The sequence below is a fragment of the Hibiscus syriacus genome, unplaced genomic scaffold, assembly GCF_006381635.1.
Source record: "Hibiscus syriacus cultivar Baekdansim isolate YM2019G1 unplaced genomic scaffold, ASM638163v2 tig00110607_pilon, whole genome shotgun sequence".
NCBI lineage: Eukaryota > Viridiplantae > Streptophyta > Magnoliopsida > Malvales > Malvaceae > Hibiscus > Hibiscus syriacus.
The window spans coordinates 605,696-665,423 of record NW_024062799.1 but is presented as its reverse complement, the minus strand read 5'-3'; the positions used below and the strand labels follow the sequence as shown (position 1 = coordinate 665,423).

At 36.6% G+C, this 59,728-nt stretch overlaps 2 protein-coding genes and 2 pseudogenes across 2 annotated transcripts; 2 read left to right on the top strand and 2 right to left on the bottom strand.

Moving 5' to 3' along the window:
- The first annotated feature begins 12,248 nt into the window (after nucleotides 1-12,248).
- On the top strand, nucleotides 12,249-14,972 carry LOC120135335 (annotated as a pseudogene).
- A 2,358-nt stretch (nucleotides 14,973-17,330) lies between these two features.
- Nucleotides 17,331-42,083, top strand: LOC120135381 (annotated as a pseudogene).
- A 1,024-nt stretch (nucleotides 42,084-43,107) lies between these two features.
- LOC120135331 lies at nucleotides 43,108-43,720 on the bottom strand. The gene has a single exon (XM_039151612.1). The coding sequence runs from the start codon at nucleotides 43,673-43,675 to the stop codon at nucleotides 43,112-43,114; it is 564 nt and encodes a 187-aa protein (XP_039007543.1). The 5' UTR covers nucleotides 43,676-43,720; the 3' UTR covers nucleotides 43,108-43,111.
- A 1,037-nt stretch (nucleotides 43,721-44,757) lies between these two features.
- LOC120135330 (zinc finger protein 6-like) lies at nucleotides 44,758-45,506 on the bottom strand. Its single transcript, XM_039151611.1, has one exon. The coding sequence runs from the start codon at nucleotides 45,438-45,440 to the stop codon at nucleotides 44,856-44,858; it is 585 nt and encodes a 194-aa protein (XP_039007542.1). The 5' UTR covers nucleotides 45,441-45,506; the 3' UTR covers nucleotides 44,758-44,855.
- Between the last annotated feature and the right edge of the window lie 14,222 nt (nucleotides 45,507-59,728).

Sequence of the window (59,728 nt, the reverse complement as noted above, 5' to 3'; positions counted from 1 at the left end):
AGAAAAAAAAGAATTCTGAAAATTTCTAAAAAATCTACATGCATGTCAATTCCTGATTATTCTTTGACAATGAGTAAGAGAAGAAAAATAAGAATACTCAGTTGAATGAGGTTGATTTCTTTTGTCTGAAAAAAAGGAAGGAGGAAGATGAAGCTTACGGTGAAAAAATGGTTAGAGTTTTATCGTGAGTTTGGGGAAAATTCTTTTATTGATTATAAATTTTGATTAAATCTAGACCATCTGTAGGATATGACATGAAAGAAGAAGATCGATTTAAGTAAAAAAAAACATAAAGGCGCACTTTTAGAAAAGCTCTCGACGTAAGATAGCTGGTCTATGGATCGTCGTGGTTTTCTTTGGCTCCTCTAGGGTTTTTCTTTGATTTTTTTTTCTTACTTGGTTCCTGCTCGATTTGGCTTTTGATGGAGTGGCGAAAGCTCTTTGTGTAAATTTTGGAGCAATATTTGGAGTATTTTCCACATGTGATTTGCGATAGATATGTGAAGGTTAAATCGCCGGATGAAGTTGAGGGGATTTCTTTTTGAAAAAATTGTCTTATTGCTCAATTTCTTGGTCGTTCCCCTGGACTGGATGCGATGAAGAGAATGACAAAGTCGTAGGTTAAATGGATGAGGTTGAGGTAAGGAGTGCAGGGAATGGTCTATATATCTTTCAATTTGGAACATCGGCTGCTTCTGAATGGGTATTTGACAATGAGCCATGGTATATTCGTAGCAATCTGAATATACTCAGGAAGTGGGAACCGAATTTGCCAGAGCTGGATTTCAAGCTTGATACGGCTCCGATGTGGGTTCAGTTGTCTAAGGTGCCTCTAGAGCTCTTTACGAGGAAGAGACTTAGTTATATCGCTAGTGCGCTGGGAACGCTTTTATGTATAGATGGAATTACAACATCGAGACAACATCTCTCATTTGTAAAGGTATGTGTTGAAATCTCTCCTGATTTTAGATGTCCTAATCATATTGATGTTGAGCTTAGTAATGGAGTAATGATGTCGATTGATGTGGTTATTCCCTGGATTCCTACTAGCTGTTGTAGGTGTATTTCGTTTTTACATAGGGATATGGATTGTTTGAATAAGGGTGGAGTGGGGGATCAGTTTTCTCTAGGTTTAAGCGGTACTCATCAATTATTTGAGCAATCTACTCAAAGGGAAGATAGTATTGGTTCCAATGAAGTGGTTGTGGCTTGTGCTAAGGTGGGTTCAGTTGTTCTGGCTGATGTTGTTGTAGGTGAGGTAAGGATTACTTGTGATAGGGCTAGTTCATTTGTTGGTGGTAGGCCTGTGCAGGGTGGGGAGGTAAATGAGGTGGTTGAGATACCGGTTGTGCAGTCGGTGCCTCGGATGAAAGGTATGGGGAAGAGTCCGAAGGAGGGGACTCGTAAGATTGCAGTTGAGACGCGAAATAGGTTTGTACCCTTGCTGATTGCTGACCAGGAATTGGGGATGGAGCGTCGCACAAGGGCTACTTCGATTGGTGTGACAAATTTGTTAAGTGAGATTAAATCAAAGAAAAATGATAAAGTCAAGAAGTTGAAGCAGAGAGTTGAAGGAGGGGATGGTTCCTCTAATGCTTTGTAATTGTGATCTGTTTTTGGAATATAAGGGGGTTTAATGCCACTGCAAAGCAGAAGTTGGTGTTGAGTAGGCTGACTAGGTTGAGATTGGAGGTTTTATGTTTGTTGGAAACTAGAGTAAGGGAGGATAATGCTACTGGTATTGTGTCTAATTTGTTTGAGGGGTGGGAATTTTCTTCTAATTACAGTTGTATTGAAAATGGTATGATTTAGTTCTTGTGGAAGAGTGGGTTGAATTTGCGGGTGTGTCATGTGGGGGATCAATCTATTACAGTGGTTGGTAACTTGGGGGTGTTAGGCTTGGTGTCCCTACGTTTTATGGCAGTAATAATGATGTGGTTCGGAGAAGATTTTGGGAGCAATTACGAGTTGTTCATTCTTTAGTTGGCTCTTTGCCTTGGGTAATTAGGGGAGAGTTTAATGTCTCATTGGGGCTGAATGAGAGTTCTAGATTAGGCGTGTTGCCATCGATTGAGATGACAGAATTAAGGAGTTGTCTTGAAGAGGTGGGGGTGTTTGACCATCCATTTTGTGGACCTATGTTCACATGGTCAAATCACTAGGATGAGGGTTTTATTACTAATAAACTTTTTTAATTTTTTAATTTTTGGGTGCATCATGTAGAGTTTTTTAGCACGATTCATGAGTCTTGGTTGAGGTCGGTTTAGGGAGATCCGATGTTTGTTCTTTTTCGCAAGCTGAAGAGATTGAAAGGAGTCCTTAAGGCTTTTAACAAAAATCATTTTAGTGATATTTCATGGCATGTTGTTGTTGCGAGAATGCAGTTACAGAGGTAACAACTACTTAATCTCTTGGGCCAAGGTAATGATGGTACGTTTGCTCGAGAAAGGGTTTTGCGTAGGCAGCAAGATTTAGAAAAAGCTGAAAATCTGTTTTATAAATAAAAAACTAAGATTCGATGGTTGCAAGAGGGGGATCAGAGTACTCATTTTTATACTATTCAATTGTAACGAATAGGAAGCATATCATTATTAGAGTTTTGTATGATCAATTGGGAAGGAGGTTAGAGTCGTTTGAGGAGATGTCCTCGGAGGTAGTGGGATTTTTTAGGGATTTGATTGGTAAGGGCGATTCACACATGCTCAGGTGTGATATCATTTCGTTGAAGGAGATTATTGGTTATTCTTTACCAGAGAATGTTGGCTTGTTACTTACGAGAGACGCTTCGGATGAGGATATTAGGTTGGCTATATTCGGGAAGAGGTATGATAAAGCCCCAGGGCCAGATGGGTATTCTTCGATATTTTTCAAGGCTGCATGGGAGATAGTTGAGGTTGATTTTAAGGCAGTAGTGTGGTATTTCTTTGATACTGCTTCGCTGTTACGAACGTTTAATCAACAACGATTGTCCTTGTTCCTAAGATTATTAATGCTAGTAGCGTGAAGGAATTTAGGTGAATTTCGTGCTTTAGTGTGGTATATCGGACCATTATAAGAACTTTGGTGGGTAGGTTGGTTGTTCCTTTCCCTGGCATGATCGTTCCTAATCACTCCACGTTTGTTAAAGGTTAAACATAATTGATAACATACTATTGGCACAAGAGTTAGTCAAGGGTTATACTCGGAAGTCCTTGTCTCCGAGATGTGCGATAAAAGTGGACTTATAAAAGGCTTTTTATAGCCTTGATTGGGTTTTGCGCTTGCGGTGTTAGAAGGAGCGGGGTTACCGAAAAAGTTTCAAACTTGGATTCAAGTTTGTCTAATTACACCTCAGTTTTTTATTGCGTTTAATGGTTCATTGCTGTGATCATTTGAGGGGGCGAGGGGGGATCGACAGGGTGATCCTATGTCCCCGTATATTTTTTGTCTTGGCGATGAATGTGTTGTCAAAGCTATTGGACCTGGCAAAAAAGAGTGGAATTTTTCAGTTTACCCGATATGCAAGATAGTGACTTTGACTTATCTCTGCTTTACCGATGACCTCTTTATATTTTCTAAGGGGTCGGTGGATTTAGTAATGAGGGTGAATTGTGTGTTAGAGCGATTCTATAAGATGTTTGGATTACGGTTGAATGCTACTAAGTGTGAAATTTATTTGATTGATGTGTCCAATGATGAGTTGTGTATAATTAATATTAGCACAGGATTTAAAATTAGCTGTTTTTCGGTTAGATATTTTGGGGTTCATCTCGTTACGAGGAAACTTACGGAGAAAGATTGCCACATGTTGTTTGCAAGTGTGAGGGAAATGTTAGAGCAGTGGGAGAATAGGAAGCTTAGTTTTGTGGGCAGATTGCAGCTGATTCGTTCTTTCCTGTATGGTATTTACAATTTTTGGTGCAGACAGCTTGTGTTTCCGAAAGTGGTGGTGGAGCGAGTTAACCAACTTTGTATGAGGTATTTTTGGAAAGATAGTGATATGGCTGGTTCGGGGGGCAAGAGTAGGATGGAGTCAGGTTTGCACTCCTAAATTTGAAGGCAGTTTGGGGTTGTTGAATTTGGCATTTTGGAATAAGGTGTGCATGGTTCAATTGCTAAGGAAGTTGCTTGCGGATGAGGGGTCGTTGTGGGTTGCTTGGGTTCGTATGTATATCGTTAAGGGCACTGATGTGTGGAGTTTTGTGCTGAAAGGATGGTGAGTTGGAGGTTGAGGTGGATCTTTACTTTGAGGGATGAGGTAGTTCGAGTGTTTGGTTTGGTGAGGTTTCAAGGAGATACTCGAGCTCGTGAGATTTGGGAGGAAGTGAGAAAGCGGGGGCAGAAGGTTGCTTGGTACAGACTTGTGTGGTTTCCACTGCATGTTCCGAGGCATGCAATCATGGCGTGGCTAGCTCTGTTGCACAAATTGCCAACGCGTGATTGCTTGGTGCGCATGGGGGTTCTGGTCCGGGGAGAGTGTGATGTGTGGGGAGGAAAGCGAATTTTTGTTGCACATATTTTGTTGTTGTTCGTTCTCGATGGATGTTTGGCGTGTGATACTTGGCATGTGTGGGATATTCCAGCCTTTGTGGGGGGTGGGATAGGGAGGTGGAATAAGCATGTGCGAATGCAAGAGGTAAGTCGTTTTGTGCCATGATCTTTAGACTCGCTTGGAGTGCATTCATATATTTTGTTTGGAAGGAACGTAATAGGAGGTGTTTTTAGAATTTACAATTGTCTAAAGATGATATTCTTTGTTGTATTGCTGAGATTTTATAGGTAAAGATTAATAGTATTTGTAAAGATAGGTGGGTTCCTCTAGTTTGTAGTGTTTGGGGAGTTTGTTATTGAGTATCGAGTTTTGATAGGTGCTCATGAATGTTTTGGTTGTATTGGTTTTCTTTAGATATAATATATACATTTTATTTAAAAAAATCTATACCATCTATTTATTTAAATCCAAAAATTATAAATTTATATAAAACTAATAAGTTTTACACAATGTCACTTACAAAGTAGTGGTAAGTGATGGGACTGGTGTATTAACCATTAAGCAAATATGGACTCCTTTACCAATCAAATTATTGGGCCTTATGAAAACCTTTATTGAGAATTATATCTAGAGAAAATAATCTCAGTGACCAAAAAAACCTTATAATATACGATTTTAACCAACATTTTTTGGATTTGCCAAAATGACCAACTAAATCGCAATGCGATCGATAATTAGCAACGCGATCTCCGGTATCGCAAATCAGTTTCCAGATTCGCAACGCGATTCTGACTATCGCATTGCGATTTCTCAAATTCGCAATGCGAATACGTAAATCGCAACGCGATTACGTAAATCGCAATGCGAATTAGGAAAATCGCAATGCGAATACGTAAATCGCAATGCGAATACGTAAATCGCAATGCGAATCTGACTATCGCAATGCGATTTACATAGCGCCATTCGTATTAACGCGTATTTTTTTTTCAAATTCCAAACACGAATTTTTTCTTAATATATCGGAAACTGAACCGTCCACAGTAATCGCAACTCATAACCTCAAACCTAAAATCACAACACTAGTCCCATCTCCATCTCTCACTCTCTACGGTGAAATCCATCCCCATCTCCGAAGATTTCCGTCCCCATCGCCGACAAAATCCCTCACAACTATTCGCGGTCAGAAATCCCTCACAATCATTTAGAAATGGAAAATCAACCTCCGAGGGTTAGTTTTTTAATTATTTTTATTTTGAAAATTTTGTATTGTTTTAGGTTTTTCATATTGAAATTGATGATAAGTTTACTGGTAATTTCAATAATAGATTAACCATTTCACTTAGATTTCTTATTAAATTCATTCGATTGCTGCCAATACTGCTAAACTGTTTAGTATTTAACCCTGTGAAGTTGGTATTTGTCTTTGTTTTGTCTTTTGGTTGAAGTAATGCAGAAGAAGAATAGTTTCGAGAATGAAAATCGCAACGTGGAAATGACTATCGCAACGAGAGAATCGCAACGAGATAATCGCAACGCGAAATGGCTATTTCGATGGAGGGGTAAGTCTTATATTTTTCTTATATTTCAATTTGATTATTTGTTTTAAATTTATGTAAGTTACTAATATATGTCTTTTTTTATAAAACAACATATCGATGCGTGGGTGTCACGTCTTCTAATAATTACGAAACTTAAGGAAAATAAAAGAAATACACGATATACAATTATGCTGACGTCTTTTAACGTCGTTCACTTGAAGAATCAACGAGATGAATCATTTGCGTCGGGAAATGGACAAGCTAAACTTTATCCTGCATGGTGGGAGGTCGATAAGGTTAGTATTTATTTTAGATTGAGTTTAAAGGTATTCATAAATAAGTGCGCAAATGAATGAATTATTACTTATGATTGCAGGTGTTTATCCCTGTTTTGGAACGTAAACATTGGCTTCTCGTCGAGCTTCAGCTCCCATCCCTTAAGGCAATAGTATATGACAGCATGATAAATTACATATCATTGGCTGATTTAAGAGATATTATTAAGGGATGGAGCTCTCATTTGGCTAAATTCTTGGATGCGATAAATTATTGGACTCGTTCTGGAAACAAGAAGCCAAAGAAGCTCAATATTACAGTTAGCAGAGACGAGATCGCACCACAACAAACGAAAAGACCCAGAGGGGATTGTGGTCCTCTCGTATGCTTGGCGTTGGAGCGTTTGATCACTTGAAGTATAAAGTATCTACCTCCCACCGATAGAGATAGAGCTGCAGTAGGCTTGTGGTTTCGGCATTATATGGCTAGATCGATATATACGAGACACTTCCTACCTGCATCCGTGTTATAAAAATATCCATAAACAATTGGTAAGTTTATAGGCTTGTGGTTTGAAAATGTTTGGTTAAGTACCTAGAATTCAATAATTTGCTGTTTGTAGGTTTTAGATATGTAGAAAGTGTTGTTTGAGAAAATGTTTGGTTTCTGCAGGTTAATCTCATAAGTGAGCTGCGTGAAAATGATGTATGGCTGCAAAAGTTGATTCAATAGTATATGAGAAAATAAGAATTATTGCTTATTTTTTGATTGTTTAATTGATTTGTAAAAGATGATTTGTAAAAGTTGATTTGTTTAATTGATGTGAACATAATTCTTATTTGTGCTTGTTTAATTGATTGAAATGTAATGGTTGATTTTGTTGATTTTAATCTGCATTATGTTGAAGGCAAAAATGACTATCGCAATGCGAAATGAATATCGCAACGAGAGAATCGCAACGCGAAACTAAAATCACAACGCAGAAAATTTTATAGAATGGCAATAAGACCAGCGCTGTTGTATGGATCAGAATGTTGGGCAACCAAGAAGGATCACGTAAGGAGGATAGAGGCCGCAGAAATGAGAATGCTTCGATGGACATGTGGTAGGACTCTGTGGGATATGACGACAAACTCTGCTATTAGGATGTCCTTAGGGGTGGTGTCTGTTTCCGAAAAATTGAGGGAGGGAAGACTACGGTGGTTTGGGCATGTCCTTAGGCGACTACCGTCGGATGCGGTCAGGAGGGTAGAGTCGATTACAGTCGACGGTGCCAGAAGGAAAGGACGACCAAGGCGGAAGTGGGAAGACTGCTTGAGATCTGATTTGATGGATTTAGGCCTTACCGAAGACATGACCTATGATAGGAAATTATGGAGGCTTAAGACTAGGGTAGTCGAGTAGTGTGGGTCACATCTATAGGGTGTATCATCTTTGTCTTCTTTTAAATGCATTTGTAGTAATTTCCATGACTTTTACTTTTTATACTTTTCTGTTATTGGTATTTATGAAAGATTAGAACTGGGCTTGCTATAATTGTCTTCTGTGTATCATTCTCGTCATGTTTCCTCTGTTAAATTTAGCCGGTCTTATGTTTCTGTCTATATGCAGAGATTCTTTCGCAGGGATTATTTTGCAGGGATTACTCCCCATTACAGAAGCACATATGATATTAATGACTGCATATGAATATTGTTTAGCTATGTATTTATGTAATTATTTATACATGCATTGCATTTTATCTATATTTTTAATTTTCTGAGTGCCGGAGGTCTTTCACGGAAGCTATTCTCAACCTGGCGTTGGGGGCAGCCTACTACCCTACCTCCCCCTTACCCCATACATATGGGAATTGGGTTTTGTTGTTGTTGTTGTTGTTTGCGATTCCCTCGTTGCGATTTTCATTTCGCATTGCGATTCTCTCGTTGCGATTTTCATTTCGCATTGCGATTCTCTCGTTGCGATTTTCATTTCGCATTGCGATAGTCATTTACGCGTTGCGATAGACATTAAGATGATTGCGAACGTCATTTCCGTGTTGCGATAGCCAAATGAATGCCTAATAAGTGATAACAACTGAACAGATCATAACAATTTTCAAATTCAAGTTACTAATACATGCCTAACTGAAAATGTTAGAAGTTCACACATAAAATCCACATAATACAACGTTTGCATTTAAAAATCACCTAAGTTAACAGTCCCAAAAGGTGAAGCCAGTTGTGATTGGGATTTTAAAGATGATTGCAATTTTGATTGCCTTTTGCTTGACACCATATGAGCTTTGGATTTTGATGAGGATCCATATTTTGGTAGAGGAAAAGATGATTGTGATGGCACTGGTGATCCACATGTCAACCTTGTATGACCACTTTCCTTGCACCGACTACATGTCGATCTCTTCTTCTCTTCACTCTTAGACGGTATACGATCGTGACTTTTTGGTCGGCCAGGTAGCCTTCTGTCAATGACTGGTGGCAAAACTGTTTGTAAGTCATCTGGTATGTCCCACTCAGAAGGATGTGGAATAGGGTAGACAATCTTGCCATAAGTCTGTCGATATACTTCTGTAGTGTAGCAATTCATAGCGTATGCGCTTGAATCATCTTGGTTTAGATGAAGAGAAACTTTTATAACATGGCCACACGGATAACCAGATGTTTGCCATTTCATACAACTACACGTCTTTGCATTTAGATCGACAAGCCCATTTAAGTTATTATCCAGTACTTCAAACAAAGTGTTTGAACATGGTTCAACTCTCCATGACGTTGACTTCACAACACGTTTCGTTATTTTTTTTTCTGTCCATGGTGTAACACGATGTTCCAATGTTCCTATAAATTTAAATAAATAATACTTAGTAAAATATATGATAAGTTACGAATTTAAAGAAATAATACCTGCATGGTTTCTTTTCTTGTAGTACCACTGTTGAATAGAGGCTCGAAAAAACTTCATTAACATAGTAATGGGTAATTTTCGGGAATAACGACTTAGAGCGTTGATTGATTCTGCACTATTAGACGTCATAAACCATATCTTGCTCCAAGTTGATGTACTCTTGACCATCTTTCAAACCCGACATCTTCTAGTGTTTGAGCACACTGAGGCAAAACACGTCTTAAACAGTTTATATGCTTATTAAAATCCACTTCCCGATAAGCTTTTACAGCCTTCCAGTATGTCCATTTGTGATTTTTTATACCAGCAGACCTTGATTTTAGATTTCTATACAAATGAACACCACAAAGTCCATGAAAAGCATCTGGGAAACACCTTCTAACAGCGTTGTCAATTGAGTTTGCCCTATCGGATATGATTGTCAGATTGTTAATAGGACCTATGCAATCCCTAAGATGCCCCATAAACCATGTCCATGAATCAGAGGTTTCAGATTTTCCAACCCCGTAAGCTATTGGCAGTATCCCATTGTTAGCATCCATGGCTACTGCTAATAAGTTTACTCCAAGGTATCGACCTTTTAAATGTGCTCCGTCAACTATAATAACTGGGCGCATGCAATTAATAAACGAACGAATCTACAAAATCATATACACAAGAAATATAATCATTTAAATGTGAAATGCGTGTAACTAACAAAAATGAGTCAACAAAATTATATTGATTTACTAACCGCAGTACCAATGGCGATAAACAGCAACTTAAAGCGTCCATCTCTATCTATTTTGATATGAGTTACCGACCCAGGATTTTTCAGCTTTAAATTGTGACAATAAGCCGGCAGTTGGGCAAACGATGCTTCTGGCGACCCACTCAACAATTCCAAGGCATAACATTTGGCTCTCCAAGCTTGAGAATATGAGATACTAATCTTGAACCGAGCATTCATGTCAGTCATAATTTCATGTCCCCGATATACCCTACCATTCAAAAACATTAACTCAGCCAGAAAACCACCCAACACCTTTTTGTTTGCCTGTCTATGGTGAGGAAAAACTTGGGTTCTTGAACATGTATGTTTATCAATAAAAGTCCTAACTTGAAACATTTCGCAATCTTTTATCCTCTTTGCAATCATACGCCACATACAATTTTTGTCAATCATACACCTTGTTTCGAAACGATCTTTGCTTGATTTGTTAACTTTTAGTTGATAGCCATCTTCCACACATTTCGTATACAAAGCTATCTTCAAGTCTTTCTTTGTATCAAAACAATCATCTTTCTTGATATGAATAATTTTTGTGTGACAATCAACTGCTATCTTTACCAACTCTTCTTCCGGTATCTGAAGTAATTCTGGCATATTCCAATTATACTCCCGTGGCATTTTCTTCGGAGACTTTTCTTTGGGGATTTCTTCTTCTTCTTTTTCTTCTTCAGTGTTGTATGAATTACAGAATGGATGTTCAACATGTTCATTTACAGTCATAACTTCCTCCTCATTATCATCAACAACATCTTCCTCGGCAACGGCTGTTTCATCATCAAAATTCGGGTATTGACCAATATCAAAATCATTACACGCAGGGTCTGTTTCTTCTTCTGAAAAATCATCAAAATCCGAGTATTGACCAAGATCAAAGTCCGGGTATTGACCAAGATCAAATTTCGAATACTGACTAGTACTCACAATTTTTTTTGTTGGCTCATCATCGTCTAACTGGTCAATACGAAAACCGGAATTTGGTGCTGAAAGTTGATTGGGATTTGGATTAGGGAAAGGTTGTTGGTTTTGAGATTGTGTTTGGTATTGGAAATGTGGTGAAACAATATTTGCTTGGTGATGAAATTGTGGTGGAACCATTAAATTTTGAGCACCATAAACTGGGGTTGAAAAACTTAGTTGATTACTACCCGCTACTGACCCAACTTCACTACTTCTAGGTTCAACAACATACAATGTAACATCATCACTTGAAACACTAATGTAAGCAATGAATCGTTCAACATCTTCATTGTCGGTTAACAAATAAACTTTACCATTTTTCTGATAAGATAGCCTAAATCCACTTAGGGGCTCTAAATTCAATTTATTTGCAACACGTAACATTAGAGTTTCATAAGTTAACTTTTTTAATGATAGTTTTAGTTGAAGATTCATGGGTAAAGGCATATATTGTAAAACACCATGAACATTCTCCCATGACCCTCCAAAACACAAATCTATCCAAACATGATCAACATTAGATGATTTCATTATTGTAAATTAATTTACTAAACAAACGAGCTGCGAAACTAAAACCTGTTGCCGGATGGGGAAGGATGTCGTTGGATATAGGAACGGATGTCGCCGGAGACAGTGATAGATGAGATGGAATGAGTTGCGATTTAGGGATTTAGGTTATGAGTTGTTGCTGCTGCGTAGTTATATACCCAAAACATTTGTGTTGCGAAATTAAAACCTGTTGCGAATTCAGAAATCGAGTTGCGAATTTGAAATTCAGTATTGCGATAGTCAGAATCTCGTTGCGATTTACTAAATCGCAATGCGAATACGTAATCGCAATGCGATTTACGTAATCGCATTGCGATTTTCCTAATTCGCATTGCGATTTACATAACCGTATTGCGATTTACGTAATCGCATTGCGATTTACGTAATCGCATTGCGAATTAAGAAAATCGCAACGCGAATTAGGAAAATCGCAACGCGAATTTGGGAAATCGTAATGTGATAGTCAGAATCGCGTTGCGAATCTAGAAACTGATTTGCGATACCAGAGGTCGCGTGGCGAATTATCGATACATTGCGATTTAATTGGTCATTTTGGCAAATCCAAAAAAAATTGATTAAAATCGTATATTATAAGGCATTTTTGATCACTAAGGTTATTTTCTCTTATATCTATTATAAATAAAAATAAACGGCTAGCCGAAACTCAGGAAGCCGCGCAAAAACAAGAGCATTTGCCCTAAACACATTCTTTTCGCACTCTTCCTCTTGTAGTGCCAATTACCGTTTCTTCCTCCTACAGTCTTACGCCACTTTCGATTATCTTCTATCCTTTCCCATGAAAAACACTGTAGCGGCTTCAAACGCTGAACTATCTCGCTGCATTTCGAGACCGTTTTCGACAAGCCCACCATTGCTGCTCAACCTCCTCTGGCAGTGCGATCTAACCGCTTGCAAAGGTTTCCGCTTCTTTCTTTGTCCTTGCTGGAAAGAAATAGAATTGGCAATAGCCGCTTGCGGTCGATGTCCAAGGAATCCGGTGGGTCGACTGGGTTAACTTATAAGGATGCCGGTGTTGATATAGATGCTGGAACTGAGCTTGTTAGAAGAATCGCTAAGATGGCTCCTGGAATTGGTGGCTTTGGCGGATTTTTCCCCCTCGGTAACATTTTTGTACCTTTTTTTTATATGATATAGTTTCAATTTCGATGAATTTGAGCTTTTTTAATGAGGGAATTTATTTATTTTTCAATGCGAATTTTTCTTTTCTTTTCACGAAACAGTGTTACTTCTTTTCCTTTCTTATTTGTTGAATATAGGAAATTGTTAAGCCTATTCGTTGGCATACTTTCCATTTGCTGTCTCAATATCCAATATTATGAATTTTTGTAACTTTTTTTTTTCATTTTTTGTTAGGTTATGGATTAAGTAGTATAATCTAATTCTTAATTATGTGCAATTGATGGAAAATTATCAAGCACCTGAACCTTATTGAGGTTCTCTTTAGTGCGATTCACCTTCTTTTATTATTTAAAAAGTTCAGCTTGCTAGTACTTCTACGTTAAATGTTAATATAACGTGTCTTCTTTTATTGCTCATTTAGAAAATCTAGTCTCGGTTTGTTGAATTTACTGGTTTCCTGTCGTGATGAACAGGTGATTTTTACCTTGTTGCTGGTACTGATGGTGTGGGAACCAAGCTCAAGCTAGCATTTGAGACCGGAATCCACGAAACTATTGGGATTGATCTTGTAAATTTGGAACAAACCTTGTTAAATGTATTTTCTCTATACAATAATATTTTCATTCTAATATACTTGACCATCAGGTTGCAATGAGTGTCAATGACATTGTTACTTCTGGAGCAAAACCATTATTCTTCCTTGATTATTTTGCGACAAGTCACCTTGATGTTGACCTTGCTGAAAAGGTTCGAATTGTTTTTTTTACTAGATTTACACTGAGTGGATAAATCAGAATGGTTAACGTTCATTAATAATCACCATTCTGTGTTTTTTTTTGTTTTTCAGGTTATTAAAGGAATTGTAGATGGTTGTCAACAATCCGACTGTGCTTTGTTGGGTGGGGAGGTACATGATTTAATTTTTTGCTCATATGTATTATATAATGTGTGGGATGGGATGATTCTAAGTTGAATTTGAAAGTACATAGGTTCATGGGATGAAATACTGAGGGAATATTGATATGAAGAATTGTTACTCGATGTGCAATTATGAGGGATGGTTGCAATTAGCAATACTTTTGTGTCTTAGATAGAGCTATTACTGTATATAAAGTTAATAATGATGTGAATAATGTTCATAATAATAATTTGGACCACAAATGGTTGATATTTTTAACCCTATGATTTGCCTTGAGTTAAGAATCATATCTGCGAAATACATTTTGCCTCTGTACTGTTGAAGCCCTTTCAAGTCTTATATATGTTTAGATTTAGAAATTGCAACATGCATTTTTAATTTCCTAGATCAACTAAGGGTATTTCGATTGCATATCAGACTGCAGAGATGCCAGATTTTTATGCAAAAGATGAGTATGATCTCAGTGGCTTTGCAGTAGGCATTGTCAAAAAGGATTCAGTTATAGATGGGAAAAACATTGTGGCTGGAGATGTATTAATTGGCCTACCTTCTAGTGGAGTCCATTCAAATGGTTTCTCTCTCGTTAGAAGGTTAGCAACCTTTGTAATGTAATGTCCTATTTGTAAATTATCTTCAGTGGTATTGTGCTAGATATGGTCCAATCTATGTGGTTCTTTGATATAGAAGTTTTTCTTTTTTAAATCTTGTTTCAGTGCATGTAATCCTTTTGATTTATTTAAAAATCTTTTGCAGGGTTTTGGCTCGTAGTGGTCTTTCTTTAAAGGATCAACTTCCTGGTGCAGCAGTTACTTTAGGAGAAGCATTAATGGCACCAACTGTTATATATGTTAAGCAGGTTATAGTGAACCTTTGTCTGACAGTATGACTTTGGTCTCATCTTCTCATGCACAGATTTGCAAGCTAAAACCCTTTTCCATATCCAGGTGTTAGATATAATTGGCAAGGGAGGGGTGAAGGGGATAGCACATATCACGGGTGGTGGTTTTACTGACAACATACTCCGAGTGTTCCCGAAAGGCCTTGGTGCTGTCATCTATAACAATTCTTGGAATCTGCCACCTGTGTTCAAATGGATACAACAGGTGGAAAGTTTTTTCATGAATAAATATTGAATCGGTTTCCTTGTTTTATATTTCTAGTTGGAAACAAAGGTTTTAGGTTGATAAACGGTATTTGTTTAATTTTGTTTGATATGTATTTAGGCTGGAAACATCGAGAATGCTGAGATGAGGCGGACGTTTAACATGGGCATTGGGATGGTTCTCGTTGTGAGCAAGGAAGCATCTCAAAGAATACTTGAAGATGCAAATGGTGCTTACAACATAGGTGAAGTTGTGAATGGAGAAAGTGTGACCTACAGCTAGAAACTGTATCTTGTGTTGTAACATGTTACATTTATTTCTCTGGTAATCGGGACGAGATCCACATTCACAGCTCTTTCATTGTTCCATTCAACAACTTCAAAGTCCCTGTATGTCACGGTTGTAATACTAGAGTTGGGATACGTGAGGCTGTTGGGAGGTTTTTGAACTCATAATAAGAAAGAAATTAAGGTCGACTCAGCGGGATTTCCAAAAGTTTTCATATAGTTGTATATGAGGCGAGATAGAACGGGGTTGAGAATAAATGTATGCAACATTCATACAAGGGACACTAATTTTAATATGAGAAAATCGCCTCAGTGACCAAAAATGCCTTATAATATACGATTTTAACCAACTTTTTTTTGATTTGCCAAAATGACCAACAAAATCGCAACGCGATATCAAAACCGCAACGCGATTTAGAAAAGCGCAACGTTGAAAAGAAGATCGCAACACGATCTTCCAAGAATCGCAATGCGATTCATAAAATCGCAACGCGATTCAGAAAATCGCAACGCGATTCAGAAAATCGCAACGCGATTCAGAAAATCGCAACGCCATTCAGAAAATCGCAACGCGATCTTCCAAGAATCGCAACGCGATTAAGAAAATCGCAACGCGATTCCAAGAATCGCAACGCGATCTTCCAAGAATCGCAACGCGATTAAGAAAATCGCAACGCGATTAAGAAAATGAGTAAATTCTTTCAAAAGTTGTTGCATTTGTTTCTTTCTTAAGAATTTTCTCTAAAAAGATAGTATCCGCGCGGACGTGTCGAAGACACGCATTACCACGACCACGACCACGACCACGACCACGACCACGACCACGACCACGACCACGACCCGACCCGACCCGACCCGACCCGACCCGAGACGAGACGGCGGCGGCGGCGGCGCGCGAGAGTCCCCCTTGTTCTCTTTCACTCAACAAGGAAATGGGAAATCCAAGCCTTAAATACACTTCCCAATAGTGTTTCCAATACTATGTGGGATTGAGCATTACTCAACACTTCAAAGAAAATATAGCAATTTTTGTAGTATTTTCCCACTTAATCCATATCTAAAAATATTAAAACATTTTATCAAGAGAATTAAAAGAGTTGTAGATATCTACATTTCAATTCAAACTTATACATATAGTTTTAATATGATAAAATGTTTTAATATTTTTAAATATGGATTAAGCGGGAAACATGCTACAAAAATTGCTATATTTTCTTTGAAGTGTTAAGTAATGCTCAATCCCACATAGTATTGGAAACACTATTGGGAAGTGTATTTAAGGCTTGGATTTCCCATTTCCTTGTTGAGTGAAAGAGAACAAGGGGGACTCTCGCGCGCCGCCGCCGCCGCCGTCTCGTCTCGGGTCGGGTCGTGGTCGTGGTCGTGGTCGTGGTCGTGGTCGTGGTCGTGGTCGTGGTCGTGGTCGTGGTCGTGGTCGTGGTCGTGGTCGTGGTCGTGGTCGTGGTCGTGGTCGTGGTCGTGGTCGTGGTCGTGGTCGTGGTCGTGGTCGTGGTCGTGGTCGTGGTAATACGTGTCTTCGACACGTCCGCGCGGATACTATCTTTTTAGAGAAAATTCTTAAGAAAGAAACAAATGCAACAACTTTTGAAAGAATTTACTCATTTTCTGAATCGCGTTGCGATTCTTGGAAGATCGCGTTGCGATTTTCTTAATCGCGTTGCGATTCTTGGAATCGCGTTGCGATTTTCTGAATCGGGTTGCGATTCTTGGAATCGCGTTGCGATTCTTGGAAGATCGCGTTGCGATTTTCTGAATCGCGTTGCGATTTTCTGAATCGCGTTGCGATTTTCTGAATCGCGTTGCGATTCTTGGAAGATCGCAACGCGATTCAGAAAATCGCATTGCGATTCTTGGAAGATCGCGTTGCGATCTTCTTTTCAACGTTGCGCTTTTCTAAATCGCGTTGCGGTTTTGATATCGCGTTGCGATTTTGTTGGTCATTTTGGCAAATCAAAAAAAAGTTGGTTAAAATCGTATATTATAAGGCATTTTTGGTCACCGAGACGATTTTCTCTTTTAATATTATGTATGCCTTATCTTTCACTTTCACATCACCATATCAGAGGAGATCTAAAATACCTCTTTTTGATGTACCAAGTTCTCATTCTGAATTATGACACGGACTGCTGATTAAAACTAATTAGGCACTAAGCAGAATAATAAAATACAAGAGGTAAAGGTGATTAAGAAACGTTAATCATTGGCGGCCGTGAGAGAGAAAACTTGGGCCCCCTCCCCAAAAGAATATGCTTTCGGCCTAAAACAGGATTTTTTTGCCGGCACTGTGGGTAAGAATGCTACTTAAAACAGCATTTAATGTGTATGGAATTCTCTCCGTTCCTTTGTTTAACTTGTTTCAGCAGAGAGATGATTGATTTATATGTACTTTTTGGTGTGGGCGCGGGGGTTCTTCAGGCGACATTGAATCAATGCCATTCATCGAAGGTTTGCGACAGCTATTTATTCAGTTGGTAAGCCTGCAGTTTTTTCCGTTTATCCCAGAAATTTATAAACACGTTTTAGGTTTGTGGTGTGTTTACACAAAAAGACACAGTTTATTAGGTTTCTGAATGTTTGGTATCTTCATCATCCTGTTCATCATCAATCTGGTAATAAAAAAATTTGATTCTGCATCTATCGTATGTTTCAGAGAAACTTTATATTAGCGTATTCATGATCTTTGGATATGAATCATTGTAATAATTTTATTTTCCTCAAGGCAAGAAAACTTCTGCCTCATTCATGTCAGCCTAATACCTGTCTTGGGTGCTGTTGGAGAGCAATACTCCATAATTTTCTTTGAACGTTGTACATAAACTGTAAATCTCTTTTAGAGCTCTGTTTTGTGTCAATTTTAAGCTGAAATAACCCAACTCCCTGAAATATTAGACTGCCTCCTTTAATGGTGAAAATAATTTTGTCTCTCTCTTGCGGGTGCAGAAAACTAAGCCTATATAGCATAGTGTCTGGGAACTTAGAGACTTAGGCTTGACTCCTCATCTGCTTGCTTGTCGCTCTGCTCAGGTACTCTGCCTTTGCGGGTACTATCATACTCATTGTACATATGGTTTTTTCCATCAGGATCATCCAGTACACTGCATTATTGCATTTTATCTTTCTGGAGTATTGTTAACTGGCTCTTTATGGCACTTATGTGCAAAGTGGTTAACTATATCATCTTTTTGGGGTGAAGTATCGTTTTGGTATGATGGTGCTTTTGTAATGTTTAACGCTGAACTATAGTTGGACTTGTCATTTTAACTCTGTACTGTGCTTGCCAGTCATTTTGTTTTACTGTTTCCTTGTAGAATTGCAATTTCTCTCCTTTGGCTCTTGAATTTATTTATGTCTTCTCGTTTTACCTTGCTGAATATACTTTTGGCAGCTTTTTTTCTTTCTTGATCTAACTTTGTCCCAAACTTGATGGTATGTAATATCCTTTTGGTTGGTGACTTGCAGCCCTTATTGGATAATACAAAACAGAAACTTCAACATTTCTGTCATGTTCCGGTAAATTTGTTGGCTAAATATTGTTTTTGTTCTTTTAATTTAGGTTTATCATCTTGACTGACAATATTATGTATCCTCGTGGCCCCTCACAGGCTGCCAACATCCTTAATATTCATGATGTGCCCAACATTTGGCATATTCCCCTCTTACTAAGAGTATGTTCATTAGCAATTCTTCTATTTCTCTAGAAGGGATAATGCAGCATTTAGCCCCTGGACCAGGCAACTTTTTCCAACTTGGTCCTTGAACATCTTTTTGGTTTACATTAGTCCATAAACTTGGATTTTTCATCTTTTAGATGATGTGGTACTCTGGTATTGTCACATGGCACAATTTTGTAATGGCACAGCATCAAAAGGAATAAAAATGGGAAAAGTTGCCAAGTTCAGGGGCTAAATGTTGCTTTATCTCTATTTGGAATTTCAGGATTCCTAGTATTATAGTATATCATACTTGTACCTAAATGCTGCTATATATTGAATGTTCCTTCAGAACCAAAATGCTCATCATTCAATTCTGAAACAGCTAGATTTACTAAGATTAGTGTTTGTTTCAATATTTCCGAACTTCCCATCTTAACCTTCTTTTTTCCTCAACACCATTTGACTGCTAAGTTAGTTAACATTTAGCCATCTCGGGGTTAACTCTTTGATGCACAAGGAGGCCCACCCAATCAACATTTTTGTATGCAGCCTAACTAGATCGTTGTTGGTCTTTTACCATTGATTTTATCTCTGGGAAAAGGTTGTGTTTATCATTGGTTAAGCTCATACTTGACACTGAAATTGATAGGCTGTTAACTACCAAAATCATCATTAAATTTGGATCAAGCTACCAACCGAAGCTTGGACCAGGATGGCAGAAACTTTTGATAATCTCACTGATTCTGTCTGTATTTTTAGTTTAGCTCTAATTTTCTAGTTCGATGAGGTTTCTATCTCAGTTCTGAAACAAAAATACATTGTATTCAGGTGAGGAACTGAGGATTGCTATGGTTGGGAAGTATGTTGGTTTGGCAGACTCGTACTTATCTGTTGTGAAGGTTTGACACTAGTTTAATATCATGATTTCTACAGATCCTTATTTTTAGCCATATTATATTTTCTGGAATATACATTCTTAAACAGTCATAATGTTATATAAGGAATAGCTTCCGCTTCTGTATATTATTACTGTTGTTACATTATCTGTCTTTTCATCCTTTGAACCTCAGGTGTATGGTAGAACCACATAAACAATTATCCAAAATGTTTTATATGCCGGAGGAATTAGCAAATTGATCAGTTTACATCAGTCCAATTTCTGCTTTGTGATATTGCATAATCCATTTTGGTAAATGGCATAGCCTATTGTGATTGATTAAAAACTAGGTAACTACTTTTTAGTGATCTAAAATCATGTCTCCGCTGATTAATATATGTTATTTAAATACCGAGGTTTAGTGGCTTGTTGGTTTATGTCTCTGATGGTAATCATTCTTGTGTATAATTCACCTTGCTATATATTTTCTTTTGCTTGTAGGCACTTTTACATGCCTCCATTGCATGCTCTTTGAAGCCATATATTTAATGGATTGCGACTTCAGACCTTGAAGATGATTCTGCAGGATCGGTATTGAACCAATAGTGCTTTTGCTATTACAATACAAAAAGTAACTTTTGATTATGTCATCTAAACATTTGTCTATCTCATCCAGGCCCCGGAAGCTCATGCTGCTGCATGGAAAACTTGAGAGTAAGCCTTTTGTTGTTTTCCCTATTAAGCCTTTTATTGTTTTCCCTATTGTTTTCTATTCTGTGCAGTGTCAGATCCTATGGGAATATCTCAGAAAAGGCGGGTTAATATACGCCTAATATACGGCGTTACCGTATACATTGAAAGATATTTAACAAATTCGGTTTAACACTACCGGAAATGTTGAGTAATAATAATGTAGTAGGTCTAAATCATGAAGAAATATTAAAAAATTTGGCAACCGACAAACTTAACTTGTCGGTTTGTGTCGATCCAAATTAAAAATGTATCGATCCATATCAATATAACATGTAAAAATATGATAAAACATGTCACGAAAAGACAATACGGGTAAAGTCCTACCAGATATATTTAAAGTGTCGATATTTTAATATAAGTATCGACATTTTGTGAATTTAAAATAGAAGCAGTTTTAGCGTCTATAAAGTGTCGATATTTTATAAAAATGTATCGATCCACAACGATATAACAGGTAAAAATATGATAAAATTGGTATTAAAATGATAAAATCGGTAAAGCGCTATCGAATATATTTAAAGTGTCGATATTTTAATAAGTACGTGTAATAAATTATCGATACTTTCAAAGAAATAGGTAATTATCCTATTGAAAGTATCGACACCTGACATAAAAGTATCGACACTTTGATAGTTGTATCGATTAAATATAAATAACATATCCTATGAAAATATAAAGGTCATAGCTAAATATCCTCTGAAAATAGATAGAACGGACGAGTTTTTGAAATCGAAGCGTAATTGTTGCTGCATTTCAGAAGGTGTTTCTAAAGCGAAATTTGTTTGTTTGTTGCTGCAGTCGAATCGAAAAGTATATTGTCGAAACCCTAGTTTTTATTATTACAGTAATCGTAAATAGGGTTTTTATGTGTTGTTTGGGGTTTTGGAGTAAAGAAGCATTTGAGACTGATTACAGGTAGAAAGTGATATTCAAGGTAAAATATAAATGTCGATACTTTTATTAAATATTATAGGTAGAAAATGATATTATAGGTTGTATAAATGTGCCGACACATTTTGTAATGGTCATTCAAATTCTTTTGAAGAAAATCGTTTTACCACAAGAGTAGTTATCTATATTTGTATATTGAATAAAGTGTATGTAACAAGTATTTGATTTGATTTGCGTAAACTGATATATGAAGGAAAAATGGAGTCAATGGGTGGAAAAATTGTTGGTGGCGCAGATGACTTTGAAATTGAGGCCGAGACTCGAAAGCAATCAAAGGATGGATATATGTACTTCTAGTAAGTATCAATGTCTTTTTGTTATTATTGTTGAAATGGTAATTGGATTAAAGTATTTAAGAACTTTAAATTATTGACAAATTTTAATTGTTGACAGTATGATCGAATGCAAAAAGATGAAAGAAGATAACACACAGAGCGATTCGGTATGTAAAATGAAATTGACATTGAGTATTATTTAGTGTTAATGTATTGATTAAGAAACGTTTATGCTTAATATTAGGTAACAAAAGATGTGAGGTCCAAATAGAATTCGATGAGTGATGTTGAAAAAGAACCTTACATCACACAGTCAATGAATGATAGTAAAGAATACAAAGAACGGAGGAAAGCACATGAAAATAAGGTATTCATTAAACTTGTAAATACATTGATACAAAATATATAAGAACTATAACATTATATATTGTTAAAAAATGTAGGAAGTGTCGACAAGGTGCAACATTAAAAGGGTGAATTTATTAGTTAAACACCTTGAGGAGAAGGGTCAGTTGAATGTGCTGGGAGAAATAGGGTTTGGATCGTTGGTAGGAGTAAGGGATCGACCTATTCTGAGGGAATTGTGTCGATCCTTGATGGCGTAATTTGATGTCAAACAATGTATTACTAAGTATGATGATTTTTTATTTCCTCTCGGGATCCCATGTGCTGCAGCCGTATTGGGAGTAGAAAATGAAGGCAAAAGTATTGTAGAAGTTTGTAAGAGTAAAAACTGGAAAGTACTTGCCTCCAAATATGGTTTGAAGCAGAATGTGACATATGCTGAACTTGAAGAGGAAAAAAAAATGGATCTTACGGGGGGATGAGCTGAAGGCCAGAGTTCTATTGTACCTTGTCGGTATATTTCTTTGTTCAACGAGTGACATGTCAACGAACAAGGACTATATGAAGCTCATTTGCGATGAAGGCTTGAATGGTGAATTCAATTGGGTTGAATATGTCCATTCGAAATTGATTGAATCAATAATCACCTTTAAAAAGGGCAGCCAGAGATACCTCAAAGGGTGCATAGCAATCTTAGAGGTAAATGATTTGAAGAACTTTTTTGTGTTTTTATATAAAATGATAGTATAGTTATTATATAAAATTATAAATTTTATTATAAATACAGGTTGCACTGTTCGATTTTTGGTCGTGCTGTGAGGCACTGTCGGCTTATGAAAGAACCGAAGTGGCACGCATCCTTGCAAGGGGGAAGGAGGAGGTGGTTAAAGTGATGGCGAAGTTGAAGTTGGATAGACCGAAGAAGCACGAAAGGGTAATAAATGTAATTAAATAATATTAAGAATATAATTAATGTCTTAATATTGTAATTTAATTTTGAAGGTTATTGGTAAGGAGGTAGAGGAGGCAAAGGAGAAGAAAGAAGAGATTGTTGTATTAGGGGATGACAGTGAAGAGGATGACGGTGAGGGAAAACAGAGTAACTTCGATATTTTGATGTTTGAATTGGCTGATATCAAAAAAATCCAATTTGATATCATGCAAAGACAATCAAGAGTCGAAGAGAAACTTGAGAGAGTCGAAGAGAAACTTGAGAGAGTCGAAGGGGGAAGTGGAAGGAAAAATAGATGGAGTGGTGAAAGAAGTAGAGGTGTTGAGGGGTGAAGTGTGAAAGAAGTTGAGGTGTTAAGGAGTGATCTTAAGATGGTGACGGGTGAAAAATTTGATGGAGTGGTGAAGGAGGTTGTGGAATTGAGGAGTGAACTTACGAGGGTGAAGGGGTGGTTGATCAATATTTGGATGAAGGAGATCAATTGAAGGGTGAAATAAAAGAGATAAAGAGCTATGTAGAGCAAAAATACGATGAACTGAAAAATATGAAGAGGAAGGAGGAAGGAGGAAGAAGAAAAGATGGAAGAAATTAGGAGGAAGGAAGTTGATGTCATTTATACATCAGAGAGTGTTATAGCAACAGATTTGGATTCGGAATGTCCTGCACCCCAGAAGAAGAAGCAGAAGGTAAGTTGAATAAAAGAAAACTTAATTTGATCTTTATCATGTTGTTGTGAAAAAAATTTGTATGCAAAATTGTAGGTTGAAAAAGTGGATATTTCAAGCGGAATTGATGACATCGAAGCTGCAATTTGTGATTATTTATGGAAAAGTGAGTTAGAATCGGGGTAAATGAAATATATTGCTTTGTGAGTGATATTTAAATATTTCATGACAACATATTAATCCTAATGATTCATACAGATATTATGTAATCTCAATGAGAAATCAATTCTCTAGTGTATACGACGTTGCAATGTTGAAGCCTACGCAATGGGTTGGCGGTGTGGTAAGTATAAAGTAGAAAATGTTAAAACTTATTCAATATGTTCTGATTGTGTAATTAATTTTGTTAGGTTATTGATTTGCTCGTCTGGACAGTATGCTACGATTCTCAAAAGTCACTCCGGAGAATTGGCTACATTCCATACCTCTTAGCGGTGAGTTAAATTAATAAATGTTAAAAAGTAGTGTTATAGACGGTAAATTAATAATGTTTGTTGTGTAATTGCAGCAACAGGCGTTGGATGCCAACAACAAAGAAAGTGTTGAGGGTATTGCTACCTTTTGGGGTCCCATATTGGATAACTATGTGAAATTCACCGACTGTGATAAGGTAAAACACCTTACCAATTGCAAATGATATTTTCGGATATAGAATGTTGAATTTTGTCAAATTGAGTGTGAAATTTGTTACATATCATGATCACAATAAATTATCATAATTCACATTGATATATGTTAGTGTTGGATATGGTAGATCGTGTTGCAACAATATATGATAGTATGTTTATATCTGAAGCAGCTAAACAGAAAGTGAATGATGTTAAGAGATTGATATGTATGTATATATGAAAAGACATTATGTAAATTATAAAGCATAATTTTTTCGGATCATAACTTATTCTTTTTAATGCAGATTAAAATATTAGATTTTTATAATAAGAAACGTATTTGGGTTGAATACTGTAGATCTCTAGGAAAGTTTCACATAAAAAATTTCAAATTTATGGCGCATAAAAAGAATAAGTAATTGAATGTGTATGAGATGTTATCATAAATAGAAAGCTTAATTTATACAGGATTCATAATTGACATGTGTGGATTTTAAATTTTGTAACAGATATGATTGCGGCATGTATGTGATGATGTGGATGAAATTGATCGGTTCTACAGGGGCAACTAGTGATTTTGTAAGTGGAATTAAAAATTCGTTTGTGGTAAAATTGTTAAATGTCATAGATTGAATGTTGTGGTTTACAATACTTATCGTTATGACAATTTGAATATAGGTTGTTGGAGAGTGGGATCGATCGCGAATATTAAACGATCTCGTAAGTCACAATAAAAATCAACGATGACAGGAGATAACAAAAGCTCCCATGAGACACTACAATAACAAAAGGATGCAATGATGTAAATGTATGGTTAATTTTTTATAAGAATTATAATTTTGTATGTGAATGTAATTATGTATGAGATGAGAAAAGTTAGTAGTAGGTTGTTATACATTTTTTTATACACATTAAGAGTCATGTTGATACGTACGATATATGAAGATTGTTGTAAAAGGTAAATTGATAATGTAGTTGGTAAAAATATATTTTTTACTGAAAAATTAATAAATACTGATTTGTTTCCAACATTTTGTCCAGTATAATTCTCAAACATTAAGTTTAAAAAAAATAAGTCAGAATATGTGTAATGTAATAGGTAAAATTTATCGATCCCAGAAACATATGCATCCATAAGTATAATGTAATAGGTAAATTTTCAATGTAACTGGTATAAATATACCGATTTTATGAGAGAACATGTCTACAACATGTATCGACAGTTTTTTAATTTTGTGTCGATACTTTTGGTCCATAATGGATGCCAAAAAAGGTGAACGCATAAAATGTCGATCCCAGAAACATCGAAACCCATAATTATAATGTAATAGGTAAATTTATAATGTAACCGGTATAAATATACCGATTTTATGAGAATAGGTCTACAACATGTATCGATACTTTTTTAATTTTGTGTCGATACTTTTGGTCCAGAATGGATGCCAAAAAGGGTGAACGCATAAAGTGTCGATCTCAGAAAGATCGAAACCCGTAATTATAATGTAATAAGTAAATTTACAATGTAACCGGTATAAATATACCGATTTTATGAGAGAATAGGTCTACAATATGTATCGACACGTTTTTAATTTTGTGTCGATACTTTTGGTCCAAAATGGATGCCAAAAAGGGTGAACGCATAAAGTGTCGATAGATTTTCAAAAAATGTAGATCCCAGAAACATCGAAACCCATAATTATAATGTAACAGATAAATTTACAATGTAACCGGTATAAATATACCGATTTTATGAGAGAATATGTCTACAATATGTATCGACACTTTTTTAATTTTGTGTAGATACTTTTGGTCCAGAATGGATGCCAAAAAGGGTGAACGCATAAAGTGTCGATACATTTTCAAAAAGTATCGATCCCAGAAACATCGAAACCCATAATTATAATGTAATATGTAAATTTACAATGTAACCGGTATAAAAATACCGATTTTATGAGAGAATATGTCTACAACATGTATCGACACTTTTTTAATTTTATGTCGATACTTTTGATCCAGAATGGATGCCAAAAAGGGTGAACGCATAAAGTGTCGATACATTTTCAAAAAGTGTCGATCCCAGAAACATCGAAACCCATAATTATAATGTAATAGGTAAATTTACAATGTAACCGGTATAAATATACCGATTTTATGAGAGAATAGGTCTACAACATGTATCGACACATTTTTAATTTTGTGTCGATGCTTTTGGTCCAGAATGGATGCCAAAAAGGGTGAACGCTTAAATTGTCGATACATTTTCAAAAAGTGTCGATCCAAAAACATCGAAACCCATAATTATAATGTAATAGGTAAATTTTCAATGTAACCGGTATAAATATACCGGTTTTATGAGAGAATAGGTCTACAACATGTATCGATACGTTTTTAATTTTGTGTCGATATTAATTTAAATATCGCGTGTTTTCCCCCTTCATTATTTATTCGATACAAACTCTAAAATCGACAAATAAACCCTAAACCTAAAGGCTTCTAAACTCTTCCTCTTCGACGAATACTAGCGTTATCATAACAGTGACGATCAAATATTCAGATAAATTTATCGATATTTTATGGGTTTGATTGATTTGTATATTGGAGTTTTTTTCCTAAATGTGTTTGTATTCCATTGTAATAGCATCCACACCCAAAATGGCTCCAAAACGTAAGCGTCAGAAGCGCGGTCTTTTTCAAAGTTCTTCTCAACCATAACCTCATTCTCAAACAAACGATTCTTCTGAGAAAATCAGGTCCTTCGAAACTCTAAACTTTAGATCCGATATGGAGAAACAAAGATGGCAGACGAGTTTTAAAGTAAGGAAGATTCGTCCCGAACATGTCATTGACCTGGGTTAAGGAAGATTCGTCCCGAACGTGTCATTGACCTGGGTTTATTGTTTGATGATAAATATGCATTTAGTTTTAAATCCACATTTACATCTTGGGATTGGCTTGAATTCCTTGGTGTAGAACCAAAATATTACCCCAACGTAGTTAGAGTATTCTACAACAATGCTTCCTTACAACACGAGCCTAATAAGACTAATATAATAGGAATTAATACCCATGCCATGGGGAAGGAAATATATATATCTCCGGAAACTATTGCGGAGGGTCTAGGTGTCGAGAATAAAGGAGATTCAGATGAAAATAAGTTAGATACTACAATACAACGGGTTGCTAGAAATAGCCCAATTCACCTAGATGTAGAGTCGAAAGTGTTTCACAAAATGCTCACATGGTATATCCGGCCTAGTGGGGGAAACATTCAACACTTCGAGACAGTGATTATTGGTGGATAGTAAAGTATAAATCCAAATCCAAAACGGCTCCAAACATTGCTAAACTGCTATTTAATACAATTATATATATGGTCACAAAGGGAGCAACAATTTCAACTTCACTACCATATGGATGTGTCATCACCCATCTGTTGAAGAAGAAAGAAGTTGATTTTTTGCATGACGCCCTTGTTGGATTAACCCGCAAGATTGACATGTTATTTATTAAAAAAGTGGGATATGATTTTGTTGAAAAAATCGGTTGGAAGCGTGTCAAGGAGGTTGGATTAGATCAAGAGAGGGAGGAAATTGACCCCATTGGCCATAAAGACGAGCAACCAATTGGAGACGCAATGATGGAAGAAGCTCCAGTTGGAGAGGATGTCACAATTAAGACCGTGATGGAATACATGATTAATTTTCGGGAGCATATTGATTCCCTTGTGAGTGGAATGTGAGCCGATATTTCATCATTGTGCGATGAAGTCTCCATGTTGCGTGACGAATTACGTCAACGACATCAAACGAGTTAGGTAATTCATTATTTATGGTTCTAAACATTTACACGTTCTGAAATGTATTTTATTTTCTTTTAACAAATGTAGACAACCAAGCGGTCAATGACGATGAAGATGACGATGAAGATGACGACGACGATGATGATGATCCAAACAAGTATATCATGTCTGCAACGCCGCCTTCAAGAAAACTTTTAATTTTTTATCTCAATGGTGTCCTTGCCTACATCCCAAGACTGCATGCAGGTTTTAATTCTGTTCTTTTGTATCCATTATTTTAACATATAAGCGTACAACTTTAATCTCATTTTTTTTATGTTGTAGATATTGTCCTCAGAATAAGATTATTTGAATTTATGCAATTTTGTGTAGACAATTTTGTTGTTGCCATTTGGTCTTCCAAGATGAGGTTAGAACTATTGAGGAATTGAATTACTGTAGCCAAAATTATTAATATACAATTGAATGTTAACATTCAAACTTGATTACAATCTCAGGCATAACGTCGACCGTATACTTAAGAAACTACCTTTATTTTTTGAGCATTTTCTATTCGTTTGGGTAAGATGAATGTCATTACAGTTTGCTGACTTTTCTTTGTCTACGATTCCTACATATTTATATTCGACTGTTTGTGAACATGATCAAACAAAATGCAAAACATACGATAATGTTACCTACTGTAAAGATCTCAATGATGTTTGGAACGTGTGTCCTGATTTTAACTGGCTAAATACACTTTTGGTCGATGATTCAGCGGAAAAAATGATTTATAATCCGGTAAGTTGCATTTATGCAATATGTTTTTCCAGTTAAACAGGTGTTCATACATTGATTATTTTAACAATTTATCTGTTTATATAGAAATATAATTACATATGTCCACATACCTTTGACACTGCTTCCCATTCGAACGACAATGCTATAGGTATGACACAAATTTATTCATGCTTATGCGAATTTAGTTTATTGTTAGTAAAATTGTACCTCATTAGTTTGATAATTGAAATTATTTATGTATGTCCTCAGAAAAAGGAGAAAACATACGAGAGTATTTGGAAAATTTGTTGAAGGCGCCTAATGTTCCGGACTTCGTTAGAAATAATCCTTTTTCATCGGATTAATTTCGTTGTCGGTACATTATTTGAACATTGTTGTGTATGTATATTTTGTTTTGATTATATTGTGTGTATATTTTTATTAATTATTCCATATTTGCTTCTCTGTATACAGATACATTTGAGGATTGTTGAAATATCAATACTAGTTATTAATGTATTTTACATCTGCGTGCAAATATATCAAAACACATTATTAAAGAAATGTTTTCTATGATATCCACAACAAAGTTTTCATACTTAGAAATATCAGTATATTTATAATCGTTTTCTATAATGTATCCAAACTTAAAGTTTTCCATAAAGTGTCGATCCATATATAAAAAGTAACGACCCAAAAAATATCGAAACCCATAATTATAATGTAATGGGTAATTTTTCAATATACCCGGTATAAATATACCGGTTTTATGAAAAATATGTCTACAATTTTTATCGACACTTATTAGTATTGTGTCGATACTTTTTGTCCAGAATGGATGCCAAAAAGGGTGAACCTACAAAGCGTCGATACATTTTCATAGAGTGTCGATCCAAAAGGGTTGCACGCATAAAGTGTCGATACATTTATTAAAAGTGTCAATCCCAAAAACATCGAAACCCATAATTATAATGTAATAGGTAATTTTGTAATATAACCGGTATACATATACCAGTTTTATGTGAGAATAAGTCTATAATATTTATCGACACTTATTAATATTGTGTCGATAATTTTTGTCCATAATGGATGCTAAAAAGGGTGAACGCATAAAGTATCAATACATTTTCAAAAAGTGTCGATCCCAAAAAATATCGAAACCCATAATTATAATGTAATACGTAAATTTACAATGTAACCGGTATAAATATACCGGTTTTATGAGAGAATAGGTATACAACATGTATCAACACTTTGTTGAAAACCCCCAGGTTTTATTGGCTATGCTGTCAATATGATTAACCTAGATAATCCCAGTTACAAAACTGATTCTGGCCATGATTGCGAGAGACCATACTCTACAGATTGTTTGGCATTTATGTGATGATGCAGATGAAATATTAAACGGTCTCGTAATCCACAATAAAAATAGACTAAGAGAGTAAATTTTGTAAATATATGGTTAATTTTGTATAATTTACACTATACTCAAACTGAGCTTGACTTGAGGACATGTTAGTTTGTTATGTCTCTCACTGTTGCAGTACCCACATCGTCTAATTATCTTCTCGACCTTGTTCTTCGGTACTTCTTTTCGCTTGCGTTGTTTTCGTTGAGGGTCACAGATATTGTTTACTACAATGCTCTGGTTAACTGAATCATTCAAACCAAACGAGTTTTCTAATTCTTCTATTAGTCTTTTCATCTCATCTCTTGCGGTTTTGAAAGACACGTCTGTCTTTGATGCAATGTAGCATAACATACTTGACGTTGAACGTAGAGCAGCGAACCGTGCCATTTGCATCACTTATGGAGACACATTCAAGTCAACATAACTGGGTGCAGAAACCTTCACATCATTAATCCACCTACTTTGAATCAAATTCCCGGGCAAATATGTGTAATCCAAGTGCTTCAAAATGTGAAGTTGATGGCGACACGGAAGTCCAACGATCTCGAATTTTTTGTAGGAACAAATTAGGGTTTTCGTACGAGAATCAAAACTAATTTCAAATTTCCTATTTTTTCTTTGTACTTTGACAAAATATAATGTTGACATTCATCTGATAAGGACTGAATCTTTGCCTCAATCTGGTACAATGTCTCCCATAGAAGTTCATCTTGGAACGCATGAAAAGATTTGCGGGTAAAAATTGCAACAGCATGACTTTCAAGGTCGAACAGTTTTGTGATCTGGAAGGGCTTCGTATGGGAACTTAAGTAATCCGCTTTCAACTCGTTCATACGCATTCTACTAATTCTATCTTCAATTGCACGAACAACATCTAAATATGTCTTATTGTGTTTCAGTGCAATCGCTAGTGAAGCATTCATAGACTCGCACCTTTGTGTTGAGCGAATATTGGCAAAGAAATGACCGGTTAGATATGCTTGTGCCCATAAGTGCCATGTATTTCCCTTCTCAATCACCCATGGATGGTTTTCGACGTTGAATTCTGAAATAACCGAACGCCATTGAATATCATATTCCTCGGTTCTCCCCCAGGAAGCCATGCATTTTGAGAATGTTGCTGTAAATTTTGGGTCACCAATGTTAGCTTGTGCATTGCGAGAAAGATGCTAAGAACATAATCTGTGCTTAGCATAAGGGATAACAAATTTGATAGCCCTATGCATTGCCCTATCCCCATCGGTGACAACTGAAATAGGTGATTTATTCATCATGGCTTCTAAAAACTTCTGTAGCACCCACTCGAAAGATTGAGACGTCTCGTCAGTGATTATGGCAGTGGCAAACACAATTGTGTTATGGTGATGATTGACACCGACAATAGGTATAATTGGTCGACCATACAAATTATCTTTGTATGTTGTGTCGAACGCAATTACATCACCGAAGCATGTGTAATCCGATCTCGATGTAGAATCCGACCAAATAAGATTATACAATACCCCTGATTCGTCTACCGAGTATGTCATAAAAAACCCGGGATCATCATGTTTCTTATAATCAAAGTAGGCAATAAGCTCATTCATATCCCCATCGACGATTTCCTTTGCTTTACCTCTTTGAAGTGCATTGTAAAGGTCTTTATGTGTAAGTCCAACATTATGATAGCCCCCTGCTTGCTGCGTTAAATAGTTCATTACTTGTGACGTGCCAACATCGACCTCTTTCAATGTTGTTGCTTCATCAATATCAGCCTTACTTACAGCTCTATTAGCACGCATAAATGGTGTCATAGCAGGTGTGCACAATGCATGATTATGTTCATGATAAGACTTACTTATAACCCACTGATCGTTTGTATTTGTTGCTGTATCTACGACTCTAGCCTTATATCCTGTTCTTGTGACTGGAGTATGAGCACGTTGACGATTAACAATATTGACTTTTGATGCTCGAAACCTTCTTTGGAACAACAAAATTCTTGTGTCTTCACATTCCCTTCCACGTCAAGCCGTGTTTTTTCCGTACGTGCACTAAACCCATGTTCCCGTGTGAATCCCTTGTAAAAGTACCAAGCTTGATCACGTGAACAGAAGAGCTGACCAACTAATCTGTCAGATTCATCAACATTATGTACTTGATGGCATTCCTTGGTTGTCTTAACATTGTCTGCATCAGTATGATTAGGGGTGTAAATGAGCCGAGTCGAGCTCGACTCGACTCGAAAACTTTGAAATGGAGCTCGACTCAACTCGAAAACTCGCGAGCTTAAAATTTTCAAGCTCGACTCGAACTCGAAATCCTGAACTGAAGCTCGTGAGCAGATCGAAATGAATTTTTTTCTTTAACTTAACTCGATTGAAGCCTCAAACTCAAACTCGAACATGAACCTTAAATACATGAAATCTTACTGTATTTTTAAAAAAAAATCAATAGATAAATATTAATATTATTATTAATTTTTTTTAAATAAAATCTTAATATATTATATTTTCGAGCTGCTCACGAGCTTTTCGAGTCGAATGTCGAGTAGCTCATTTCAGCTCGTTAAGAACTCGAGTCGAGTCCAATCGATCCGAGTATTTATTGAGCCTTGATCGAGTCGATCTTGAATAGCTCGCGATCTGTCTCGTCTCATTTACAACCCTAAGTATGATCCATGGCAAAAAATTTGTTGTGCAAGTTCAGTGGTCCCGGAGTTGATGGAGATGTAAGCAAAGGTTCATTGAACATGTTTCAGTCGTGTTGCTTTCAATAGGATGTGGTATTGGTAGTGGTAGTTAAAGGGTGGCTATAACATTAAATTCACAGTACATATTTAGGTATGTACAATAACTACCTAAATATGTGTCGATATATTTTATACAAGTATCGACCCAAAAAACATCAAAACCAATAATTATAATGTAATAGATAAATTAACAATGTAACCGGTATAAATATACCAGTTAATTAGAAAACATGTCAACATAATGTATCGACACTTGTGTAATTTTTGTCGATACTTATTGTCCAGGATGAATGCACAAACGAGGTGCACGCATAAATTGTCGATACATTTATTAAAAGTATCGATCCCAAAAACATCGAAACCGATAATTATAATGTATTAGGTAAATTTACAATGTAACCGATATAAATATACCGGTTTTATGATAAAATAGGTCAGCATCAAGTATCGACACTTGCTAAATTTGTGTCGATACTTTTAGTCCAGAATAAATACCAAAAAGGGTGCAACCATAAAGTGTCGATACATTTATAAAAAATATCAATCCCGGAAACATCGAAACCATAAGTATAATGTAATAGGTAAATGTTCAATGTAACCGGTATAAATATACCGATTTTATGAGATAATAGGTCTAAATAATGTATCGACACGTTGTTAGTTTGTGTCGATACTTTTTTCCAGAATAAAATATGAATACCCAACCAGATGCAAGCATAAAGTGTCGATACATTTAAAATTGTATCGATCTAAAAAACATCGTAACCGATAATAATATTGTAATAGGTAAATTTACAATGTTACCGGTATAAATATACCGATTTACTTTTAAAATAGGTCAATATAAGCGTTACCTATTACATTATATAAGAGCTACCTAATATGTTATTGTACTTGATAATATTTCCGGTTAAATGCCTATTTTATTATATAAGCGCTACCTAATATGTTATTGTACTTGATAATATTTCCGGTTAAATGATATAACATTACCGGTCAAAATTTTAACCGGTCACTTGTTTAACCGGTCACGCCATTTTTAACCGTTTTTTAACCGCCACACAGCAGAACTACCTCAGATCCTATACTCAACATCTGGTTTTGGTTTACTTTTGTCACAGATTAGTTCTGTTCGGGAATAGGGTAAACCTAGATTATTATTGGTGCTCCTAGAGAGTTGATAAATAGAGTTTACGGGTAGATATATAGTGGGGAAGGAGGTGTTGGTCCCTAAACCAATTTGTACTTGTCCTCTCTATTTAGGTCACATCACTATTTATGAGTTATTAGTTCTGCAGTAGCATACTCCGATTTGAACTGGGATAAAAAGGGTGTTACTGAAATTGACTTGTTATATGCATAATGTTGAATGTGTCCTAGTTCCTGGTGGATTTGAGGATCGTGGTGTAAGTGGAATGATATTGGCTGCAAAATATGCTAAAGAAAATAATCTTCCTTATCTTGGCATTTGCTTGGGCATGCAGATCTCTGTAATAGAGTATGCCAGATCTGTACGTGAATGTTAGAAATACTTTTCCCCCCTCTTTTTATCCCTCTAAATTATACGCTAAACCTTATGTAGTTTACTGTTATAGGTTCTAGGTTTTGAAAGGGCAAACAGTGCAGAGTTTGATCAGCAGACACGTAATCCCGTCGTCATTTTTATGCCCGAAATATATGCTTCATATCTGTTATTTTACTTTTCTCACATGTGCAATAAGCTGCAGGATGATATTATTTTCTATTTGATTTGTCAGGGATCAAGAACACATATGGGAAGCACAATGAGAATAGGATCTCGAAGAACACTATTTCAGACCCTGTATTACTTCTAAATTGTATGTTATTTAGTTCGTTTAATTAAAAAAATTCTTCATAGTTAGCTTCTGCGGAGAAAAAATGAACTCTCCTAAATAATCTATTTCCTTTTTGTGATCTTAATCACAAGTTATATGCAACTCCAAACATTTCAAGGTACAAGGCTAGGTCATATTTTAAGGGTACATGCTATATGATTATTGTCTAAATTAGGTGGCTTTTGGTTCACTGGAATGTTTATGAGAGAATTAGAATCTGTGAAGGAATTTGAATCTGAAGGAATTAGAATCTGAAACTGAAACCTGTTTGGTTGGCAGGAAATTGAATTGGAATTCAATTTCATATTCTGTTTGGTTCGTAGACATGTTAGATGAATTTGATTTCAGTAATGTAAAATGATAGAATTGTCCTTCTTATTTTTTTTGCTTAATTTTAGTTTTTTTTATAACTTACATGTAGCAATATATTATAAAAAATTTAAAAAATATTAAAATTTCATTTTATTGATTGATTATTCATTTCAATAAATTATAAAAATCATACTAATAAACATCATAAGTTAAAATCATCCCATTAGGGATGATCATGGGTCGAGTTTTTGGTCCACCCGACCCGACCCGAGAACAAGGTAACCTCCACCCGAGACCCGATTCGACCCAACCAAAATAAAGTTTCACCCGGCCCGACCCGAATATATGAATTAGAACCCGACCCGAAATAATAAAAAAATATTTTTATTCAATAAAAACAATGACTTAATTGAAAAAAATATATATAGAGGGGTATTATTGTAATTATTCCTAAATATATAAGATAAAATTATATACTTTTTTGGGTCAGGTCGGGTATTTTTCACCCTAAACTAGAATCCGACCCGAATATCACACTTAAAAAAACCCGACTCGAATACCACACTTAAAAAAACCCGACCCAACCCCAATATCAAACTTAAAAAAACCCAACCCGAATTTTAAAAAAATCTAACCCGATCCCGAAATTAAAAAAACCAGACCCGACCTGAACCCGATTTTTTTAAAAAAATCCTACCAGATCCTATTTTTTAAAAAAAATCCAACCCTAATACCAAAAGATTGATGAGAGTAGTGTGATCAAATTTCACATTCCCTCCTCCAAAGGATTTCAATTCATTCCCCCTTTGAAAACTTGAACCAAACATGGGAAAGTGGTGGAATTGGATTCCAATTCCCTCTAATTCCAAGGGATTCCAGCGAATCAAATGCCACCTTAGTGATTCGTTGTATTCTTGCTTGGTACTGCAATGCACAATATGTAGATGAACGACACCGACATAGATATGAGGTTGGTCAAGTTGATTCTACTGGAAATAGAAGAAAAAAGTAGATGTATCAACGTAAACTATATGATATTAAATGGTATGATTTATTGCCTCCTTAGTCCTTACATGACTTTGCTGCAGGTAAACCCAGATATGATTGGGGGTTTTGAAGAAGCGGGGCTGAAATTTGTTGGGAAAGATGAACTTGGGAAATAATGGAGGCAAGTTTACATTATTTTTCCATATCGCTGAAGCTTTTTGTCACAGTATGAAAAGAATATATGTGAGGAATCGAAGAAGAATTGGGGATTCACGATCAAGGGTTAGGGATTGAAGGAGTTGAATTTGGGAATTGGACCAGCAAAACACGTGAGAAGCATAAGAAGGGATTAAAGCCTTCATCAGCTGAACATGATAGCAATAGAGCAGCCCAGCCAAGCAAACCCAATACAACTGAAGAAAATAATATAGTTAGTTAAGCAAGGACAACCACCTGCAGTTGTTAGATTCCAGTACAATTGTAAACATATAAATTAAGAGTACTTGTAGAAGGACATTATGTATTTTGTGAATGAAATCTATTTTCTCATCTCTATTCTTTCTCTTTCTTCTATTATCGTGCTTTTCTCTCTATTCTTCTTCATTTTCCTGTAAATCATAACAATTGGTATCAGAGCCATCATTCATGGTAATTATTTTGGTATGCCAAAGAAAAATCAAAACATGTCAGACAATCCTGATTTTACAACAATACATAATCAATTGGAAGACCTAACATCATTGGTAAAACAGTCACAAGATGAAACCAATCCTCTCAAATGGTGGGAAAATCAAGAATATTACCTTGTTGGAATCCAGAATGGCCACAAACTAGGGCTATGTTGAGGAGCTTTTAAAGATTTTGACGGACAGAAATGGCGATCAGGACCTCTCTGCTAGTGAACAGGTACAAACTCCTAATATTTCTAAAAATGAATGAAATAAACCTGTTATGGTCACTATGATTAATGATAAGTCTTGATTTACTTATAAACCTGATTAACCTGGGATTTTGAAGGCTAAACCTGATAAATTTCTAGATCCTAAGAATAGTTCTAAGCCTGATAATCAAATGGGTGAAAATAATGAATCTATACCTATTATGCTTGGTTCTGAAGTTAATAAACGAGGTCCAGGGGATTTCTTTAATACTTCAGGGTCGATGTGGCATCGACCTAAGATTGAGCTGTCGTTCTTCGAAGGGGTCAATCCTAGGGGTTAGCTCCAAAAATGTCTTAAGTATTTTCCCTCTATAGTGTCCTTGCAGATCAGAGGGTAGAAGTAGCCACTATATATCTAACGGATACGGCGGAGATTTGGTTCAATGGCTATATAATGTAGAAACACCATGTGATGTGGCATGAGTTTGAAGAAGATCTTTGTCACAGGTTCAGTAACCGATCATTTTTTGATATAGTGGAGGAATTTACAAAGCGGATTCAGAAAGGTTCTATTGAGGATTATCAAGAACGATTTGAAGAGCTATAACCTCATATGCTATTACAAAATCCTACCTTAAGTGAGGATTTCTTTGTATCACTTTTTATCAGTGGGCTTAGGGAAGACATTAAACAAAGGGTTAATGCTCTAGATCCTAAAAGTCTGTCTGAAGCATGCAAGAAAGCTAAGCTTTATGAATCATCTGTTGAGTTTGAGAACAGAAGAATGCGATCATCTTTTAAAAACCCACCCTACCCAAACCCAATCATTGCTTCTAAGCCAAATCCACTACCATTACCTCCCAAGGAAATATTCCTACCACCTCCAAAACAGAACCTCAGTGACTACAAAATGCAAAATAATATCTATTTTAAGTGTGGTGAGAAATTTGCTCCAGGTCATAAGTGTAAACAGAGACACCTGAACATGATTACTGAAGAAGACACCACTACCCCCTTAGAGGTTTTTCCTAGTGATTTAGACCAACCTATACTGCAAGAAGAAGAGAACCTAGAGATTTCTATGAATGTTATTACTGGCTGCATTGGCCATAATACATTGAGAATACAAGGAACTATTCAGGGTAAACCATTGAATATTTTGATTGATAGTGGCAGTACCCACAAAAGGCTGATGCTGGAATACAGATTACTACACCTTACCCCTTGGCCATTACTGTAGCTAATGGACAACATCTTTTCATTTTAGCTAGATACAACAAGGTTGAATGGCAAATGCAAGGTCACTTGTTTATACATGATTTCAGATTGCTTAAACTGGGTGGAAGTGACATGGTTCTAGGGGTTAACTGGATGAAGTTATTTAGTCCAATACTAATGGATTTCAACAATATAAAATTAAGCTTGTCAACAACCATCTACAACACTATAATAGATTTCAAGGGCTACATTACTAAAAATGACAACACGAGATCCATATATTATGGGCCACATTGTTCTGCTAAGTATGACAAGGAATCTTCAACTTATTCCTACTGAAATCCAACCCCTATTAGAGAAGTACAGTGCAATATTTCCTGATTCTACCACCAGAAAAAGTCATGAACATGCCATTCCACTCAAACCTGATTCTACACCTGTTAATTTAAGACCCTACATGTTTGCTCGTAATCAGAAGACTGTGGTAGAAAAAAAAATTTCTAGCATGCTCTCTTCCTCTATTATACAACCTAGCATGAGCCCATTTGCCTCTCCATGTCTCTTTATTAAAAAGAAAGATGACACTTGGAGATTTTGTGTAGACTACAAACAATTAAATAGTATGACAATAAAGGATAAATTTCTTATTCCTATGGTAGAGGATTTACTAGATGAATTCAAGGTGATGCCTTTTGGCCTTATCAATGCTCCTGCTATATTTTAGGCTTTTATGAATGAATTATTTAGTTCTTTCCTTAGAAAGTTTGTATTGGTGTTCTTTGATGACATTTTGGTGTACAACAATAGTATGAAGGACCACATTAATCATTTGCAGAATGTTTTAGAGTTTTGCAAGCGAACCAATTATTTGCAAAATTATCCAAATGTTTTTTGGACAAACTCAGGTGGAGTACTTAGGCCACATCATTTCAGCTGCAGGAGTGGCTATTGACCCTAGCATAGTGGAAGCAATACAGACTTGGCCTATGCCTAAAACCCTTAAGTCTTTGCGCGGGTTTCTGGGTTTAACAGGGTACTACAGAAGATTTATCAGAAACTATGGAGTCATTAGCAAACATTTGACACAACTACTGAAGAAAGATTGTTTTAAGTGGAGTTCTGAAGCTTTTACTGCCTTTAAAGACCTTAAAAAAGTTATGTGTTATGCTATTGTCTTAGCATTACCAGATTTTTCTAAGAGTTTCTGTTTAGAAATTGATGCTAGTTATGGGGGAATAGATGTTGTACTCTTACATGATGATCGACCTATTGCCTATCTTATTAAGGCTCTCAACCCTCGACACTCCGCCTTTTCCATATATGAACGTGAATACATTGCTATCTTATTAGTAGTCTCCAAGTGGAGACATTATCTGAAAAGCACACCTTTTGCTATTAAGACTGACCATGAACCCTTGAAGTATCTTTTGGAGTAAAAGTTGACTACCACTATTCAAAAAAAGAGGTTGACCAAACTACTGGGACTGAACTACACTATTCAGTACAGAAAAAGAAAATCTAATGTGGTTGCAGATGCCTTATCCAGGCAGTGGGAATATCAAACTCAATGCTTTGCTATGGAAGTGTCATTATTAATACCCAGCTAGGTTAAGGAGGTAGAGGACAGCTACAAGGAAGAAAAACTAGCTAATGAATGGATTTCAATGCTGGTTGTCAATCCTACTGCTGGCACTATATGGAAATATTCAAAGGGTGTCCTCATATACAATGAAATGGTGTATATTGGGACTGCTGGAAGTCTTAGACTACAAATCCTTCAAACCTTGCATGATTTTCCACATAGAGGTCATCCAGGAGCACATGCTACATATCATAGGATAAAATCTAATTTTTATTAGCCTAGACTTAAGGCTATTGTGGCTACTTATGTGAAGTGTTGTGCAGTTTGTCAACAAACTAAGGTGGAACATATAACAAAGCTTGGCTTGCTACAGTCCCTGCCTATTCCTAGCCAAGTTTGGGAAATCATTACAATGGATTTTATAGAGGGTCTGCCTAAATCCCCAAGGAAAAATTGCATACTGGTTGTAGTGGATAATTTCACCAAATACAATCATTTTTTTGCACTATCTCACCCTTATTCTGCAGTTGAGGTAGCTAAATTATACCTAAACAATGTCTATAAACTACATGGTCACCTAAAATGGCCATTTCAGACAGTGATAAGACATTCACTAGTGTCTTTTGGAGGGAACTGATGAAATAACTGGGCACTAGAACCCTGTTTAGTACTGTTTACCATCCAAAAATAGATGGTCAAACAGAGAGGGTCAATCAATGTTTGGAGCAGTATCTCTGAGGACTCTATTTTTTTCAACCTAAACAATGAGCTAAATGGTTGTCCCATGCCGAGTGGAGGTACAACACCACCTAACACATCGCCCTACGACTCACTCCTTCCCAGGCCCTATATGGCTACAAACCCCCAACTATGGTATGGCATACAAACTCTCAAGTACAAACTGTGAGTGAAATGATGAACAACAGAGAGGAAATTCGACAACTAGTTAAACAATAGTTGGAACTGGCTAGCAATAGAATGAAGCAACATGCAGACAAGAAAAGATCATAGAGAGTATTCAAAATCGAGGATGGGGTTTACCTCAAATTGCAACCTTACAGACAAAATTCACTTGCCTTGCGTAAGAATCTGAAATTGGCAGCCAAGTATTATAGTCCATACAAGATTGTGGAAAAAATCGGAGAAGTTGCATATCGTTTAGACTTACATGCGACATTACGATTGTACCCCGTATTCCATGTTAGCCTACTGAAGAAACGCATTGGGGAATCATTGATATCTGCAACTGATCCTCCTACAGTAGATGAAGGTGGTCAGTTCAAAATTTAACCCTTGAAGATAATGGGCAGGTGTATTGTTAATCGTAACAACAAACCGGTGACTCAACTTTTAGTTCGATGAGAGAATCTGGATGAAGCAAATGACACTTGGGAAGATTTTTCGGTTCTCAGGGGCCAATTTCCAGCATTTGATCCTTGGGGATAAGGATCGTCTCAAGGGGTGGGTATTGTCACAGTAGGAGAAGAAGATTAGCGAGGAATCGAAGAAGAATTGGGGATTCACGGTCAAGGGTTAGGGATTGAAGGAGTTGGATTTGGGAATTGGATTAGCAAAGCACGTGAGAAGCATGAGAAGGGATTAAAGCCTTCATTAACTGAATAGGATAGCAATGGAGCAGCCTAGTCAAGCAAGCCCAATACACATGAAGAAAAGGATATAGTTAGTTAAGCAAGGACAACCACCTGGCAGTTGTTAGATTCTGAGTACAATTGTAAACAAATAAATTAAGAGTACTTGTAGAAGGACGTTATGCATTTTGTGAATGAAATCTATTTTCTCATCTCTATTCTTTCTTCTATTCTCGTGCTTTTCTCTTTATTCTTCTCCATTTTCCTGTTAACCATAACACTTTTCTTAGTTTATGTGTAGCCATCTGTTGGATTAGAGTGGGATTTAGACTCTTAATTTCCAAAGTCCATTCATTTTCTCTTGTTTTGCAGGTTCTGGAGCTTCCAGGTCATCCATTTTATGCAAGAGTTCAGTTTCATCCATAATTTAAATCACGGCCAGGGAAACCCTTAGCACTGTTTTTAGGTACGTACTTACAGTACACAATTACTTCATTCGAGTTATGTGCATGTAGGGTGCATAATTTCTCATTCAAACAAAGAAAATGATGCGAGAAGACTGCACTCATGCGTCCCTTTGGAAGGGCATGGTCTCATATGGGTGGAGTTAAAGATCGTCATCGCTTGAACCCTTTAAAGTTTTCATTCTAACCTGGATTTTAATCATGCTATATCCTCATAAATAAGAAGGAAAATAAATAAACTTCATATGCTTGGTCATATAGTTTTCATTCTTTCTATAAGGAATATTTCATGAATTTGGATGATTTATCTTCTAACATGCAAAATGATATATATATATGCCTTTGAGATCATAGGTCTTGTATTATCTGCAAAAGGACAATTGGAAGAATATCTTAACCGGCATCAAAATGGAAACTGATTCACAAGTTGTAATGATACATCCGAATCAATTTTACAAGGCAGTCATCTTTTTGAAATTCAAATATATAAACAAGGTAGCAACTTTCAACCTTGGCTGAGAGGATTTGCTTTCACCATGAGAGAGACTGTTCTAGAGCCTAAACCATGTACCTGTTTCCCGTTCGGGTCAACCGGATCTAATTGCTACTATTGTTTGCACATATAAAGTCGTGGCAATAAGTGTAAAATAGCATAATTAATTGACTGTCCCTTATATTGTGTTGTGTCTGACCCTTTATTATATTTATTGGTGGAAATCATGTGGTTATAGCCAGTTAAGGTTTGGGACTCGACAGCTGTTGGCCAATAATTTTCTTCGGAAATATTGCAAACTGCCATGTCCTGTACAATGTAAACTTATTGTGTATCAACTGTTTCAAGTTATTATTCATTTATTGTTGACTCGCCATTGTGCAGGCATGCATGAAAGGGACATTTATTTATACTTTGGTTGGCAATATTAATATGGGCCACTTCCCTTTTTTCTCGTGATGAAGCATGATTGATTTTTGTCTCTAATGTTTATAATATACGTATAAATATGGGGAGAGATGCATGATTCTAAATTAGGGGATAAATTTATAGAATTTTAGAAGATAAAAATATATTATTAATTAAAAAATATAAAAAATATTTAAGATATATAAAATTTTAAAATTTTCAAGGAATCATTATCCCTATTAACCTCTTGATCCATCATTGTATAAGTAGCTAGGAGTAGAATGACTAGTTGTCTGCCGCTACTAATTGCTAATGAAGGAGCAGCAATCAAAGGTGATAAAGATCTTTAGTTCTTATTGATGATTCGTAAACACTTAAATCCTCTTAATTCACAAAAATTAAACTCCCGCAATGTTTCAGCATCTCTTAAAAAGAAATCTCTGTAAAAGCAGCAAATTCAAAGGAAAAAAAATGGAAAAGCTGTAGAATATGCAGAACAATGCACATAAAAAAAATGCAGACTGGTCCACAACATTCAAGATTCAATTAACTAGCGCCTCTGTTAAGCATTTCAGTGTATTCCAAATAAGAAATTTGTCTCTGCAACTTCATCTGCTCATAAAACTGTGCTATGAACTTATCCGCCTTGGAATCAATCCCTTCTTCCTCTGGCGGGCATGAACTCTTGTCGTTTCCACACTCTGTCTCCTTCTGTCTTCCTTGTTCTCCCGTTGAGTTGCTCTTTCTTCCACTATCGTACCCGTAAACCCCGTCATCTCCATCGGTGCCGAAATCGTAACCGAAATCCACTTCCTCAGGGCTAATGCAAGGAAGAAGGAAGCGCATGGAAGCTGGACGGTGCATCTTGACATGGAAGATGGGTGTCTCATCGAAGGAGAGCTGTCGTTCGTTGAAATTGATTTGATGAGGGGAAGCCGCCTTGGTATGTCCGAGACCTTTGAGGAACTTAGGCACCGATCTTAGCTCCATTACAAGTCGTCTCTTGAAAACCCCACTTTTTCTCGTCCATAACAATAACAGACGCAGTACCCTCCATGCTCTTTGAGCAGCACCATCGCTGTTTTTCTTCGGCATTGTAGACAGCTTCATCTGCAGCAAATTAGCAAAGCTGGTACGAGAAAACGCTGGGAAAGTTTGTTGTAGGGTTGTGAAACGATAATGCTTTTGTTCAATGCCCTAGCAGTTGAGGGATTTTGAGATGTCAAGGTTGCCTCTTTATATATATCCCCATGTAGTTGAGCGTTTGATGATTGATACGCGTACACAGAGTGAGATTAATGAAAATAAATGAATTTTAGTTGTTTGGTTGGTGAGAAATGTGAAATGTGGGCGGTGGAACCTCGTGGGAACACCGTTGTAAGCGACACAAATTTAGCTGTCGCCATTTTGTTTGAGAACATTCAAAGTCCAAATTTTCAAACAAACATTCAAACCCCATAAAATTTAAAAAAGCTCCTAAACTCTTCAAAGGTTGATCTTTTGTGTTTAATTTCACGACAATTCAAAAAATTTTAAACCAAAAAAGTGATAGAGGATGATGAGATTAGTATGTCTAGGATGACCGTAAAAAATGTTTAAGAAAGACGACTCAGACAACGACTAGAAATGGACGAAAAACCTCGACTTTGATGAAAAATATGATAAGATAAATTAAAATATTCATTTTAACTTCCACGTCATTGTTAAACTACTCCATCATATGTCTCTTAATGAGTTACCTGTCCAATACTAAATAAAAATCTAAACTAAAATTCAATACTATGATTAAATTAATTTAAAATTCAATAATAAAATCAATACTAAATCTAAAATTAAGTGATGTTTGACTTTTATTTATACAGATTTGTAATATAACTAATTCGGACTCTTACATTACATAAACTTAGATGATGAACCTGCAATAAAGACATGTAATTCAACGAATCTATGAAAGGGCGTGTAAGACAAGTGATCATGAATCCTCAACTTATCCTTGGTCAAAAGTTTGGTACCACTCATAATATATTGATTTTGAGCTGAACTAATTGATAATCAAATTTTTGAAAAAAAACTTCAATCATTTGTTAACTAAACTGAATTTTAATTTAATTTAATTTTAACCAAACAATTGAAAACGTTAGCTTTGAACACTAGACTTGCCAGGAAGATCAAACTCTTAAAACAACATGAAAGATAACACGCTTCACAGCAAATCTAACCAAAGAGAGGAAAATACAAAAGCAGAAAGGGCATAAATTAAGCTCCATGATATACATATATATTACATGATCTAACAACCTGAAGGAGAAAGTTTAAGATGAAGATCGAGGCCTACGTTCGCCTCTGGCAATTTACCAGAAAATTCATTGAGCGCCGGGACTGCTGTGCCAAAATGCACTGGCTGTGCTACGCAAAATTGAGGACTGTACCGATAAGGAGTCGAGGGAAGAAACAGCGGCCGTGATGGACATGGACAATAACATGGTTGCTGCACAAATTTAGCAGCACCGTTGCTAGTGAGCCCTCTACTGTACGCGGGGTGCATCGACCGTACAGAATGTGAGCTTAAAACAGGCGCAGATGCTATGACATGCTGATGGCTATGAAACTGGGCTCGCCCTGCTCTTTGACGCTCTCTCTTATGTGCATTTTGATGTCCTCCTAGTGCTTGAGAGTTGGCAAATGCTCGGTGGCAAAACGGACACTCGAACTTCCTGCTTTCTCCGAAATCCTCAGCTTTCTCTATCACTTCGACTTGCTGATCAGTTAGGGAGAAACCGAATAACTTCAACGGTAAATAGGACTTCGGGTATGATTCTTTATCCGGTGCCACATCGGTCGAAGACAGCTTGGTCGAGATCGAGCTCTCCGCCATTGTAACGTAGAAGAATGGACTAGATTGTGTATGAGATGTTCAAACTAGTTTTACCCTGTATTTATAGATGGGACTGGTTAGATATTCGTACATCCACCTTTAGTTCATCAAGTTTTCAAAGGGTATTAGACCAATTGACTTGATGAGTAAGTGGATTATACCTGGAAAGTGAAAAGCATGATTGTTGTGCAGAATTTTGGGGCTATTGGTAACAATTTCTTATTCGAAGATCCAGGTAAATAATGTCAGTAAAAAATAAAATTGCTTTTGGCCGTGCAATTTCTTTTACTAGTTACGAACATTGCTAGAAAGAAAATGCCGTAAACTCGTGAAAACTCTCTTGTCAGGCACAGTTTTCATGTGACGATGAAACATCGAAAAAAGAGAGAAAAGATAAAAGAAAAGTGCCCGAGAAAGACGGGGGATTAGGGTCATTGTCTCCACTGTAGGCAAAGATGTATTAAGATTGTCTGTCCCTCTTGCCTGGTTCCTTTAATGTGCTAAAGTCCCCGCACGCGCGCCTTTACTTCTTCGCCTGCATAATCATTCAATCGACCAACACAAGAGATAGAGCGTTGATCCAAAACTCATATAAAGTCGTGCTCTAAGGTACTTAATTGTGAATATAACTATCTAGCAACAGATTAGTTCTGTTGACGAGAACAAATTAATCTCATCGATAGTTGATAATTTACCCTTTTTCAATTTAGATGTAGAATCATGGTCGATAAAAAACAGTTATTGATCAGTGTTTATCTACGAAGAAGAGTTTATCATAAGAAGAAACATGAAGATTGAGTGTCGATAGTAAAAGGTTCAATATCTTGACCAGTCTTGGCTAAGAGTATTTATAGTGATCCCGACCGATGGTGTAAGAAAAGATAATTATGGCTATTGTAGATTATCTATCTAAATAGATCTGGTAAATAGATCTTGAATTTAGTTTTGATAATTCAGGTGAGTATCGCAGAAATATTATCTTTGTACTGTTATTCGATGTGAGGGTCTATGTTCGGAGGGTGTGAATTCGTTGATTGCCTTAGTAAGCAGAGAAGTCTGTTAGAAAACTTTGGTTGATGAAGAATAGGAAGCTTCTGTAGGTCATGTCTGACAGAAGCTTGATAATTTTCGGAGATCATCCCCAGAAGTATAACAAGCATATATGACAAAATGCTGCATTTTCATGTAGCATCCCCGTTGCTAAGAGCTGTAAGCTAGGTTTGAGATATACATGAAACAGTTCTTTAGCTGTCAAACTATTAGTTAGGTTGGTTTCTTTCATAATCTTGGCTGATGGAACCAGAAAAAGAAATGCTAAATATCGCTGTGAATATAGGTTAGGCATGATAAAATCGATGCTCGAATCTTCTCCCGACTACCACTCGATTCTTGGTATCAACCATCCTGTGTAACCCAGATTCAAAGAACCCATCCTGTTTGTTGATCAATACTCGGAAAAGATGATTAATAGTGAAGATTTGACATTGATGTAACCTTGATTCATATTCCCTCGTTTCCCTTTTTAGGGTCAATTGTGGTGTCATTTAGACAGGTTTCTGCAATTGAAAATGTCTACTAAGGTGTAGGCCAATCCACAGGAGATTAAACAAGGACTTCTTTTTCCTTCGTTAAAAGAATATTTTGGTCTTATGGGATTGGTGAGGGACAAACAGAGGCATGGCATCTGAGCTTTTTATCTGCTCAATTGGACTATGAAAAGAACTAAATCATTTTCTGTACTTTGCATAGGCATACTATATTACCATGTGACTGTCTCTGTATAGCCACACGTTTCGAAACACCATTGGCTCGTGGATTAGAATGGTTGTCTGCCACTAGCGTCCTCAGTGACATACTTGAATACTTCATCCCCTCATCCAGTGTTTTTTTGATGCTCACAGTGTCTCCCATAATCTAGATTTCCTTGACATGCATCCCCCTTTTATTTCACTAAAGAGAGAGAACCGGTGGTGCGTTTTCTAATTATAGTTCTGAATTGCGACTGCAACGCAATACAAAGGCTTAGGATAACTGGCCGCAAGTCGGCAACTGGGACCATTAATGGTAACTGAATACCCTTTTGATGATGTTTATCCCCTCGCAAGTCGGCAACTGGGACCATTAATGGTAACTGAATACCCTTTTGATGATGCTTATCCCCTTCGAACAGCTCATTAGGAAAAACTCATACAATGTCCGACTTTGCCAGCTGAATTGTACTAGGAATCCTATGCGTTATATGTGTGTGTAGCCACATCTCGATTGAAGACATTGATTAGAATGGTTTGGTCTGTACGACTTATTCTTGAGGATGTTAGTCTATTTGCTCCGACATCATTGGTTTCCCCACATGTGTGCTCCGTAGTTTGCTTCTTTTATCACCCATGCTTTGTCCAAAAACGATTTCACATCATTCCAAAACACAGATGAAAACGCCTCACCAGGCTAGCGATGCCCCCACCACGGCCAATGGTGTCATGTAGCCCTTCCTTTCAGATTGTTTGGTTCCATTAATTGGACAAAAAACTCATCGAGTGGTTAATCAGCCCTACTGGGATATAATTAGGATAATTTCTTTAGCCCTGTAAAACTAGCTAAGAGCACAGTAAACAAGTAGTTCAAGGCGTTTCACTGTTGGATACAGGACACCAAAGTACAGATGATGGCTCAGTTCGAGTTTTTCTTACCCAAAAAAGAAAAGAATCTTCAAGGCACCATTATTGTTCCTCATGTTATTATTTGTCAGATTTCCAAAGTCTTTAAATTGCCTAGTTCCTTGTATTCTATGTTTCAACAATTAATGTGACATGACACGATGGAGGTACTTATCATCTCTTTCATGAAATATTGCAGACTGTCCTCTAATAACTACATGATCAAACAAAGTAATCATGTAGGGTCCATCTGTCTGTTTTATTACCCTTCTCCATGATTTTATTTTTTGAAGTTAAAACCTCAGAGTAGCATCGACAACTGCATGTTGCTTGGGAAACATGAATAGACTGCTCAGCCACTGAGTTCGGATATGGTAAATCAGAGGTCACCGGAAAGTGAAAAAACATGGTCCAGTCGGGCAGTAAGATATCCGATGTCGAAATCTGGATTTTTATATGCTCTAATACAACATAATCCTGAAAATATATAAAAGACTGGTGGTTATGGGTTAGGATAGGCACAATAGGATCACCTTGGATCTCTTGTTTGTTGAGTAAGACCCGATGAACATTGTTAGAAGACAACATCAAAAGATTTCAGAATCCTTAGAGGTGACCCACCGAGCTCCCCATTAGAAGGGACTAAAGCCTGTGTGGTGCAGTTGTATGATTCGGCTTCAGCGCAAAGTGGCTACAGAATATGGATATTGAGGTGGCTCTTACGGAAATGGTCAACTTTCCCTCACCATTTGGTTGCCCTCAAATTAACACCTTTTCAGCTTGAGATGATTTACCAAGATTTTATTCCAGATATTATGATACCTAATGTTATATATTCCATATACCCCATAGTTGTAATTCGAGAAGAAAAGAAAGGGTATAAATGGTTTTTTGACATGATTATGTATGTTGAAATCTGTTAAATATTAGGGTAAATTACATCGATGACCACTAAACTATTAGCCATTTTCATTTTGACAATCGACGTTTTAATTTGATCAATCAGACCACTCAACTATTTAAATACTTCAATCATGTCACTAACCATTAAATTTTAACGGAGGTGGTGATCTATCAATTAATAAAATTGATATAATTATATATTTAGTTCTTAATACTTATATATTCTATCAATTTAGTTCTAATTTTAATTTAATTTCAAAAATTAATCCTCCAATTCGGAGGTGCTATGTGTCAATATATTATTGGGGTGTTCTTTTTAATTAATTTTAATATTTGAACAAAATAAATTTTCTCACTAATTAGATGGTAACACATGTCACCACCAGTATAAAGAAAAATAAATGGTAACATAAATGCTTCATAGGTGGTTCAAACTAAGGACCCAAAAATCCTAGGGCATATCTCAACCACCAGACTAAATGCCCAATTTGTCTTTTGGTTGAAAACTTTGCGATATATTTTGAATTAGATTATTTGACACACGTATATATTAAAATATTGAAACAAATATAAAAAAATTAATTATATTTCTCACACACATATATATATTATAGTTAATGCAAGATTTAAAAATAAAAATGAGGTTGGTATTTTTATTATTTTAAATTAAATTTTTGTCACAATTATTTTTAAATGATTGTAAATATAAAGTAAATGAGAAATACTTCTAAACAAATTTTGAAGAAAAAAATTTAAGATTTAGATTATAAATTTATTTTATGATTTAAGTTGTTTTGTGACTTTTGATAGAGGTGAGCGTTCGATCGAGTCGAGTCAAAATAATTCGAGTTATTTAAGTTAACGAGTCTTATTTTATAACTAGAAGTTGACTTAATTTTTTTTTGAATCAAGTTTATCAATTCGAATCGAGTCGAGTTGACTTTTCGAGTTTATGTTGAAATTTAATTGTAAATATTTATAATATACATATATTATACACAATTGAGTGATTCGACTCAAACTTGAAAATCAATCCACTAATTACTGAAAATTTTGAGTTATTCCAGTTGTATTTTACAACTTGATTTAGACTTGAAATTTTTTTAAGTCGAGTCAAGTTTATAAAATTAAACTCGAAGCAATTTGAGACTGAGGTTTGTATAAAACCTTTAAGCTTTTTCATGAACTCTCGATAGTGGAGGGAGTAATGGCAAAATTAACCCATTAGTCTTTATTTCAACCCCTAAACTTATGTCGATAATCACCCTTTACCATCTAAGAAGCTCCACCCGACCTCCCCTCCCCCGGCTACTATAACCCCTATGAAATCGAGACCGATTCGATCACAAAGCAACGTTTTAAATCTCACGAACCCTAGGATGAAAATCGTGATCCCAAGCATTTTCGACGGTGAATCGGCGATACAACGACATATAACTACAATGATGTCAAGGACTACGTCGGCGACGGCAGTGGTGACCGAATAAGGCGCCGACTGTGGATTAAGGGTATGATTTAGTATTTTGGGTTGTTTTATAATATAAGATATAAGAGAAAATAACCTCAGTGACCAAAAATCCCATATAATATACGATTTTAACCAACTTTTTCCGGATTTGCCAAAATGACCAACAAAATCGCAATGCGATCGCTAATTCGCAACGCGATCTCCATTATCGCAAATTCGCGTTGCATTTTCGCAATGCGATAGTTGAAAATAGCGTTGCGATGGTCTACAGTGTCGTTGCGATTTTCCCAATTCGCAATGCGAATAAGTAAATCGCAACGCGAATTGGGAAAATCGCAATGCGATACTGACTATCGCAATGCGATAATACAAAATCGCAACGAGATACTTACTTTTGCAACGCGATACTGACTTTCGCAACGCGATTCTGACTTTCGCAACGCGATAATACATAATCGTAATGCGATTTTCAAAGCGCCATTAGTATCCTGGCCAAGTATTTTATTTTTAAATTCCAAACACGAATATTAATATATTGGAACACTGAACCGTCCACAGTATATCCCGTAATCGCAACTCATAACCTAAAACCTAAAATCACAACTCAGTCCCATCTCCATCTCTCACTCTCTCACCCATCTCCGACGAAATCCGTCCCCATCTCCGGCGAAATCCGTCTATCTCCATCTCTCAGAGCCACCCTCACAATCAGAAATAGAAAATCAACCAAATCAACCAACGAGGGTTAGTTTTTTTAATTATTTTCTTTTTGAAATTTTTGCATTATTATTAGGTTTTTCATATTGAAATTGATGATAAGTTTACTGGTAATTTCAATAATAGATTAACCATTTCACTTAGATTGCTTATTAAATCAACCGAGAATCGCAACGCGAAATGCAAATCGCAAAGCGATTTTAGTTTCTCGTTGCGATAGTCAAATTCGCGTTGCGATAGTCATTTGCGTGTTGCGATTTTCATTTTCAAAAACTATTCTTCTTCTGCAAATTGAAACTTGAATGAATTGCATTACTTCAACCAAAAAACAAAGACAAATACGAAATTCACAGTGTTGCAAATTTAAGTTTGAAGAATAAACTACTACTCTTTATGTTTATTATTGTTTTTGGTATATCTTCACAGTGTAGTTTTTGGTATATCTAATTTAGTATGTTTATTGTTTTTGTAGAACTTTTATTTGGCTCAATTGACCTTGAGAAATAAAGTCAGCCTGGCCAAAACAATTGCGTCAAAACTTTCACCTGCACAAAGAAAAATGTTTGAGGATACATGCTTCGGGCCATGGCTGAAAGTACAACATCCCGGTGGAGATGCGATGTTGACACACCTGTTTCTTCAAACCATGACTAGCGATCTACCAGAGACTATACAACGTCGTGATGAAGAGATATGGTTTGATTTTCCACCGGCGTATACGTGTTTTGGGCGGGAGGAGTTTTGCTTAATCACTGGTCTACGCTTCGGACACGATGATGTAGGTCGGTACACTAGACACATTACCCGCCCATCATGGCTATCCCGGGTTTTTCCTGAGCTGGAGAGGCCGAGTCTACACGTAGAAGACCTGACAAGATTGTTGAATAATAAAGATGGTTTTACTCGGATGGATGACGTCGACGTTGTCCGAGTATGCCTTCTAATTCTTTTGCATGCCGACTTTTTAGGCAGAGAGGCCAGACAACCTATTCCAAATGATCTAATCAAATTGGTAGAAGACCTAAATGCGTGGAACCTGTTTCCGTGGGGCTCGTATTTATGGAAAGCTACATGAAATAAGTTATCGTCTGCCTTGGATGATCGAAAAAGTTTGCATGGCGATGGTTCCAAATACACTTTGACAGGCTTTATTTGGGCCTTTAAGGTAAGAATTTTTATATGATGTTTCCAAAATTATAAGTAATTATTTAACAATTACTAATGTTTGTTATTATATTGTTTGTAGATTTGGATATTTGAGGCCTTTCCCGACATGAAGACATATGCAATAAAAACTTCAAATGATATTCCCAGGGCTATTTCCTGGAAGAGGAAACAGACCTTGCAATGGGAAGATTTACTACGGTATACGACAATAAATAATGTAAGTTAACATAAATACTACCATATGTTTATAAACAAGTTATTACTAGTACACGTTTAACTTTGTTTGAGCTTTTATATTGTTAGGAGGCCAACACTCCTCTACAGAGGCTGACACCCACGGAAGCTGAGCTTGCCACTGATTGGTGGCAAGCTAGTAAGCATTTTTTTTATGGAACGGTTGATGAGCAGCCTCCACTTCGGGAGCCATAACCTCGCCCAGAGCTATCACCTCACCCAGAGCCATCATCTGATCGACCCGGCTATACACCTCCACAACGACAACCATCACCTATTCTGTCACATCATCGAGCCTCTTCTCCACCATCATCGCAAGATAGGCGACCGACAAAGATTCCACGACGTTTATCTCCCTGTTCTCCACCTCCACCTCAACGGGATGAGTTAGGGGAGTTATGTGATGAGGTCAATGCCTTGCGTGAGGAGGTCGGTACTTTACGCAAAGACGATGGTGCATGGCGTGTTGAGGTGTCTACATTACGCGGTGAGGTAGCCGCTCTACGTGAGATGGTAGCATCGTTGCAGAATGAGGTTCATACTCTACGCAACGAGGTAAGTTTAAGATTTTTCATACTCGTAATTCATTCGGTTGCTGCCAATACTGCTAAACTGTTTTTGTCAGTATTTGTTTTTGGTTTTGTTTTTGTCTTTTGGTTGAAGTAATGCAATCCATTCAAGTTTCAATTTGCAGAAGAAGAATAGTTTACTTTCGCAACACGAAAATGACTATCGCAACGCGGAAATGGCTATCGCAATGCGAAATGAAAATCGCAACGACAAAATCGTAATGCGAAATGAAATCGCAACGACAAAATCGCAACGCGAAATGAAAATCGCAATTGCGATAGTCATTTTCGCGTTGCGATTTTAAGTTTCGTGTTGCGAAAGTAAACTATTCTTCTTCTGGAATGTTTATATATGTTGTCCTTTTAAATGTTTATATAAGTGCTTACTTCTGGAATGTTATCTGAGCATTTTGTGAACTATGATAGAATAATGACTTGGGTGAATACAATGCTAGTTTGAAACATATTTGTCTTTGTTTAATATCATGTCTGTTTATTTACTGATTTATGTATTAATTTTTTTTAGCGGCCCGATAAGGTGGATGCTTTATGTCGGGTTTTCCTTGCACGACGGAGTTCACGCATCAGACGGCGTGGACGTGCTATTACGTCTCCGTTCACCCTAATGGTGCGAAGACTCCGCAAGAAGAAGCCCAACTCACCGGTCATCCCTCAAGAGTCCCCTCCAATCGTTCAAGAGGCCCCTATTCTCCCTCAAGATTCCCCCCACCGTTCAAGAGGCCACTGTCATCGTTGAAGAGGTCCCTTCCACCATTCCAGAGCCCGATTCACATGGGGTAATATATCGAAGTATTGAGAAACCCCCACCGGTTCTGGACATGATGGATAAGAGTTGGCTCTCGTATGAGTTACCGGCTAGTACCCTTCCGGTATCTGAAGTGGAGAGGAGACAACTACCGGAAACAGTTGTGGATAATACCCTTTGGGCTAAGACCGCAGTTGATTTTTATCTACATGAGCGGAGCTAAGGGTGTTACACTGACATCAGCAAACTCAACGATGAAATGTTTTTGTTGCTTGATCGGTCTTGGTGGGGTGTGCTATTAGGGGTTGAAGACAGTGGCTATTTGGATGGGGAGGTAAGTCTTATATTTCTCTTACATATGATTTTGATTAATTTGTTTAAAAATTAATGTAATTCACTAATATATGTAATTTTTTGTAAAACAGCATATTGATGCGTGGGTGTCACGTCTACTAATAATAAGGAAGCTTAGGAAAAATAAAAAAAATTCGCTATATACAATAATGCCGACGGCTTTTCACGTAGTTCACTTGAAGAATCAACGAGATGAATCATTTTTATTGGGCAATGGACAAGCTAAACTTTATCCTGCATGGTGGGAGGTAGATAAGGTTAGTGTTTATTTTTTAAATTTTTTAAAGGTGTTCATAAATAAGTGCGCAAATAAATGAATTATTACTTATGATCGCAGGTGTTTATCTCTGTTTTGGAACGTCGTCACTGGCTTCTCGTCCAACTTCAGCTCCCATCCCTGAAGATAATAGTGTATGATAGCATGATCAATTACATATCACTGTCTGATTTGAGAGATATTTTCAAGGGATGGAGCTCTCATCTGGCTAAATTCTTGGATGGGATTAAGTATTGGAGTCATTCTGGACACAAGAAGCCAAAGAAGTTCAATGTCACAGTTGTCAGAGACGATACCGCGCCACAGCAATCGCCGGGAGCCAGAGGGGATTGTGGTCCTCTCGTATGCCTTTGCTTGGCGCGTTTGACGATGGGAAGCACAGAGTTTTTACCTCCCACCGATAGAGATAGAGCTGCAGTAGGCTTGTGGTTTCGGTATTATATGGCTAGAGCAATATATTCGAGACGCTGCCTACCTGCATCCGCGTTATGAAAGTGTCCATTGTTAATTGGTAAGTCAAATGCAAGTTTTGTTAACATATATACTCCTTTTGGTTTGAAAATGTTTGGTTAAGTACCTAGAATTCAATAATTTGCTGTTTGTAGGTTTTAGATGTGTAGAAAGTCTTGTTTGAGCAAATGTTTGGTTTCTGCAGGTTAATCCTTAAGTGAGCTGCGTGAAATGGATGTACGGGGTCACAAAGTTGTTGATTCATTGATTCAATAATTGATGAAGAAATAAGAATTATTATTATTTTTTGATTGTTTAATTGATTTGTAAAAGATGATTTGTAAATGTTGATTTGTTTAATTGATGTGTACATAATTTGTGTTGAAATGTAATAGTTGATTTGTTGATTTTCAAACTGCTTTATGTTGAAGGAAAAACAGACTATCGCAACGCGAAATGGCTATCGCAACGAGAAAATCGCAATGCGAAATGAAAATCGCAATGCGAAATGAAAATCGCAACGAGAAAATCGCAATGCGATTTTCATTTCGCATTGCGATTTTCTCGTTGCGATAGCCATTTTCGCGTTACGATAGCCATTTTCGCGTTGCGATAGTCAAATGAATGTCTAATAAGTGATAACAACTGAACAAATCATAGCAATGTTCAAACTCAAGTTACTAATACATGCCTAATTGAAATTGTTAAAAGTGCACACATAAAATACACATAATGCAAGTTTTGTTAACATATATACTCCTTTTGGTTTGAAAATGTTTGGTTAAGTACCTAGAATTCAATAATTGTTAAAAGTTTATGCATGTTAATCCTCATTGCCTTTTTCATTTCGCATTGCGATTCTATCGTTGCGATTTGCATTTCGCATTGCGATGGTCAAATGATTGCCTTTCGCAACGCGATTCTGACTTTCGCAACGAGATAATACAGAATCGCAATGCGAGTTTCAAAGTTCGCAACAGGTTTTAGTTTCGCACGCCAAATTTTTTGTGTATATATCTACGCAGCATCAACAACTCATAACCTAAATCCCTAAATCGCAACTCATTCCATCTCCATCTATCACTCTCTCCGGCGACATCCGTTCCTATATCCAATGACATCCTTCCCCATCCGGCAACAGGTCTTAGTTTCGCATCTCGTTTGTTTAGTTACAACCATGAAATCATCTAATGTTGATCATGTTTGGATAGATTTGTGTTTTGGAGGGTCATGGGAGAATGTTCATGGTGTTTTACAATATATGCCTTTACCCATGAATCTTTAACTAAAACTGTCATTAAAGAAGTTAACTTATGAAACCCTAATGTTACGTGTTTCAAAGAAATTGAATTTAGAGCCCCTAAGTGGATTTAGGCTATCTTATCAGAGAAATGGTAAAGTTTATTTGTTAACCGACAATGAAGATGTTGAACGATTCATTGCTTACATTAATGTTTCAAGTGATGATGTTACATTGTATGTTGTTGAACCTAGAAGTAGTATTGTTGGGTCAGTAGCGGGTAGTAATCAACTAAGTGGGTCTCAAAACCCACAGCCTTTCTCTAATCCAAATCCAAATCAACTTTCAGCACCAAATTCTGGTTTTCGTATTGACCAATTAGACGATGATGAGCCAAGAGAAAAAATTGTGAGTACTAGTCAGTATTCGAAATTTGATCTTGGTCAATACCCGGACTTTGATATTGGTCAATACACGGATTTTGATGATGTTTCAGAAGAAGAAACAGACCCTGCGTGTAATGATTTTGATATTGGTCAATACCCAAATTTTGATGATGAAACACCCGTTGCCGAGGAAGATGTTGTTGATGATAATGAGGAGGAAGTTACGACTGTGAATGAACATGTTGAACATCCATTCTGTAATTCATATAATCCTGAAGAAGAAAAAGAAGAATAAAAGTCCCCGAAGAAAAGAAAATGCCACGGGAGTATAACTGGAATATGCCAGAATTACTTCAGCTACCGGAAGAAGAGTTGGCAAAGAAAGCAGTTGATTGTTACACAAAAGTTATTCGTATCAAGAAAGATGATTGTTTTGATACAAAGGAAGACTTGAAGATAGCTTTGTATACGAAATGTGTGGAAGATGGCTATCAACTAAAAGTTAACAAATCAAGCAAAGATCGTTTCGAAACAAGGTGTACGATTGACAAAAACTGTACGTGGCGTATGATTGCAAAGAGGATAAAAGATTACACAATGTTTCAAGTTAGGACTTTTATTGATAAACATACATGTTCAAGAACCCAAGTTTTTCCTCACCATAGACAGGCAAACAAAAAGGTGTTTGGTGGTTTTCTGGCTGAGTTAATGTTTTTGAATGGCAGGGTATATCGGGGACATGAAATTATGACTGACATGAATGCTCGGTTCAAGATTAGTATATCATATTCTCAAGCTTGGAGAGCCAAATGTTATGCCTTGGAATTGTTGAGGGGGTCGCCAGAAGCATCGTTTGCCCAACTGCCGGCTTATTGTCACAATTTAAAGCTGAAAAATCCTGGGTCGATAACTCATATCAAAACAGATAGAGATGGACGCTTTGAGTTGCTGTTTATCGCCATTGGTGCTGCGGTTAGTAAATCAATATAATTCTGTTGACTCATTTCTGTTGACTCATATCAATATATTCGTTCGTTTATTACTTGCATGCGCCCAGTTATTATAGTTGACGGAGCACATTTGAAAGGTCGATACCTTGGAGTAAACTTATTAGCAGTAGCCATGGATGCTAACAATGGGATATTGCCAATAGCTTACGGGGTTGGCAAATCTGAAACCTCTGATTCATGGACATGGTTTATGTGGCATCTTAAGGATTGCATAGGTCCTATTAGCAATCTGACAATCATATCCGATAGGGCAAACTCAATTGACAACGCTGTTAGAAGGTGTTTCCCAGATGCTTTTCATGGACTTTGTGGTGTTCATTTGTATAGAAATCTAAAATCAAGGTCTGCTGGTATAAAAAAGCACAAATGGACATACTGGAAGACTGTAAAGGCTTATCGGGAAGTGGATTTCGATGAGCATATAAACTGTTTAAGACATGTTTTGCCTCAGTGTGCTCAAACACTAGAAGATGTCGGGTTTGAAAGATGGTCAAGAGTACATTAACTTGGAGCAAGATATGGTTTCATGACGTCTAATAGTGCAGAATCAATTAACTCTCTAAGTCGTCATTCCCGGAAATTACCCATTACTATGTTAATGGAGTTTTTTCGAGCCTCTATTCAACAGTGGTACTACAAGAAAAGAAACCATGCAGGTATTATTTCTTTGAATTCGTAACTTATCATATATTTTACTAAGTATTATTTATTTAAATTTACAGGAACATTGGAACATCGTGTTACACCATGGACTGAAAAAAAGATAACGAAACGTGTTGTGAAGTCAACGTCATGGAGAGTTGAACCATGTTCAAACACTTTGTTTGAAGTACTGGATAATAACTTAAATGGGCTTGTCGATCTAAATGCAAGGACGTGTAGTTGTTTGAAATGGCAAACATTTGGTTATCCGTGTGGCCATGTTATAAAAGTTGCTCTTCATCTAAACCAAGATGATTCAAGCACATACGCTATTGATTGCTATACTACAAAAGTATATCGACAGACTTATGCCGAGATTGTCTACCCTATTTCACATCCTTCTGAGTGGGACATACCAGATGACTTACAAACAGTTTTGCCACCAGCCATGGACAGAAGGCTACCTGGCCGACCAAAAAGTCACGATCGTATACCGTCTAAGGGTGAAGAGAAGAAGAGATCGACATGTAGTCGGTGCAAGGAAAGTGGTCAGACAAGGTTGACATGTGGATCACCAGTGCCATCACAATCATCTTTTCCTCTACCAAAATATGGATCATCATCAAAATCCAAAGCTCATATGGTGTCAAGAAAAAGGCAATCAAAATCGCAATCATCTTTAAAATCCCAATCACAACTGGCTTCACCTTTTGGGACTGTTAACTTAGGTGATTTTTAAATGCAAACGTTGTATTATGTAGATTTTATGTGTGAACTTTTAACATTTTCAGTTAGGCATGTATTAGTAACTTGAGTTTGAAAATTGCTATGATCTGTTCAGTTGTTATCACTTAATAGGCAATCATCTTAATGTCTATCACAACGCGGAAATTACTATCGCAATGCGAAATGAAAATCGCAACGAGAGAATCGCAATGCGAAATGAAAATCGCAACGCTAATTTCGCAATGCGAAATGAAAATCGCAACGAGGGAATCGCAATGCGAAATAAAAATCGCAACGCGAATTTAATTTCGCGTTGCGATTCTCTCGTTGCGATTTTTATTTTGCGTTGCGATTCTCTCGTTGCGATTTTCATTTCGCATTGCGATAGTACTTTTTGCCTTCAACATAATGCAGATTGAAATCAACAAAATCAACCATTACATTTCAATCAATTAAACAAGCACAAATAATAATTATGTTAACATCAATTAAACAAATCAACTTTTACAAATCACCTTTTACAAATCAATTAAACAATCAAAAAATAAGCAATAATTATTAGAGAAAATAACACTTCTACTATTGAATCAACTTTTGCAGCCATACATCATTTTCACGCAGCTCACTTCTGAGATTAACCTGCATAAACCAAACATTTGCTCAAACAACACTTTCTACACATCTAAAACCTACAAACAGCAAATTATTGAATTCTAGGTACTTAA

Excerpts from the sequence above, each read along its gene's own strand:
- LOC120135331 (XM_039151612.1), bottom strand. The coding sequence starts at position 43,675 with ATGAAGCTGTCTACAATGCCGAAGAAAAACAGCGATGGTGCTGCTCAA.
- LOC120135330 (XM_039151611.1), bottom strand. The coding sequence starts at position 45,440 with ATGGCGGAGAGCTCGATCTCGACCAAGCTGTCTTCGACCGATGTGGCA.